This window comes from Triticum aestivum, chromosome 2A, assembly GCF_018294505.1.
Source record: "Triticum aestivum cultivar Chinese Spring chromosome 2A, IWGSC CS RefSeq v2.1, whole genome shotgun sequence".
Taxonomy (NCBI): Eukaryota; Viridiplantae; Streptophyta; class Magnoliopsida; order Poales; family Poaceae; genus Triticum; species Triticum aestivum.
The window spans coordinates 17,461,860-17,525,880 of NC_057797.1; the positions used below are offsets into that span (position 1 = coordinate 17,461,860).

General features: G+C 49.0%; 2 protein-coding genes across 2 annotated transcripts; both read right to left on the reverse strand.

Moving 5' to 3' along the window:
- Positions 1-20,276: 20,276 nt before the first annotated feature.
- LOC123187023 (uncharacterized) lies at positions 20,277-23,068 on the reverse strand. Its single transcript, XM_044598770.1, has 2 exons — positions 22,232-23,068; positions 20,277-21,655 (listed from the first exon to the last, which is right to left on the reverse strand). The coding sequence occupies exons 1-2, from the start codon at positions 23,032-23,034 to the stop codon at positions 20,608-20,610; spliced, it is 1,851 nt and encodes a 616-aa protein (XP_044454705.1). The 5' UTR covers positions 23,035-23,068; the 3' UTR covers positions 20,277-20,607.
- Positions 23,069-39,092: 16,024 nt separating this feature from the next.
- LOC123184317 (uncharacterized) lies at positions 39,093-41,094 on the reverse strand. The gene is made up of 2 exons (XM_044596465.1): positions 40,770-41,094; positions 39,093-40,060 (listed from the first exon to the last, which is right to left on the reverse strand). The coding sequence occupies exons 1-2, from the start codon at positions 40,838-40,840 to the stop codon at positions 39,514-39,516; spliced, it is 618 nt and encodes a 205-aa protein (XP_044452400.1). The 5' UTR covers positions 40,841-41,094; the 3' UTR covers positions 39,093-39,513.
- Between the last annotated feature and the right edge of the window lie 22,927 nt (positions 41,095-64,021).

Below are 64,021 nucleotides of genomic sequence, written 5' to 3' on the forward strand. Positions count from 1 at the left end.
GCTGACTAGTCTCACGCTACATCACGACAGCCAGTTTTCGGCTTTCTCTACTGAGGTGCTCGCCCGGCCGAACCGGGGCACAATCGCGGTAGTTCTCCTGGTGCTACCTTAGCCGATAGAGCAGAACGTAAGGTACCCGAACTCAGGAGCCGGGCAGCCCAACATTTGACCAAAGACATGATTCGGAGCTGATGCATATAATGCCAAAACTCGCGACGCCGAACACTCCCTAAGGTGTTCGGTCTTTATGAGTGCGGGCGAAACAACACTCTTTATTAAAAGGAAAGCCCCTAGTGTCCAGGTACGAGCAAAAGTTCTGACGTGGCCACATGCCAATACGCCAGCCTCCTCCTTGGTTATATCGGAAAAAACCAGGGGATGTGTAGCAACAAGAGACAGTAAAAAAGGTTTACGCAGGGTCTTAATCTAAAAAGAATCCTTTAGGACGGGTCCCTACTACACGTCTGCGCCTGTGTCTCCGTTGTGCCGTATCCTGGACGGGCGCCGCACGATGTTGTGCCGTATCCTGGACGGGTGCCGTATCCTGGAACTGAGTTGAAAACGGGTCGTGCCAAACAAAAGTTTAAAATAAATAAGGTATAAAGTAAATTATAAAATTGAGCTTTATTGTCTCTGCATGTAGCCCCTAGTTCGGGGGTATATGGCCACTAAGCCTGCATCAATGATGATTTTGTACCGAACTCGTCTATTCGCGTTCATGGTCTTTAGTGACCTATTTCGAAGTTTTTTGGCCGGTGAGGCCATTTCACTGCGGGGCTGTCAAAGCGGCCGCACAGTCCTCCGCTTGGGGGAGGCGCACTTTAGTGCTTCCCTTTTATGGAGATGATGCCTCGTGGACCGGGCATCTTAAGCGTGAGGGATGCGTAATGCGGTATCGCGTTAAATCGAGCGAAAGCTTCACGTCCCAGTAGTGCTTGATGGCGACTTGAGAACGGGACGATATGGAAGGTCAGCTTTTCGCAGCGGAAGTTCTCGGTCGAGCCGAATATAACTTTGAGCCGGAGAAAACCCATACAATGGGTATCCGGACCAGGTGTTACCCCTTGAAAGGAGGTTTTGCTGCGACGGATTCTTGCTGGGTTTATCCCCATGTGATGGATTGTATCCTGATATATCAGGTTTAGTCCACTTCCGCCGTCCATAAGGACATTTGAAAACCGGAGTCTGCCGATTATTGGATCGAGTATCAAGGCAGTCCAGCCTGCATTCTTGATGTTTCTAGAATAATCTAGCTAATCGAAGATTATTGGTTTTAACAACCAGTGGAGGGACCCTTTGGGGATAGGTCATGTGGTGCGTGCCTTTATGGGCGCCGCACGTTTTGTTATGTGAAGTAAGTTCACTGTTTTTACTTCTTGTGGGAAGTTCTTCTGTTTCCTGGTGCTCTGCTTTTGGGGTTCGTCCTCGTCTTCGCTTGGTGTGTCGAGCCCCTTGTGCTCGGCATTGAGTTTGCCGGATTGTTTGAAAATCCAACAATCTCTGTGGCTATGGTTAGCAGGCTTCCCGGGAGTACTGTGTATCTGACATATCCTGTCCAGGATTTTATTTAAGTTGGATGGATCATCCCTATTATCCTGGAGTGTCGTTTTCGTCTGATTTTGTCGTGAGCCTTTGAATCCGGCATTAACTGCCGTGCTCTTCTGACTTTTTCCTTAGTCCGGCGACGGTCCTTGTTGCGTCGCGGTTTTTTGTTTCCATTCCTAATTTTGGATGTACTTGGGTCGCTGGGACTGCATCTTGCCAACCAGCTGTCCTCTCCTGCACAAAAGCGGGTCATGAGGCTTGTTAGTGCGGCCATTGTTCTTGGCTTTTCTTGGCCGAGGTGTCTGGCGAGCCATTCGTCTCGGACGTTATGCCTGAAAGCTGCTAAGGCTTCGGCGTCCGGACAATCGACTATCTGATTCTTTTTAGTGAGGAATTTATTCCAGAACTGCCGAGCTGATTCTCTCGGCTGTTGAGTTATGTGACTAAGATCGTCTGCATCCGGAGGGCGGACATAGGTCCCTTGAAAATTTGCTCGGAAAGCATCCTCGAGCTCCTCCCAGCTTCCAATTGTGTTTTCAGGAAGGCTTTTAAGCCAATGTCGGGCTGGCCCTTAAGCCTAAGGGGTAAATATTTGATGGCGTGGAGATCATCTCCTCTGGCCATATGTATGTGGAGGATATAGTCCTCGATCCAGACTCCAGGGTCTGTTGTTCCATCATATGCCTCTATGTTGACGGGTTTGAATCCCTCTGAAAATTCATAGTCCAGAACCTCATCGGTGAAACATAGGGGGTGTGCGGCGCCCCTGTATTTGGGTGTGCCGGGTTCTGATGATGGCTTTATTGCATTGCTTGCGAGAGCTTGCTTTCTTGGCCCATAAATGGACCTAACTGGGCCATGATGCAAATCCTTAGGTGGGTCGCATGCCGTTTTAGGTGCGGCGCCGCTTGCCGTTTTATGGGGTCGTCTATCCGACCGTGTGGCTTTCTTAGTTTTTGAATTCGAGGGCTCTAGGGCCTCTTCGTCGAATTCGGGCAGCAGCTTTCTTTTCGGATAGCTTTTAGTGCGGCGACCGTTGCCGTATTTATCTGCGGTATTGATTACTTTGCTCCATATAATCCGGAGTGCATCCTCCGCTGTTTTTAGCTTCTGCTTCTTCTTTTTCAGGCTGCGTGCAGTTGCAACGAGCCTCTTGTGGAGACTCTTCTGTTGTATGGGTTTATCCGGCGTAAAGTCGTTCGGAATACCGTTTTCGCCGGGGGAGGGATGTTCGGTTTCTTTATCTGTGTTCCCCTGTTCGGACGGTTGCTCTAAGGCCTGCTCGTCGTCTACCGGCTCGTCCTGCTCTATGGCTGGGTTTTTATCGAGGCGGGGCTTGGGTCGGCGTTTACGCCGACGCTTTGATTGCTTTCCGGGGGGTCGATCTCCCGTTCCATCCCCTTTTTCCTTGTTGTCGCTTGATACGTCCAAAACGTATCCATAATTTCTGCTTGCTCCATGCCACTTTTGGGTGATATTGCTATGATGTTTATACACTTCCATACAATTTTGATCATATTTGGACTAACCTATTAACTCAGTGCACCCCAGTGCCAGTTTCTGTTTTCTGCTGTTTTTGTATTTCAGGTTTTTCCATCACGAAAACTGTCAGAAAAATTCCAAAAAATATATATAAAAAATCAGCGTTTCGGAACCTTCCGGAACACCGAAGATCAGCCGGAGGGGGGCCACCAGGGGCCGAGGCGCCCTGGTGGCGCCCCCCCCCCTAGGCCGCGCCGTGGGGCCGCCTGGGCGCCCCTGGTGCCTTCCGACGCCACCCTTTGGCGTATATTTAAAGCACGTCTCGAAACCCTCGGGACGAGAGCCCTTTTCCACGATCGTATCTCTGTTTCGCCGCCGCCGCGCTTCCCAGATCGGGAGCGCCAGGAGAACTCTTCCCGGCACCCTGCCGGAGGGGAGGATCACCACCGGGACCTTCTCCACCACCATGGACGCCTCCCGGACGATGCGTGAGTAGTCTCCCTTGGACCATGGGTCCATGACCAGTAGCTATGTGATGTTCTCCTCCCGTTCTTGTGCTTCACTAATTATTCCTCGTGAGCTGCCCTACATGATCGAGGCACATATGTAGTTCCTATGCTGTTGCTATGATGAGTTTGCTGGGATCCGATGGATTGTGAGACTATGTTCAGATTGTTTTTGAGTACTATATTTGATTAATCCCTTTTATATTTTAGTTCGTGAGTAATTCTTGCATGTTCTCCGTTACTGTTTATTGCTTTGGCCGAGTAGTAGATTGTAACTCCAAGAGGGAACGTCATGCTCGATTGTGGGTTCATGCCCCTCGATGACTAGCTTGAGTGACAGAAACATGAGTCTAGGGGATGTGTTGTTGCCACAAGGGGGAAAACAACGGTGCTTGTGCCCGCGGGCGCAAGGATTGTTTACTTTACGCAAAGTTATTTTAATGCAGTTGTCTGTTGCTTTGAGTTTACACTTTGGGTGGGGCTCGCAACTTAATACCAGCGAGATGTTCTGGATAGATATCTCAAGGTGGATGATTAGTAGTAGATGCAGATGGATTTCGGTCTACTTACCTTGGCGTACTGCCCATGCTCTGAACCTCGGCCAATCTTGCAATATGGTTAGCAGTCATAATCCTGTCAATTGCCCAACTGTAATTTGTTTACCTCGCATAGCTGTTTTATCGTCCTTTGGGAGAGACATCACTAGTGAACGTCATGGCGCCCCGGTCCATGTTCACATCATTGGTCACTTTGCTATTTACTTTCCGTTGCTTTTACTTTCCGCTTTTACTTTCCGCAGCACTATCCATCACCATTACCACTTGCGTTTTAACCCTTTGTAAACTACAAGGCCGGAGGATTGACAACCTCTCTGTACTCGTTGGGAACGAAGGTATTTGTTTTGTGTGCAGGTCCACGTTGATTGCTAATCCACGGTGCCGTTAGCGATTGACACCTTCTCGTTGAAACTTGGAGTCTCTGGGGATTCGATCCTTGGTATCTTTGCCAAGGGAAAACTTCCGCTACGCTGCATCTCAAACCTTACACTTGGGGTAACCAACGAGGGGCGAGAAGCCATCATCGCTTCCTTTAGGAGTGTCCACCATGTACACATCGTGAGATGGGGCGGCTGTCCAATGCCCTATGAGCGTTGGTTCATCGGTATCTCCTGCATCCTCATCCATACTGTCGATGTATGCGGAGTCGAAGTTGAGCACGTCGTTTAAATTGTCGACAGTGGCTACAAAGTGGGTGGTGGTTGGGCTTTGAGTTTCTTCATCGTCCGTATCCCATCCTCGCTGACCGTAGTCCGGCCAGGGCTCTCCTGATAAAGAGAGAGACTTGAGAGAATTCAGGATGTCGCCAAAAGGCGAGTGCTGAAAGATGTCCGCGGCGGTGAACTCCATTATCGGCGCCCAATCGGATTCGATTGGCGGGGGCGCGAGGGGTTCGGAATCCTCGGAGTCACGGGTAATGCAGAGTGCGGGGCCGGCGTTCGGCTCGATCACCTTTGAGATCACAGCCCCCGAGGTGACGTCCAACCGCTCATCCTCGATCGGCGCAATAGGCTCCGGGTTAAGGGTCGGAACCGGTGCGCGTGCGGCCTCCAGGACACTGTTCGGAGGCAGAGCTAGATCATGCCCCTCGAGATAGTGCGGCGCGCTTGGCAGTGGCTCGAACCCGCCGAAGATCAAGTCTCCGCGGATATCAGCCGTGTAGTTTAAGCTTCCAAACCTGACTTGATTGCCAGGGGCGTAGCTTTCGATCTGCTCCAGGTGGCCAAGCGAATTGGCCCGCAGAGCGAAGCCGCCGAAGACGAAGATCTGTCCGGGGAGAAAAGTCTCACCCTGGACCTCGTCGTTGTTGATGATCAAAGGAGCCATCGGGCCTAAACGGCGACGACACAGAGGAACTCTCAATGAAAGCACCAATGTCGGTGTCAAAACCGGCGGATCTCGGGTAGGGGGTCCCGAACTGTGCGTTAAGGCCGGATGGTAACAGGAGACAAGGGACACGATGTTTTTACCCAAGTTTGGGTCCTCTCGATGGAGGTAATACCCTACTCCTGCTTGATTAATATTGATGATATGGGTAGTACAAGAGTAGATCTACCACGAGATCAAAGAGGCTAAACCCTAGAAGCTAGCCTATGGTATGATTGTTGAGTACGGAGTTGATTGTCCTACGGACTACAACCCTCCGGTTTATATAGACACCGGATAGGGTTAGGGTTACACAGAGTCGGTTACAATGGTAGGAGATCTTGAATATCCGCATCGCCAAGCTTGCCTTCCACGCCAAGGAAAGTCCCATCCGGACACGGGACGAAGTCTTCAATCTTGTATCTTCATAGTCTAGGAGTCCGGCGAAGGTATAGTCCGGCTACCCGAACACCCCCTAATCCAGGACTCCCTCAGAAGACAATGGAGGCAAGCCCAGCCGCAAAGACAAGGCCAAGTTGAGGGAGTCCTGGATTAGGGGGTGTTCGGCTAGCCGGACTATACCTTCAGCCGGACTCCAGGACTATGAAGATACAAGATTGAAGACTTCGTCCCGTGTCCGGAAGGTTCTTTCCTTGGCGTGGAAGGCAAGCTAGGCGTGCGGATATTCAAGATCTCCTACCAATGTAACCGACTCTGTGTAACCCTAACCCTATCCGGTGTCTATATAAACCGGAGGGTTGTAGTCCGTAGGACGAACCATCTTCATACACAATCATACCATAGGCTAGCTTCTAGGGTTTAGCCTCCTTGATCTCGTGGTAGATCTACTCTTGTACTACCTATATCATCAATATTAATCCAGCAGGAGTAGTGTTTTACCTCCATCGAGAGGGCCCGAACCTGGGTAAAATAAAGTGTCCCTTGTCTCCTGTTACCATCCGACCTTGACGCACAGTTCGGGACCCCCTACCCGAGATCCGCCGGTTTTGACACCGACATTGGTGCTTTCATTGAGAGTTCCTCCGTGCCGTCGTAATCAGGAAGGATGCCTTTTCCCGTCTTTAAAGACGGCGCCGTCACTGAGGGAGCTTTGGCTACCGGCCAGACCCTCCGGCTGGGTGGTTTTCTCATGACCGCCCCTACGGCCGTTGCGCCGACGGTGACCTCTCGGGTCATCGAAAACAATCTCCACGTTAGTCCGGCATCTGCCGAACAGCTGGATCCGGTGGAGCTCTCCTCCGTAAACGAGCTCCTGGATCGTATTGCTGCCTTGGGGGTCGCCACAAATTACGACCTGGTTGGGCTTAAACCCGATCTAAGGGAAATCAACTCCCCCCGAGCCACCCACCATGTTGCTGTGGCGGAGACACAATGCGGCGACCCCTCATCGATCTTAAGGACTAGTTACGTCCGAATTCCGGAACCCTCCACGCCGGATATCCGCGGAGGGGAGGATGCAATTCAAGACCTGAACTTAGAATCAGGCAAACCGGATAACATCCGAGGCTCCGGATCTCTGAATCCGGAGGTTGTTCGGCTTCCGAACAGTAAACCGGGCGAGGTATCAGATTTAACAAGTTCCGCTCGCCCAATCCTAAGCGATCTCTCCCAGGTTAGGTAGAGGCCAGAAGAAATAGTACATCATTACTGGGCCAGATTCCTCCTGCTCATGCACAGGATAAAGGACTGCCACGAAGGAGACGCGATTTCAATCTTCTGCAATAACTGCACGGACAAAGGGATACTCAATGTCGTAAGTCGCCGCAATATCACACGTTTTGCCGACCTGGCATCCATAGTGCAGAAGTACTGTGCGATGGAAGGCGCTTGGGAAACCGAAATTAAATTTTGGGATTATCCGGCCCTGAATAGCAATCCCGTTCGAATTAAAAGGGCGCACTACAGTAAGACGTCCGGATTAAACAAAAAATCAAAACCCTCTAGGGGACATGGAACCGTACTAGAAAGGTGGCTAGATGGACCATGCAAAATTCATAGTGCAGTGGACGCCGCACCAACACACAGCCTCAGGGCATGTTGGATACTCCGGCAGGTGGCCAAAATTGGCGAAGACCTCCTAATTCCAAAGGTCGAAGGGAACCAGCCCGAGAATTTCAGTACCGTTCTTACAATCTCTGAGACTTTCGCATCAAATAATATGCGAAAAAGAGCACTTCGCAGCCTCACCAAAGTCCACCAAGTAGCGACAATAAATCCATGGAGCAATACCGCCATCACCTTCAACGCGAGCGACGAACCTAAATTCCGAACAGCCAGAGCACCAGCCGCATTGGTTCTCAGTCCCATAGTGGACGGCTGTCGCCTCGCAAAGGTACTTATGGACGGAGGCAGCGGATTGAACCTCATCTACGAGGAAACCCTTCAACAGATGGAAATAGACTGGAACCGCATTGAGCGAAGCAGCACAACCTTTAGAGGTATAATCCCCAGTCAGGAAGCGCGCTGCACCGGAAAGATCACACTGGATGTGGTATTCGGCACTCCGGATAATTACAGGTCCGAACAAATCACGTTCCAAGTGGCCCCGTTCAAAAGTGGATATCACGCTATATTAGGACGAGACGCATTCACAGTCCTCCAAGCTATACCCCATTACGGGTACATGAAGCTTAAGATGCCTGGGCCGAACAGAATCATCACTCTCGCTAGTGATCCGGACATAGCACTCCGCACCGAAAACAAGACAGCCGCATTGGCCCTCGAGGCACTATCTGAAGCCTTAGCGGCCGAAGAACTGACGGTGCTGCGATCCACGGTTAATAGGGATGATGTGATACTCGATAAGAGATCCAAATCCACATCCTTCAAACCAGCAGACGAAATAGTCAAATTCCAGGTCCACCCAATGGACCCTAATAAAACAGCCTCCATCGGGGCACAACTAAACCCTGATGTAGACGCCGCACTGCGCGAGTTCCTACGAGAGAACTGGGACATTTTCGCTTGGCACCCTTCAGATATGCCAGGAATCCAACGCAGGCTGGCCGAGCACAGCTTAAATATCCAGAAAGGATTCAAACCTGTCAAACAAGCCCTTCGGCGCTTTTCCGAGCCAAAGAGACAGGCTATGGGAGAGGAGCTAGCCAAACTATTGGAAGCCGGATTCATTAGAGATATAAAACACCCGGATTGGCTAGCAAACCTGGTAATGGTACCAAAGAAGGACAATCCTGGCGCCAGTGTGTCGACTTCAAAGACCTTAATAAGGCCTGCCCAAAGGATCCCTTTCCCCTCCCTCGAATAGATCAAATCATCGATGCCACTGCAGGACACGATTCCCTGTGTTTCCTCGACGCATACTTCGGCTACCATCAAATAAAGATGGCCGAATCCGACCAAGCTGCAACAGCATTCATCACGCCATACGGCCCATTCTGCTTCAACACAATGCCCTTTGGGCTAAAAAACGCCGGCGCGACATATCAGCGCATGATTCAAACATGTCTGGCAAACCAGATCGGCAAAACAGTGGAAGCATATGTAGATGATGTGGTCGTCAAATCAAGACACGTCGAATCTCTAGTAGACGACTTGGGACTTACGTTCGGCAACCTTCGAAAATATGACATCAAGCTCAATCCGGAAAAATGTGTTTTCGGCATCCCAGCCGGAAAGCTCCTGGGCTTCATTGTATCCGGTAGAGGAATTGAAGCAAATCCAGCTAAAATCCGAGCCCTGTCACAACTGGATGTCCCAAAAGATCTAAAACAAATACAGAAACTTACCGGATGTGTGGCGGCCTTAAGCCGCATCATCTCCCGTTTGGGAGAAAAGGCACTGCCCCTTTACCGCCTCCTAAGGCGCACCGAACACTTCGAGTGGACGGATGCTGCCACGGCCGGACTCGAGGAAATAAAGGCCATCTTGGCAACAAACCCCGTCCTGGCCGCGCCGAATACCGGCGAACCCATGCTATTATACATTGCCGCAACTCATCAAGTTGTTAGCGCAGTGCTCGTCGTCGAACGAGTATCGGACGGACACAAACTACCCCTTCAAAGGCCAGTTTACTACTTGTCCACTGTCCTCACACCGTGCAAATCACGGTACCCGCATTACCAAAAGATCGCATACGCGGTGTTTATGGCATCCCGAAAGCTACGACACTACTTTCAAGAGTGTTCTATAACAGTAGCCTCGGAAGTACCGCTCAACGATATTCTCAACAACCGCGATGCAACAGGCCGGATAGCGAAGTGGGCCATAGAGCTCCTCCCATTCGATATAACCTACAAGCCACGGCGAGCCATTAAATCACAAGTCCTAGCCGACTTCGTCGCCGAATGGACAGAGGCCGAACTCCCTAAAGAGTACGGCACGTACTCACACTAGATCATGCATTTCGACGGCTCCAAAATGTTGGCCGGACTGGGGGCTGGCGTCGTTCTGACGTCCCCTACGGGAGACACAATCCAATACGTACTACAAATTATGTATACGGACTCCAATAATGCAGCCGAATACGAGGCCCTTCTACATGGTCTCCGGATGGCAGTATCCATGGGCATTCAACGCCTAGAAGTACGCGGGGACTCAAACCTTGCAATATCCCAAATAAACGGCGACTTCGACGCCAAAGACCCAAAGATGGCAGCTTATCGCAACGCTGTGCTAACAATGTCAGCTCGGTTCGAGGGACTGGAGTTCCACCACATCGCCCGAGAAAATAATCAGGCAGCGGATGTCCTGGCACGCATCGGAGCAAAACGAGATGCGGTCCCCCCCAACATCTTCCTCGAAAGATTATTCAAACCATCCGTGACATGGGAGGGGGAACCTTCGGACAATAGCCCGGACATAACCGCACAACCCGACGCCGAACAATCACACATAATCGGTGGCCCTGCCACCGAAATCACACCATCAGCCCACGTAATAATGGCGGCCATCGCCCCGTGGACAGAACCATTCCAAGCCTACCTTACCAGGCAGGAACTCCCTGAGGACCAAAATGAGGCGCGCTGCATAGTACGGCGGTCTAAAGCCTATAAAGTCCACGAGGGAGAGCTATATAAGAAAAGCGCTACAGGAGTCCTTCAAAGGTGTATCTCCGAAGAGGAAGGGCGGAGTCTATTGGCCGAAATTCATGCCGGACTCAGTGGCCACCACGCTGCAGCTCGGTCCTTTGTAAGTAAGGCTTTCCGTACAGGCTTCTATTGGCCGACGGCCCGAGTAGACGCTCAGGACCTAGTCAAACGATGCGTCGGTTGTCAGCTCTTTGCCAACCAAAGCCATATGCCACCCAATGCCCTCCGAACTATCCCCATCACTTGGCCTTTTGCGGTCTGGGGGCTTGACATGGTGGGACCCCTTAAAGGTGGAACCCACAAGAAAAAATACTTATTGGTCATGGTGGATAAATTCACCAAATGGATAGAAGCCAAGCCTGTCAAGACGGCCGAATCCGGACCTGTGATAGACTTCATATCCGGGGTCGTACACCGTTATGGTGTCCTCCACAGTATTATCACCGATAATGGCACAAACTTCACCTCTGATGAAGTAAAGCTGTGGTGCAAAAACATGGTCATTAAGCTCGACTATGCTTCTGTCTATCACCCACAAACTAACGGTCAGGTCGAACGTGCAAATGGTCTAATCATGAGCGGCATCAAACCCAGACTAGTGCGGTCCCTTAAGGAATCCAATATGCACTGGGTAGAGGAGCTCGACTCCGTACTTTGGGGGCTGCGAACCACGCCAAACCGTACCACCGGATTCACACCATTCTTTATGGTGTACGGCGCCGAGGCAGTTCTGCCCTGCGACATAATTCATGACTCACCTCGAGTGCGCATGTACGAAGAAAGAGAAGCCGAGCTTGATCGGCAGGACAACCTGGACGCTCTAGAAGAGGAGCGAGATGTGGCTAAAGCCCGTTCCACGTTTTATCAACAGCAAGCTCGAAGATATCAAAGCAGAGAAGTACGGGCCAAAAGTTATAATGTTGGTGAACTAGTTCTACGCCTGCCGGATAAGCAAAAGAATAAACTCAAGCCCAAATGGGAAGGTCCATTCATAATTGATCAAGTCCTAACCGGTGGAGCGTACCGCCTGCGAGACGCGTCGGACAATCGACTCGAGCCGAACCCATGGAACGCAACACGTCTCCGAAGATTCTACGCTTAGCGCCGGACTCTGTGTTTGTCTCCTTCCTCTGTCCATTATTCGCATTTATAAATTTTTCTTTACTTTGTCTCCTACTCTTTTTTCCTAGCCCATCACGTGCTCATTAAGTGACGCGCTATCCGCACTTCTTAAACCTAGGGGCTTCTTTAACAGAAGCTTGTTTATATGGGTTTCACACCCAACGCATGCGTCAGACTTCCGCATGCACCTTTTCTTCACCATTATATGCATCGATATGACTTAAGTTTTGGCCAAGCTGGGTTGCCTGGCTCCTGTGCTTACCCCTACGTTCCCGATTGTTCGGCTAGGTGGTAAAGGGAGCACCTCTGCGATTGTTACTGCCGGATAAGCCGGATGTGTACCTCAGACTGGGTGAAGCCGAAAGCTAGCGTTCTTAAGGGAATATTCGGTCGGTGAACTAAAGATGAACCTTTTTTATTTTCTACATGCCCCCAGATGATTTCTGCATTTGCAGTCCGGACGTGCACTTTAGGGCACGCCACCCCAGCGAAAGGAACCCTTAACGGAACTATTCTCCCTGGAAGATGTTTCTTACTAACCATGTAATATAACATAACTAGTTGGGCACTTGTCTGATAAAGCACTAATGACCCCTACGCCTGGTCTCCATGCATACCGTGGTTCTTCTATAACCATTATGGTATTCGGAAACACTCCGAACCGTCAGGTCCCGAGGTCGAAGCGAAAAGGTCGGCAACGACAAACGATCTACAATCCAGCTAGAAGGCATTACATATGTCAATTTTAAATTACACAGTCATTGTGACTGATTGTATTCCTCCTCTATACCATCTAACAGGCTGTCTAATTTACAGTCCTGCTGGGAATACTTTGCGGCCAACTCTAATTGGCCGTACACTAAGCTTACAGGGATCTCCTTCCCATCGAGCCCTACAGGTCCGACCTCGACCATGTTGTTCGGGTCAGACTTGGTATAACGCGTCTTCACCATGGCCCAGGCCTCCCTAGCGCCTTGCCGGCAGGCTGATTTCTTCCACAACTGGAAGCGCCGCCGAGCTCCGTTCAGCTTCTCTGCAAGATCTCCAAGACCTTCGGGCACGGAGTACGAAGGCCATAATGCTCGAACGACGCCTTGCATCGCCTGCCGAACTCTATCGTGCAGCTGCGAAAGCTCGGGAAGAAGGTCGCCCGTAGAACCGGGCATCTCCTCTGCAGGACGACCTGTCAGCATACCTACAGACATAATGCTGTTAATCGACTTCCTCGCCGAACTTTTTTTCGAGAGTTCGTTCAAGCACTTACTGAAGATGTCGCATCGAAGTCGTCGATTCTCCTTCGTGGAGTCTGACAATTGGGCCCGAACATCTTTTAGTTCGACATCCAATTTGGTGTTGGCATCCTGAAGATCATTCTTCTCTTGCCTCACCCTTGTCAACGTACTCTCGCCAGCCTTTAACTGGCGTATGAGTTGTTGTCTATCCGGATCAAGTCCGGCATCATCTGCAACATTAATTGTCAGATTAACATACAAGCCGTACAATACTACTCTCGAAGTATATCGTACCTGCGGGGGTCCCTTTGGGCTCCCCTGTTGCGGCTAGTGCGGCCTCTAGTTGGGCCTTGCACTTTTCTAGCTCCTGGGACAGTGCGGTGTTCTTCTCTGTAAGAACCTGCATATGATCCTTAAATCAGTTACTTTAACTGTTTCAAGTCTCGGGGGCTACTGGTATATATGTATTTAACCAAAATTCTCTTACCCGTATGTCTTTCACATACTGCTCCGTAGCTTTGGCTAAGCCATCTTGAGCGGCACGAAGGTACGCATCTCCCGAATTAAAGGCATCTAAAGCCTCTCGGGAGAAACAAGCGTCGCGCAGAACTGTCCAACGATGCCTATTGTTCATGGCGCTCTCCACTTCTGAATTAGTGGCAGATAGCCGGTCCGCATCTTCTGTCGGAGGAGCGTCCGGCGCAAGCCTGGTGTTCGTCCCCACTTCTGGACCAGACGTTGGAGCCTGGCTGGTAGAGGCGCGGTTGGCGGCTCCTCCGGATATAGTCCGGCGAGGCCTCTTCGTCCTGAAAAACGGTACGGATGTTAACATGCCTTGACAGAATAACACCAGAGAGACAGAGGGCTTGTTCTACCTTTGTGTCTGACTTTCAGTCCGGGCTTCATTCCTTTTTACCCCACGGGGTCCGGCGGCTCCTCGTTGGCTAGCCGCCGCAGGTTCGGCCTCCCTCCTCGGAAATCTCCCCTGAAAAATACGGTTGTCATCAGAAACGCCGAAATATGTTAGGACGGAATCTCTCTTGAGGGAAAACACTTCGGTTCCTGTCACCTGGGAGGCCGGGATTAACCCAGGGTAATCAGCCGTAATGGCTACCAAGGTATTGTCCTTGCTCAATTGATGGAACACCCCATCAATAAGCTCCACTGCTATGTCCGGATCTTCTTCGGAGTCCGGATTGTGGGACCGTTCTGGGTCCTCGGGCTGGGGAGGGCGGCTGTCGATGTCCTTCACTTCTTGTCGCAGTCCCTGCGCTAAAGTTGTCAGACAGCGCGACTAAACATGGGAATATTAAAGCAGATGGGCGAGTGCAATTATTCGCTTACCCAACTTGGAGGTTCGTGCATAGAGAATCCGGCCCGCGGGTTGACGCGGAGGAAATCCTCCTTTTCTCCCTTGTACAAAGATGCTAATATCTCTACCAGAGCGGCAGCTGAGGCTGGTCCTTTACGGCCATAACGGGTGGCGTCGTCCTCCCCGTGGAATTCCCACATGGGGTGGCCTCTGTATTGGAGTGGCTGCACCCCCCGCATAATACATGCGGCCCTGACTCCAATCATGGTTAGTCCGGAATGAGCCAACAATCTTATCCGGCTCATCAGGTAATGGACGTCTCTGTTTTCCTCTCCTTAAGAGCTCCGTGGACGCCAACTTAAGTGTTTCTTCAAGGGAGCCATACTGAACTCAGGGAGGCCGGCTCGGATAGGGTCCGGCAGCGGGACGTCTCTATATAAAACCACTCTGAATGCCAGTCCTCGGATACCTTCTTTGGGGTTCCAGGTGGGTATCCGGTCCCGGCGATGCGCCATATTTCGGCGCCGCCCACTTGATATATGGACCCCTCTTGAGAACGGGGTACCAAGCAGAACAACCTTTTCCACAACGCGAAATGAGCCTCTATGCCTAGGAATAGCTCGCAGAGAGCAACAAAACTTGCGATATGAAGTACGGAGCCGGGCGTAAGATCATGTAACTGGAGGCCGTAGAACTCCAGAAGCCCGCGGAGGAATGGATGAATCGGAAATCCTAGTCCCCTTAGTAAAAAGGGACGAAGCACACCCGCTCTCCTTTAGAGGGATTAGGGGTGCCCTCCGCCTGCTTTCCGCCATTATAGGTGGCGAGTCCGGCTCGGACCGAGACCATGTAGGCTTGAGGGAGGAATCCATTAGCTTGCAGCGACACTAACTCACTATGCGGGATGGTACAACTCTCCCAATCTCCGGGTTTGGAACCGGAGGGGCGAGAGGAGGAGTTGCGACGGCTAGCCATAATGGAATGGATCTTTGCTGGAGGCGCTCCGATGATAACTTGCGGGGAAGAGAGGATGTGTTTGGATCTAAATCCCCCTCCCATTAAATAGGCGGCTTGTTCATATGGCTGGGGGCGTATATGTAAAAACGCCCCAGGCTTTTCGCATTCACTCGACACGTGGAAGATGGCAATTATGGAGCACAGAAGCCGAGGAGCGCTGCGGAAATCAGGATATTATTCATACAGGTACACAGGATTCGGAGGAGGAACCCGCCTTGCAATGCCGAAGACAATTTGCGCGCCGGACCCGTCGTCATTGAAGCCTGGTTCGGGGGCTACTGAGGGAGTCCTGGATTAGGGGTTGTTCGGCTAGCCGGACTATACCTTCAGCCGGACTCTAGGACTATGAAGATACAAGAATGAAGACTTCGTCCCGTGTCCGGAAGGTTCTTTCCTTGGCATAGAAGGCAAGCTAGGCGTGCGGATATTCAAGATCTCCTACCAATGTAACCGACTCTGTGTAACCCTAACCCTATCCGGTGTCTATATAAACCGGAGGGTTGTAGTCCGTAGGACGAACCATCTTCATACACAATCATACCATAGGCTAGCTTCTAGGGTTTAGCCTCCTTGATCTCGTGGTAGATCTACTCTTGTACTACCTATATCATCAATATTAATCCAGTAGGAGTAGTGTTTGACCTCCATCGAGAGGGCCCGAACCTGGGTAAAATAAAGTGTCCCTTGTCTCCTGTTACCATCCGACCTTGACGCACAGTTCGGGACCCCCTACCCGAGATCCGCCGGTTTTGACACCGACAGAAGTCCTTCCCCAGCAGGAACAACTTCACGAAGAAGGTGTTACAAAAGGGATTGGTGGCGCATGAAGAGTACATGCATCTTCGATGATGATGATGATGCAAGTGGTGAAGGGATAGCACGACCTCCATGGGCATTGGCACCTCTTCCCCAACCTCGATATCTCTCTTCGACGCCCCCAATGAGAACCTCATCCCCAGATACCTCATCTCCATAGTATGTTCCTGGTTGTACTGCGTGTAGGAGAAGTTTTGTATTGCAGTCGATGCACCTAGAGTATCCCAACAGTTCCTCCATCCAGGAGGGAGTTTTGCAATGATGCAATCGGCGAGAAACTTGTCCGGTAACTCACACTTCAGGAACTCAAATTCCTTAGCGTGCACTATATGTTTGTATCTCATGAGCTTGGTCTAACACATGACGGTTATCAACCATCCTCCAATCATAGAATTGCTCCATAGCATACATATCACTTCCGACATCGGTTGCGCCAAACTTAGCTTTGAGGGCATCACACAGGTCCTTGACCACCCGTATATGAAGATATGCGTCAACCAACTTGTCTGTGATCTCACTCAGAACGGCTCCCACAAAGACAATGGTTGCTTCCCTGAATGCCTTCTCCTATTCAGGAACAATCGTTCCTACGGGAGTCACATCACCGACCCAGAACACGTTCATGGTTGTGAGCCACAAGATGGTTTTGATCTGCTAATGCTTGAAATGTGTTTCTGTAAACGGGACCGCCTTCAAAGTAGTGACATGGCAAATAAGGTTTTGGATTGCTGGATATATTAGCACTTTATGATTAATCTAATCCATGAGTAAAAAGTAACATGGCATTCACAGTATACAACTCATACCAAAATCTAAACATGTGAGCACGTACAACACATAGAACCGAAACATTTATGAACAGAGCATATACGACTAGCACATGAACGAACAAGTAGGGGATGAACAAATCATACCTGCCGGTGGGCCAGGCAACGGCCGCAACGGATGCAGCGGTAGTGCAGGATCTCGAAGGACGGGGTTCCGGAGGCCTCCTCTCTCGTCCAATCGTGCACGTGGTCGACATGATCGGATCGCCTGAAGCAACACAAAGCTTGAAGTAGTAGATGATGACTAGGGTTGCACGAGGCGGGAGGGAGTGTGTTGTTTGCACTGGCCTGGGTCCAACATCTCATACACATCCGTCAGTGACTCGTTAATTAATCCAATTAACCGTTCCTGACCTGCAAAATTAAAGTGCAAGCATAGGTCTGAGCTAGGCCCGACTCATTCACGAAACACAACGCACATGTGTGGGCGGGCGTGACGAGCCGCGGATGGGGAGGAACGCGTGTGTATCACTCCTCTTCTCAAGCTCCCAATGACATGTGGTAAAGCAACGCTTATAAAGGGTTCTCAACTCTCCTCAACTTATGAGGTGGTACTAAACTTCCCACCACCTATCATACACTTATATGGGTCTTAGAGATTAACAGAAATTATTGTTTTGTATGGGCCAAAACCCATCTATAATTCAACAGTTCGTTCAATGGGAGGAGACGTCCCGGGCAAAGAATAGAGTAGGGTCGGTCACCTTTTCTATGTAGAAAAAAAGTAATCCCTCTATTTGCTTATACAAGGTCAGTATAAAAAAAGTACATTTTACATCTATAGAAGGCCACCAGCAGTAATCGAAACAGAAGTGAATGATATTTCCTCGTACTAGCATTCTGTTTAGTACTTGCATGCATGCATTTATAATGACACTCCACTGAGTTTTCTATCATATCCTTGCGTGCATGTGGCATATTTAATTATCTCAGTAAATGAAAAAAACCGATTTACAAAATAAGGCATTAAATTTTAATATGAGTTTGTGATCTTGTATATAAAAACGAAGGGAGTAATATTAATGAAGATGACGTGTCCATTTTTCTTGATGCACCCGGTTGAATAGCCGGCTCCTCTAAAGCTGTCTACGGACACGTATATTTGGGGTGTCCAATTTGAAGTACAACGTTGGAGATACCAATAACAAAAGCTAGATGTATTTGTTTTGAAGTATAAATGAACTCGCTCTTAACTTCACTAGCATTGCTTTCAACGGAAATTGCTCTTAAATTTTAAGGTAACTAGATATTTGTAAGAGGAAAATCCAAGTAGACGAGCTGTTGCTTTCAACGTGCGGACGCGCTGCGACTGTCTGCGTGTGGGAAGCAAAACAAGACGCTGGCTTTGAACAAGTGTCGTCGTCACATGGACGGCATCCATCCAGGCAGCAGCTTTCTTTCGTTATCCTTTTTGTCTTTTCAGTGGTCGCACTTTCCCCTTTTGGACCAGCATGACATCTTCCCCCACAAAGCCACATTAATCTGTAATCATCGTGTGGTATTTGCTGTCTCTTACGCTAGCTAGCTCCAGACCAACCGTTGTGCTTGTGCCGATGACTTTTTTTACCTTTCAGTAAACCCTTTCTCAACCCTTTCTCAAAGTCCGCGGAAGATGTCCCCCGTGCCGCTCCCGCGAGCGGCCCGGGAGGAATCCTAAATCGCGCCGCCGCCAGTCCTCCCGTCCCGCCTCCCCTCTCCCTCGCCGCCGCCAAGGGATGACGCCGGGCAAAGCCTGGGCGGGTCGGCGGCGGCGGGGTTTCTCCCCTCCTCTCCCAGGCTCCTGGCGGCGCGGGACGCCAGATCTGGCGCGGAGGTCCTCACGCCGGCGTGGTTCGCGTGCCAGCGGCGGGCGGGGGTGGCTCTGGCGAGGCACGGCGCGCCCGTGGCTCTCGTCTGGGCGGAGTGGCGCGGCCTTGCTCCGGGTGGCGCGGGGGGCGTGGCGCGGCCTTGCTCCGGGCGCGGGGGCGTGCCGGCGTCGTCTAGGGTCGGCAGTGCCCTGCTCTGGGCGGCACGGCGCGGCCTGCTCGGCTTGGCGCGGCCTCGTCCGGCCTGTGGCGCCGTGGTGGCGCCCTTGGTCAGCGTCGGGTCGGCTGGCAGGCAGCCCTCCCTTGCGCGGATCCGTGGCTCTCGGGCCAGATCTGGCGCGTCGGATGGCTCCCGGTCGGATGCTGCGGGAGTCTGTTTCACGGCGGGATGCTCGACGGCGGTCCCCTGGATCTGCACGAGGGGTGCAGCGGGTGAGTGGATGTGGGTGGTGCGCTGATTTCGTCGGAGGCGGCAGCGCGTGCGTAGCCATGGAGGCGGCGGCGCTGCGAGGCTCGGCTAGGCAGGGCCTGGCGAGCAGCGGGCGCCCGACCGCCTACGTGTGAGGCGCCGGCGGTGATGCCTCGGTGAAGTTGGCGTTGAAGTGTGGCTGATGGTGCGGATCAGGTCCATCTGTGTGGCAGTCCCTAGGTGCGGGTGAAGGCCATCGCGACGGATCTGACCCCCGGATCGTTTGGTGGATGCTGTGGCTCCTGGTGTGCTGAAGGTGGTGGCTTGAGGCGTGCTTTTTCGGCAGTGATGTGTGGCTACGAATGCAAGTGGTTACGGTGTTGGCGGTGAGAGACATCTTTCGGGGCTGGCCGGAAGCTTGGTGGCGTGGAAATGTGCATTGCTACGGATGAAAATCCTGTTCGGCCTTGGTCGGACTGGCGTCGATGGCACCCGTGGGTGTCATTCCCCTTCCTGGAGGCGTCGCCGAGGGTAGCGCCATTGTCCACGTTGCCTTGTATCGGCAACCATCTCCATGGCGAAAGCCTTGATTCGTAGGATCGGCACGATGGCGACGTCTTTCTGACGTTGTTCCTTTGTTGGGAGCTTCGTGCTTGGAGATAAGAGGCCCTATGTTGCGCTCCTCCGGCGTGCACCGCTGCCCGGATCGTTCTTCTCTGGCGCTATGTACGGTCGTCGCTGGTTCTTCCAAGGAAGCTGGAGTTGCTGTTCTTCGATGATCATCGGCGTCGGTCGAGACGCGGCGAGGATATCGGCTTTGGGTAGGCTCTTGTATGTCGTAGTGTGTAGTCGGGTGTGGTTTCCTTGTTTGTGTCGAGTGTGGAGTTGTGCTACGCTCGTTGTTCGCAGCGAGAGGTAGTTGTGGTTGTATGGCTGTATTTCTCTCCTATAAAGCTAAGGTACGCAATTTGCGTACCCTCGAAAAAAAAAGTCCGCGGAAGATGATTTCTGGCAGATTGTCATGTAGTCCCGTCTTATGTACTCCCTCTTATATTAGTTTACAGAGGGAGTAGTTATGTTGATTCTACTCCATCTCTGTAAATACCATTTGTAATACTGTTTGATTTTAATGAAATTGGCTGGTTTGGAAAAACTCTGCACTCTTTTTCTGGGTAAAAAGAAGAAAGACAAAGAATTGTGTGTCTGTGTGCGTGCGCGAGGAATTTGGCTTCGCATTGTAACTTGTCGAACTTGGTCACATATACATGGGGTAAGACTGAACATGGAAGACGAACAAAACATTGCATTTCCCTATGGTATAAGCATACACTGAACAAACACTATACACCAACCAGCTCTGAATCTTGCTACTACTGCAAGCAGGCTTATGACCTGAAAAAATTATTACACAGACTGAACCCTTTTGGTAGCACGGTCGGATCACCACAAACTGCTCTCTACTAATGCTAAATTGCTAGTGTGGTACAACAAATGCGCCGACCCTGTACAAGTGTGGTGCCCTTTCATCACTACCAGCAGGCTGTTATCTCTCAAAGAATTCACCGATCTTCTCTTCCAACCACACAGCAGTATACATTGGTTTCCCAGATCTGGCCTTCAACCAGGAAGTCCGGTGCGAACTGGACTTTTCCTGTAAGAAGTTCTCATAATTTGGAACAATCAACCCCACAATCTCCCGACGCAGTGTCACCTTGAGCACAGTACGAACTTTCCATGTCATCTGGCTATCACAGATGGTAAAGAACTCTGCAAGAAATCTCTTCAGAGAATCAACACCCAAATATCCCACAAGCGGGACCCAACATTCGTCAAGGTAGCTCTGTATGTGCTGATGGATCAGCGAACAGAGACCCCTCTGCAGTTCTACACTGGAAAGGCATCCTCCCGGATGATACTTCAGTTGATAAACAAAATCCATATTATTCAAGATGTATATGTACCTTTGACCCTTTGCTGGGAACATTACTTTTGCATCTTCACTGAGCTTGGAGGCCCAAGCATAGATCATGCTAAGCTCAATAGTCCAATCCCCAGTGACAAGTACAAACTGCATCATGTCCCCGCTGCGATAGAAAAATTCCAGGTATCGTACAAGAAGAACGGTTGCTGGATGGATGGCACATTCTCTGATGCGATGCATGTCACTGGTAGTCCCTTCAAGCATTCCTCTCAAATCAACCACCATCTTGCGAAAGACATGAGCAACCACATCATGTATCAACTCAGTACTGCTGAAAGTCAATTCTCTTATGGTACATAGGACATCGACAAGTGCATCAAAGATGGTTAGCATTTGCAATGGATGATCAGCAGACCACCTTGCGCTGCTGAATGAAAGTGCAACATCAAGGAGCTCTTCTACAGATTGCCCGACAACCTCTCGAAAGCAGCATTCCTTTTTGACTTCCTGACACGACTTCCAATTCTGCCCATCTAATTCAAACCAGATCAGCTGAATAAGTTTTGCAGTAATTTTCATCTTCATGACAGAAGTCCCAGCCGATCTGTCTGTCAACACAAGAGGAGCGTCATTGATAATCCAACGGTTCTCCTCAACTATGTCAGACAATCTGTTTCAAGGACAAGAATACAAGATCAAACTTCAGAATGTAATGCGAAGTGCGTACATAGTTTGAGAGAGCATCATATGTCAATTATAAAGCACCGAAGTCAATCTTATCTATTCCAAGAACATCATTGTTGTACTACACGCCGCATGATACTATCCATGAAACCACATAATGCCATAATGTAAAGACAAAACATATAATAATTCAATGACAGATGTTCTCATGCCAGTATATGTAAAGATAACTGAAGCAAAAGCATCATCTAGTAAAAAGCAGGGCACACTGGGGTTATATATCGGAGAAAAGGTCCACTTTTAAACCCAAAACCTAAAACTTGAACTCAAACAGGTTGCTCTCAATCTTTGAAACATTGGATCCATTTTACTTCACCCCACTTGGGTAAGAAAAATAAAAGGAAGAGAATCCATTTACTTAAGTAGTAAGTGAAGTACTACTAGTATTGCAAAGGTTGGAGACTCCAAGCAGAAAAGTTTGACTTTTTTCTCAAGGATATGAAGAAGAAAAATCGTGCCGAATTAAATCAACTACTACAGTAGTACTTGGCGAATTAATTACCTGTGGAATCCATGAGAGTTGTTGGCATCTCTGAACGCTCTCTGAAGCAATTCAAGGGATTCAGCTTGGGTTAACCCTGAATCCATGTCTTGGAGCTGCTGGATGAAGTCGGGGAGGATGAGACAGACGTCGCCTGCTTCGAGGAGGTGGACGGGAGTATACCACAAGTTATTGATGTCGTCGCCGTTGGTGCTTGACCCGCCCCCGTCGGAGTCGGAGGAGTCAGCTTGGGGTGGACTGACGGCGGGAATCGGACGGGCGCTGTCTGCCATGGAGCTGCGGATGGCAGCAGCAACCTGGGCAGCGTCCAGTATGCCCCCGGTGATGGAGAGTGTGGGAGCGAGGCGTGGGTGCTCCGGTTGAACCCGCGGAGCCGGAGCCGCCGGGATCTGGCGGGGTCCATCAGGGTCGACCTGACGGGCCAATCGGGGCGGATGCCTCAGCACAAGGACGATGATAAGAGCGGCGAGGACCGCGGCGAGGCCTCCGTAGTCCCGCAGCGAGCCGCAGGAATCCACGGCAACTCCGAGCGCGGCGCACAGGTAGAGGAGGGCGGCGAACGGGCCGCCGTTGTAGGGACGTGCCGGACGAGCGCGGGGGTGGTGAGGGAGAAGGGCACGGCGGTCCGCCTGAGCATGCCGGAGCCCGGGGGCGGGGCGAGGCGGCGTGCCCGCGGCCACGGGATGTGGTCGGCCTGCCGCGCGATGCCGATACCGGGAGCGGGGGCGGGGAGGCACGGGGAGGTGGTCCGGGCTCGCTCTCTGGCGCCCAAGGCCTTCCGCCGCCGCCGTCGCCGTGGCCATCGGAGAGAAACAGGGGAGAGCCGATGGATGGTGAGAAGAGGAGGACGGTGAGGAGGAGACGGCCGTGTGGGCGGCTAATAAGTAGGGCGAGCACTTGACTGGGCCCCACTTGACTTGGGGGCCACTGACAGTCGGCCGGGATTCGCTGGGCGGAATGCTGGGAATATTCGATTCGTGATGGAGCGGCCGACCATCTAGAACGCCGTAGACAAGTGTCATGATACGTAGACTGATCAAATCTTTCCTGTGATCCGGCTGTTACAGTCCCGTACGTCTCTTATCTCACCATGTCTACCTTATCAAATCTTTCCTGCCATCCGGCAGCTTGACTGGGTAATAGTTGAGCGCAGTGGGAGGCGTCATCTTTCTCGTATTTGATTTTTTCCCTTTCTTTTTGGGGAAAGAAAAACGGCACTAGTAGGCTGGTCACAATGGGAAGAACTTAGGCCATCTCCACCGCGCGATCCTAAACGGACGTCCGTTTTGTCCGGCTTTTGTCCCTTTGGCTAGGGATTTGGGATCGTGTCCGGACCTGTCCTGGGATGCGGTGGCCGTGCGCCCAGCGCGCGGACGCATCCCGGCCGCATCATGTCTACGTATTATTTCTATGCAAGTCCTTAATTTTATTTCATCATTCATTTTTGGTACATGAAAAATGCATCATCACATTTTGACTAGTAAAGCAAGACCAAAGAAAACAAGAACCACAAGAATGCATTTTAGAAGATACCAAACTTCCATAACTGCTCCCTTGAGTTGGGTTAGGGCCTTCTCGATGCACTCGTTGTTGATCTGTGGAGGAGGAGGCTCGATCTGACATCCTCCTTTCTTCTTTAAGCCAGAAGTCGATGTTGCTTCCTCCTCACACGTAGTCTCGTGTCTAGCCTCTAATCTAGCCGCCTCCATCTTGCGTGTTTCTTTCTTCTTCTTCGAGCCTAAAGAAGTAGAGGTTGCTTCCTCGCACGTAGCAACAAATGCACTTGTCTCATCTACAGCCTCTATGCTAGCTAAAAGTGCACGAACATCTACTAAACTGCGCTCTATCAATATATCGATGTACTCTTCTTCCCAATACCAAAACTTGCATCCGTTCTACACAACAAAATTTGAAGTTAGCACAACTAGTTAAATCTAGAGCACAAACCAAAGCTAAAAATATCGCATACCCCATCGTTTAAGCACTTGATGAACACCCATCCGGGATGTTCCGGCGTTGTAGACACGCGGCGCACAACCATCCTTGGGCAGTGGTCGCACTTAATGAGTGGCAACGGTGCGCCGGCGAGCTTTTGGGCAAGCACCGAGCCCGGCCGACCGCCATTCGTGTATCTGTCGGCGGACCACCGACGGTGCAGATCCGAGCGGCTAGAGGAGGAGCCACTGCCTGCATGTGGCCTTGCGGCCCTGCCAGGGCCTTCCGGCGAGGTGCTCGGCCAGTCCATGGCGCGGCCCGGCCTCCCACAGCCGGCCGAGCTCAAGACCGACCGGATCCGCCCCAAAACCGGCCGGCAGGTGCGCAAACCAGGTGGCCATGGTCGCGTCCGAGCCCGGCGCCGAGGGGAAGGGGTTGGGCGAGCTCGCGTCCGAACTGCACGGCTGCAATGGCAGCGGCGGCGGCGGCGGCAACGACGGGAAGAGTGGGGAAGAGTGGAGGGGGTGCGGCCGGAGGGAGGGAGGGGGGCGGATAGAAAAAGGCCCGTCTTGTGCCACCGACGGGCGGGCCAGGGGAGGACACGCGCAGACGACCCGCGTGTCCGTGCGGTGTCCGTTTTACCCCAAAAGCGGCGTAAGTTTGGGTCAGGAATGGGTCGAAAGCGGACACAAAGCGGACAAAAGTCCGTTTGCTCCCGCGCGCTGGGCCACCTTTTTTGTCCGTTTTACCCCAAACGGACGGGGCCGGACAGGATAGGGTCGCGCGGTGGAGATGGCCTTAGGAGTGACATCACACACTCCAATACAACTTTGCTTATGTGACACATATTTAATGACGAGAGTGGTGGTTGTGGTAACTAGCTAAGTTACCGGAACATCACACGCTCCAAAAAACAATGAGTCTATAACCTATTAAATACATCGTTGCATGACATTACATAAGTGTTTCTACCCACTATGAAGGTGGTAACATAGCCTAGGGAAGTGTATAAGTTATCAGTTTATGTTCTTACCCATTGTGACCAGCCATAGGTAAGGTCAGGTGTGCCGATGGTGTCGACATTTCGGGACTTACCTTGTCTTGGAACTAGTTTGATTTGACACACTACTATGGGTCGGAATACCCGGGCGGCCAAGACCCAAGAATGTGTATAGCATCTGGGAGGAGAGAATGTACGGAGGAACGAAAAATCATACGTGAGGACACGACCAGATTATGTGTGCTCATTCTCTCTTTCATGTCTCAGCTACCAGCCCTAGCTTTTCTTTTTTGACGTAACCAGCATTAGCTTGTAGTATTTCCTGCAAGACTGGTTGGCAACACTGGTCCCTAAAATGGTAAAACTGTCACAAAATGACATCTGTGTTAATATGGCATCTAAAACATAAAGATTTGCTTTACCTAAAAAAAAAGCCAACCCTCATCAGAGCATGGTTAATAATAGAGCCTGCTGCTGACTATACAGATGTGCCATGTCACTTCAAATCATCATAAAAGTCCATTAATACAATAGACTGGCTATTAGACCGGCTGTTCAGTGGCTTCAATTAGCATTTACTTATTTAAAGCATGCATGCTATTGGGTCAAGGCTGCATGCAAAGCTCTTTTTCTCGTGTGTTGTGCTACAGCCGGGCGATAGCCCAAGCGCCGGCTCCACTCATTCCTTGGTAACTATTATAGCCAGCTGACTAGGCATTGTTGTACTTGCTCTCAAGAGTTGATGGATTGATTCTTTTTCTCATGAGAGATGATGGGCGGATCGGAGGAGACTTTCAGGGAGTTTAGTAACCGCTTTACTTGCCCCCACTTACTTTGAGGGCATTCGTGTGAAAACGGGTGGAATCGAACGTGACGATTCTGCTCACGTGGAATAGCGAGGGGGAATATCCTATCCTCTCCGTGTCATCATTCTCCTGATACGAGCATGTCTGGCGATCTTTGGGAAGTGGTATGAGATTTTAGCGCATTTTCAACGCCAACCCGAAAAATTTCCTCCCACATCCGTCCGTGGATCCCGAATGTCTCTAATTCGACTAGATCCCGAATGTCCAACAAGTTTTTCATGAACGGATCATGTCGTTCCACACATACCCCCATTCAGCTTCATGCAACAGTGTGTACACGTAAATGCCGTCCCTCTGTCCTGTGATACACCACGGCGGCGCGTGCGGGCTACATATAATGTGTAGATCAATATTGAGCGAATCAATCAATCAACAAGTTGAGCAAGAGGAATTAAACTTATGATCTCTTCCTCTCCCGCGTGCAATGGCCACCTTGCCTCGAGCTGACGAACCACGTTGCAAAACTTGATGACGCCAACCTGGATAGCGTGCCAGCGATACGACAACGACCTCATGTTGTATGGTTGAATGATGTACATGTCGTAGGGAGCAATGTGTCTTCATGCGTGAAACTTTGTGTGCACTTGCTCTCAGAAGGGCTCCCCTCTGCTCCTGCAAATGAAATCCATCGATACAGCCAGCTACGCATCGCAGAACAACCCATTCTCCGTGGTCGAGTAGCTCACCATCCTTCGTACTCTAAAAACGACATATCATTTGAAAATAAGCTCAATGGCATTTGACCGAACACTTGCCGGATATGGTGTCCGTAATGGAGGTCTTCGACAGGGGCCGGTGTGTACATGGGTAGAAACGGCTCCAAGGTGGGTATCTCCGTCGTAAAACGTCGAGCGGGCGCGTCACTGCTAGTTGCGGACATCTGGCAATGCCTCTGTGGCGGCTGGAGACGTGCATCAGCGGCGGCGGGGGTCGAGGGTGCGGATGAAAAGCAAGGGGGATGGTCGGAGTGTAAGGAAATGGGACCGAGAGGGGGGATTGGGTGGGCCGGGGGTGTCGAAGTCCTACGTTTCAGGTGTCCGAACTCCCGCAAACCTTCCCCCACTTTGTATCCAATTTGCGGGAGAAATCGCGTCCATACCGCCCCGCGGACTGATACAAGTCGGGGTTGGATGGCTTCCGCGGTCCGGACAACGCAGTCCGGACAACGCGGTCCGAACGGATGTGGGCGGTTTGCAGGTCCGCCTTGGAGATGCCCTTAGAGTATAGAATTGTAGTATTGAGATTCGTTGGATAGGATCACAATTCAATAAAGATACTTGGCTGGATGGCGAAGTTGTGTTTGCTCTTCTGAATCAAGATCAAAGTCTTGATAAACATGGGATAAGTTGTTTTAAATACATGTGTTTATACATAAACAACATCGTGTTCCTAGTGAGCTGATGTCTACTACACGACCTTCTTGTAGACGTTGTTTGGCCTCCAAGTGCAGAGGTTTGTAGGACAGTACGTAGCAAATTTCCCTCAAGTGGATGACCTAAGGTTTATCAATCTGTGGGAGGCGTAGGATGAAGATGGTCTCTCTCAAGCAACCCTGCAACCAAATAACAAAGAGTCTCTTGTGTCACCAACACACCCAATACAATGGTAAATTGTATAGGTGCACTAGTTCGGCGAAGAGATGGTGATACAAGTGCAATATGGATGGTAGATATAGGTTTTTGTAATCTGAAAATATAAAAACAGCAAGGTAACTAATGATAAAAGTGAGCACAAACGGTATTGCAATGCGTTGAAACAAGGCCTAGGTTCATACTTTCACTAGTGCAAGTTCTCTCAACAATAATAACATAATTGGATCATATAACTATCTCTAAACATGCAACAAAGAGTCACTCCAAAGTCACTAATAGCAGAGATCAAACGAAGAGATTATTGTAGGGTACGAAACCACCTCAAAGTTATTTTTCTGATCGATCTATTCAAGAGTCCGTAATAAAATAACACGAAGATATTCTTTCCGTTCGATCTATCATAGAGTTCGTACTAGAATAACACCTTAAGACACAAACCAACCAAAACCCTAATGTCACCTAGATACTCCAATGTCACCTCAAGTATCCGTGGGTATGATTATACGATATGCATCACACAATCTCAGATTCATCTATTCAACCAACACAAGGAACTTCAAAGAGTGCGCCAAAGTTTCTACCGGAGAGTCAAGACAAAAACGTGTGCCAACCCTATGCATAAGTTCACAAGGTCACTGAACCCGCAAGTTGATCACCAAAACATGCATCAAGTAGATCACGTGAATATCCCATTGTCACCACAGATAAGCACATGCAAGACATACATCTAGTGTTCTCAAATCCTTAAAGACTCAATCCAATAAGATAACTTCAAAGGGAAAACTCAATCCATTACAAGAGAGTAGAGGGGGAGAAACATCATAAGATCCAACTATAATAGCAAAGCTCGCGATACATCAAGATCGTGCCAAATCAAGAACACGAGAGAGAGAGAGAGAGAGAGAGAGAGAGAGAGAGATCACATAGCTACGGGTACATACCCTCAGTCCCAAGGGTGAACTACTCCCTCCTCGTCATGGAGAGCGTCGGGATGATGAAGATGGCCACCAGTGAGGGATCTCCCCTCCGGCAGGGTGCCGAAACAGGGTCCCGATTGGTTTTTGGTGGCTACAGAGGCTTGCGGCGGCGGAACTCCCGATCTAGGTTATGTTCTGGAGGTTTCTGTATTTATAGAAGCATTGGCCCTACGACGAGCTGCGCTACTGGCTCGCCGGGAGGGTTTTCAGCATGTGATCTTCCACTCTGACTGTCTTTCGGTGATTCGAAGGCTGAAATCTTCAGTCCGAGACCGGTCCATGGTGGGATCAATTATCTCTGACATCAAGGCGATTTGTGAAGCTCTGTCGTCTGTGTCATTCATGCATGTTCGTCGGCACCGTGTTGTCTTAGCTCATGTTCTTGCTAGGTCTAGTTTGAGCTCTTTGAGCCTTTCTTTTTATAACTCTGCTCCGGATTGCATCCGGGAGACTCTCTGTAATATGTTTGCATGATTAATAAAGGTCGACCTTCTCTCCAAAAAAAACATGTGATGGTTTAGTCCTTGTACTTGCAAAAGTGGATTGGGTAGTCCCTGAACTTGTAGCAGATGAGCAAGTTTAGCCCTGGGCCAATCACGTGCAGCCAAATGGACGCCAAGTGGACGAGCTGGTCAGTGCGGCACATTTTGCACTTAGGCCCCTACCATTTTCCTGTATCTACTTGCAGTGCAGCACCAGGTGAACTAAAAAACACCTCAATTAATTAATGTTGTCTCCTCCTCCTCCGATTTGCTTCTCCTCCGTTAATTCAGGTGAACTCCAGTTCAGTAAACCTGGAGACAACATGCAATATATACTCAAACCCATCTACTCTAAAGTGGCTGCTAGTATGTTACTGTCTTTCACTGTTAGCAGTAATCCAAAGTTTAGCCGTCAAGATATTCAAAACCATCTACTCTAAAGTGGCTGAAATATTACACAATTACGATTTGCTCTTAAAAAAAGTCAATAGCACATATTAATGCACAACTGTTAAAAAATACTCCCTCCGGTCCTTTTTAGTTCGCATATAAGATTTGTCCGAAGTCAAACCTTGTAAACTTTGACCAAGTTTATAGAAAAAAATACCAACATTTAGAATGTGAAATCAACAACATTAGATGGGTCATGACTTTAGTTTTCATAATGTATAAATTTAGCATTGTGTATGTTAACATTTTTTCATATAAAAATGGTCAAACTTTATGAAGTTTGACTTCAGACAATTCTAATATGCAGAGTAAAAAGGACCGGAGGGAGTAATATAGAAACAAGTAAGAAACGAATCTTAGGGAGGGACCTGGTGAGAACGTAGTTTGGGCCTGCATCTTATCGTCCTTAACTAGACAGAGTAGTTTAACAGCATTATTGGACAAAATCATCACCTAAATTAAACCGCCAAGCCGGACCATGCTACCCTAGGCGAATAGGCAACCAAAAGGCATCATGGGCTAAGCTAGGTCACACACAACATCCATGCTACCAAGCTACTAGTACTAAGTGCTGGCGGTGCAAAACTAGTGGATCCAGGCAATAGTAACAAAACACCCATGACAGGCGCCGCCTGAACCGGGGAGGATAGAAAACCCACTGCACCTACCACTACCACGCCACCGTTTACTCAAGTTTGGATGGAGAGGAGATGCAACGATCACAAACAATTGTTAATGCACTGCATGCTACAGGACGAGGATAGGCTACCACTGATCACCACCGTTCAGGCCGGCGTTGTGATCACCGGAAGATGCCATGCCATGAGTGACATGAGCTCAGGAACCTGCAGCACCTCTGCACCAGGTGTCATGAGCTCCAGTTCAGTAAACTTGGAGACAACATTAATTCAGTTGTTTTTTTAGTTCACCTGGTGTGTGTCGCGCTGACCAGCTCGTCCATTTGGCTGCACGTGATTGGCCTAGGACTAAACTTGCTCATCTGCTACAAGTTCAGGGAGTACCCAATCCACTTTTGCAAGTATAAGGACTAAACCATCACATGTTGTGCAAGTAGAGGGACCTGGGGTGCTATTACCTCAAAAATCAATGTAGATGCCTTAAACTACTTTTGATCATGTGACATCTGTATTTATATGCCTCATAGATGATCCGGTGACAGGGCCAGCCTAGGGCCCGTGGGATCCGTAGAAAGTACGGCCATTCACGCCATCGTGGTTCTTTTATCTTTTGTCCCTTCCTGAGATTTCATCATCTAACCTACAGTACCTTTTACTTTTCGTGGTAGCCGAAGTACGGCCGGCGGGCTGAGTTCGCCAGGAAACGGCGCGCGCATCCGCTAATTGTTAATACAGTACTGTATATGATTACTATCAGTACTTCCTGAAGTCATGGTTGATGACGCTGAATGATTGCGTGGTACTTTCGTGCTAAATACTAAATTTGCTACTAGCTGTAATAATATTCTGGGCGACGATGAAACCGTGCAGCGTTGTGGCGCATGAGACGCCACGAATGCAGCCAGGGCACGGCCTTTTCTCGGCAGGACAGGTCCACGGTTGACCCCTGCTGTTTCTTGTCTTTACCGGCCGTGGGGTTTGCATGGGTGATTCGTCGGCAACCGTGCCGGTGGGGTCCACTGTGACCAGCACCCGTGGCCATGAACGACAGCACGATTGTTTACTCCCTCCGCACCATAATAATTATGTAGCTTTAGCAATTTAATTTATAAGTTGCTAAAACAACATATATTGTGATACAGAGGAGGTATTAGCGATAATCCGTTTCAAAAAGAAAGATGTTATTAGCGACACGGGCAGGAGGTATGTGGCTGATTGTAGAAATGGGACGTTATTGACACCTTGGATTCATCCCATCTTAGAGCATCTACGGCTGGACGCCTCAAACCCACCTCATAATCCCTGGCGGACCAGCCGGTCACTGTCTGGTCTTGTTTTTTCGACCCATATGGGCTCATTAAACGGGTCTCAAACGTCCGGGTTGACCGGCACCCATATATCCAGCCCAAATATGGGACGAATATGGAGCGCCCGGGCACGCCCGCCACTTCGGACCCGACAGTCCGACCTCACCCCAAATTGCACCAAATTCACCAAACCCTTAGTCTTCCTCCCGCCGCCCTCCAACCTTTCCCGCGCCCGAACCCTTGTCGTCCTCCACCCTTGCTCCCAATCCTCACCTCCGATCCCGATTGACCGCCGGAGATGTCGTCCAGCCCGACCCACACCGCCGCGACGGAGATGCGGTCCGTCTCGTCCCTCGACGGCGTCAATTCGTCGGGTGCGACTTGCAAGGAGGAGAACGTCGCCCACAAGTTGCGACAACGCCGACAGCGCGAGAGGGAGGCGGTGGTGGCAGCTCAGAGAGGTTCGTACGTGCATAGATTGCATGGATTTGAGGATCGAAATTTGCGGTATGTGGTTGTGCGACGTAACATTTGAGGGGTGCCTGGTCTTTGCCCGCGGACGCACCCGAACGCTTTCCGTGGGCGTTTGAATTTGCCAAGTCCGGCCGTAGATGCTCTTAGTAGTTTATAAAAGAACAAAGAGAAGTTTTCAGTTCAGAGGAGGTGGAATTATTCGTATAGCATTAGCTGGAACGAGGAACGAATTGGGATTCAGAACGAACAAAAAGACGCGTTTGAAGCGATTTCGGCAAGGAGACAACCGGAAACGAGTAATTTCTTTTGCGGGAAAAACGCAAGTGAGTATGCGATATCATATAGTACTGTATTACTCCCTCCGTTCCAAATTATACGTCGCAGAAATGGATGTATCTAGAACTAAAATACATCTAGATACATCCATAATTGCGACAAATAATTCGGAACGGAGGGAGTATATACTAGTAGCTGGTCCTTTGGTTCCTCCACCTAGGCAACTAGTACACGAGAACTACTACTACTAATATAAATCAAAGTCTTGTGCAGCAAGCAAGGTAAGGTAGAGTAAGAAGAAACACCAACTGTTTGGCGTCAAAAAAATGCTGCCGTGAGGTCGTGCGTGAGTGCGACAGCGCCGGGACCTGTGTAAAGTTGGTTTGTCCTGTCCACGCGCCCACCAGCCGGTAAATGGGGATGACGGACAGCGGGATTGTCAATCAAGCGATGGACGACGTCGTCAACGTCAGTCTCACTCAGGTGTGTACGGAAGCCGATTACTCTATCAGATAAGAGCACTTACTGCTCTGTCACATTCGAGAGAGCCTGTAAACAACAATTTCGCCGTTGGTTCCTGGGCCGGCTTTGCAGAGCCGGCGAGCCAGCAGTAGATGAGATAGGTAGGGCTCTTGCCCTGATGAACTTGTGCGATACCTACTCCAGGCGTACGTAGACGAACCTTATACGTGGACGCGCCCGTAGCTCTTTCCTCAACAGCAACAAAATCAAAATGAATCTCACAACACAAGAGCTGTGCTGAGCTGAGTTTTCTGCCAAGTAGGGTCTTGGTTGGAAGCTTCAAGATGTTTGTTCACCGTCGATGCCGTCGGTGTACATGATAGTCAGAGTATGGGGCCCCGGAGCTAGCTAGCAACGTAGCTCGATGGCGCGGGCGTGCGACAGCGACCACTCCCGACTAAATTCGTTATTCGTCACCGGCGTGTGAAGGAAAGGAATCAATCGGTCAACATCGTATGGGCCACCCACATACGTACTCTATATACGGCCGGGACGGGAGTCAATTATCCATCGGATCTCCCGAGTGACTTTTTTGTCGCTCGATCGGTTTGACAAAGCGACGCACCACGCGCGTAATCCGCTGCCTGCAGGTGCAACATGAGATCGAGTCTAGGCAGGGGCAAGGAAGGTTCGTTGGTCAACAGTCGACGCTGCCCGCAAACCGGCAGGCCAAGCTTTCTTCTTACCTCGCTATCGAATTAATTGATCAACGTCGTCGTCGTCGAGGACAGGCATGTCTGCACGTCAATTACCAGAGCTCACCAACACGCACTACGTCTCTGTCTGCCGTGACAAATCGACGCACGAGGATGTGATGTATACCGTGATGCTTCCATCGATTTCGTTTTGGTTTCGCTGGCCATGCGAGCGGTTTAGAACAAAAAAATCAGTGAACTCAGTTGTGCACACTTTGGATCGGGGAAGGAGCTTCATATGCAGGATTCAGTCAGTATTGATGTTTTAGCTGGTTTGCTTGAGTTACACACCACAAAGCTCTTGGCAGGATTTAAATTTGGGTGGCTTCCATCTTGGCATATCAGGTGGTGGCTTCAAGTATTCAAGTAAACTTGATGTTTTTTTCTTCTTTTTCGCGGGGTAAAGTAAATTGGATGCTAACTCGTACCAGTATTTTTTGTATTCACAACGACACCATCGGGGAGGACCATGCTTAATCGATAAAGCGACGGGGATGTCTGGCACAAGGTTAATCGTCTATTAATAAAGTCATTAGTGGTTTTGGCGGTACGTCACATAAATTGCCCACAAAGTTGTGAAATATTAACATCGATGCCGCCTATAAGTTTTTTCTAGGAAAATGCCACCTATAGGTGACAAAAAAGTTTCACACACGGAATGCACCGTCAGGGCCGGCCCACAGAATAGGAACCTCCTATATTGTGCTCTGTGCGCCGGTAGAAGACGCTGCACGTCCGTTTGGGCCAGCCCATGTGCGTATGGATTTTTTTAAAAATTCGTTTTATTTAATTCTCTTTTTATTTTTTAATTTTCCATTTTTCCACCTTTAAATAATTTGGTATTTCAAAAAAGTTCTAAAAATCATAAAAACGAATTTTAAATGAAATATTTAATAAATTGAAATGTTTGTGGATTTGAAAATGTTGCATATTCAAAAATATGTTCGTATTTTTAAGAACGTTCACAATTTTGAAAACAAATGTCTCAGAAATAAACAAATGTTCATATTGTTTTAAAAAAGTTTGTGTGTTAAAAATGTTAATGAAATTGAACAAAATGATCGCGAAAATGTTATTGATGATGCAGCAAAATGTTTTCATGGCCTTTGAAGTTTATGAATTTTTTCCTTCCATTGCAACACACGGGCACTTTTTCTTTTATATCTAATGCTATGTTACGCAGGAAGTTTTCAAATATTGTAACGTACAATGAGGTAATCGTATGGCGAATTTTTTATATCTAATAAAATAAAATGTTTGTGGATTTGAAAATGTTGCATATTCAAAAATATGTTCGTATTTTTTAAAAACACTCGCAATTTTGAAAACAAATGTCTTGGAAATAAACAAATGTTCATATTTTTTAAAAAAAGCTTATGTGTTAAAAATGTTAATGAAATTGAACAAAATAATCGCCAAAATGTTTTTGATGATGCAGCAAAATGTTTTCATGGCCTTTGGAGTTTATGATTTTTTTTCCTTTCATTGCAACGCACTGACCCTTTTTCTTTTATATCTAATGCTATGTTACGCAGGAAGTTTTCGGTGCCACGGCATGAACTTTAGCTGGTGGGGTCGACAGTATTGGGGACAAAGCCTTCGTCAGCTCGGCACAAAATTCGTCCACCGGGTTCGTACGTGATGGTAACGTACATGGGCTGCATGGTCTGCATGGCGGTCCACTAATCCTGGGTAGACAGGTGGGGGTGCCTCGTTCGGTGGAGAGGGAGACACAGAACATGCTCCCCACCGGCCCACAACACTGGGATTCCTCGCCCGTGTTAACTCCTGTGCATCCACTGCATGGGAGCGCGTCCTCGAAGATCCGTCCACCCAATCCTCCTCACGCACCATTCTGTCCTAGTCCGGAGGCAGCATATGGTCGCTGGCTGTCCCCGTGCTGGCATTTGTGTGGCCCGCCACAGCTTTGATGCCCGCGCCCATACTCAGCGCGCATTCAATGGACCCCACCTGAATCCTCCCGTTGTCTTGTCCTGTAGCCACGCACACCTCGGTCCGCATCGGATCCTCCACCGCAAGCCTGTTGGTCAAAAGAACTGCATGGCTGGTGTTGCATGCCCCGCGCTGCTTCCATCTGCTCAGACAGACTGATGGTGGGGAGCCCAGGATATCCTCCGGATTCCATTTGCCCGCCTCGGATGCCTTCTCATTTGAACCACGGGACGATGCCGTTCTGGTCCCTGGCGCGCGCGTGCCCACAAAGCAGGGCGGTGAGGGGCCACCGGCGCATTTTGGACGGAAGCTGCTGCGTCAGAGGGCCCACCGTCGCTGGCGCCCTCGCTGATGCATGCCAGGCGCGCGAATCCACCTCCACGCCCAGGGGCATCGCCTCTCGGCTCCCGCGCCGGCGCTGGCTCCGGCGCCGCCGTGGAGCCATGCGTCTCGCCGGATGCGCCCGGCCCCGGCTCCGAAGAGCCTCCACCCTGGTCTTGCTCGCGTTCCTCATCATTCGATGGCAGGGAAGGCGGTGGTGGAGGTGGCGGCGGAGGATGGGTCGCGCCCCTCGCCCTGGATTCGTCCCTGACCGGCGGGGCCATCTTGATGATCTGAATAGGGTACCATAGCGCCTCCGGTGCCCCTTCGACGAGCACGGCGTCGTTGCCTCCACCCATTCCCGGCTCCGGCACGTATAGCATGCGGCGGGCCGGAATTCTTGAAGCACGGCATGCAGCAAAATGATTTCATGGCCTTTGGAGTTTATGAATTTTTTTCCTTCTAATGCAACGCACGGGCCCTTTTTCTTTTATATATCTAATGCTATGTTACACAGGAAGTTTTCAAATATTGTAACGTACAATGAGGTAATCGTATGGCGAATTTTTGCTACAGGGAACAATGATGCAGTTTCTGATGATCTGACGAGATAGTTAGTCCTAAGATATGCTCCCCGTTCCAAAATATAAGGTGTTTGTGTGTATTAGCGATTTGTTGTTCAAGGGACTGTTCATGAGACGGTTCGAGGAACTTTAAGAACGATCTTCACCAACTCTTCTTCCGCTATAACTCGTTGTTGGTAAGGATAAGATCTAACCTTGTATGCACATCTTCGTTGTGATCCTGGTTTAGTTTCATAGGCCGTATTTATTTTGTTGTCTACTACGATTCAACACAGCGGTGCTTTCGGCTGCGACACGCTGGAGGGGGGGGGGGGGGTGAGAAGGGGGCAGCCCGTAGGGTTCGAGGAATCGTCCCTTGAGTCGCCCTACAGCGTAGGCGGCGCGAGGGTTGGTTGAGATATATTTACTTACTAAGGGCATCTTGAATGTGGACCCTCAAAACGCTCGCAAAATGTCTGGATCGAGCTATTCGGACACTGCAAGCCATCCAACACAGACCCGTACTTGTCTACGGACACGTCCGTCTATCCATTTTCCTGCAAACTGGAAGAAAACTAGGGGGGTTTGCAGGAGTAAGGACCTCCTCCGCATTGGACTCTCACACTCCCGGTCCACCCAAAACCAAGGGGGAGCCCGTGCATTTGGAGACGGTCCACACTGTTTCCGCACCAAACTCCCCTTTTCCCACCCTCTCTGCTCATTGTCACCGCCCTCTACCCCAATTCCCGCATGGATCCGTGCGAGCAACTGTCGCAACCTGCAGAGGTAGAAGATCCAGAGAAGTTGTGCACCCGTAAGATCAACTCGGCGACACGGCAAGCCCGCAAAAAGAAGGCAAAGGATGAGATGACACACAAAAAAAGGGCGATGGGGCGGTATGTGGCGGGGATGCGTGGCGCCGCCGCCGCCGTCGTTCTGGCCGAAGCAACATCAGCCACCCTAGTTCTGCACTGCCAAAACCTTGATCTGTAGCAGTAGTCCCCAGCCTCCACCGCCAGGTACATCTCGTATTCCACCGACGTCAACGTGACACCGCTCCATTTCCATGACTCGGCATTGCCGCATCTTGTGCGGTCATGGCCATCGGGCGTGGATTAGCTTAGTGTCTGCTCTTTGTTCATCGATGTCTCTAGCAAACGAGAGGGCGTATGACGAGCAGACAGGGAGATGATCCACGACGGAGACAGATGCAACGGTAGATTCGAGGACGGACAAGTAGATGACTCGGAGTCGGAGGTGTATGCCCCACAGTCGGGCACGTACGTGCACGCATCCAGACACATACATCGAGCAGTCGAGCACGTATACCCAGCCGGGAATGCATCCAGTCGGGCACGCAATCCTACACCTAGCAGCCGGACTCGTACAACGGGCAGCCAGAGCAGGACATATACGGTGACGACGGCTTTGATCCAGAGGATTGGCCGTTCGATCCAAGGAAGGTGGGTAGAGGAGAAAACTTCAACATGTGGGAGGACAAATTACTGTGCGGTGCGTGGTTGTTCTTGGTTCCATGATCACAAGTATTTTTTACCCCTGCCACAACAAACTCATCCTGATCGTGGGACAATGTCGCTCAACAATCATGGTACACGATCCAAGAGGTCGTGAGCAAGTATTGCGGCAATTTGAAACAACTTATTGGTCGGTTGACGAGTGGTATGCTAATCACCAAGCAAGTAAGCTGTTATGTGTGATGGTCATTTGGCTGAGATATGCTCTATGTGTTGGTCATTTGGCCGGATATGCAACTTGTTGACAATGTATTTTTTTTTCTAGTTCTCCCGTGCGTGCAACTTGTTCTTTAAGGTGAAGAAGAGGAACTTCGTCCTCATGCATTGTTGGTTGCATTTGAATGGGCAATCCAAGTAGCAACTATCCATTGCCAACTCTATCAAGGCCGCCAGCATGGGCAATGAGGAAGAAGCGGGTGAGCCAACCAACCCAACAAAAGAGTTGTCCAAGAAGTTTAGAAGGGTGCTCTGGGAAAGAAGTCGGAGGAGGAGAAGCGATCGAGAAGGGGCGGCGACCAAGATGACGGAGAGGTTCGGGGACATCTTGACGAAAATGAAGGAGGCATGTGTCAAGCGCTTCGGCGTGAAGGATGAAAATAAGGCTGAGAGGTTTAACGGTGACCGAAAAGAATATCAATCTCGAAGAGAAGAAGACCAAGCTCAAAGAGAGGAGGGTTGAGCATGATCAATGTTGAAACTCTTGACCATGATGTTGACCATGAGGGTGGATGAGTTGGATGACAATGTGGCGATGATCATGCGTGCGATCCGTGTCAAAATGTTGAAACTCTTGACAGCCAAGATGGAGGTGGATGGTGAGGAGGAGCCGCCAGCAGAGTGAGCGACGAGGCTCGGACGGTCGGTCTGGCAGGGCAAAAATGTCTGGTGTTTTTTTGCACAGGCGCCGGACTGAAAGTTTTGTGATCATGCACATGTAAAGACTATGAACATCCGCCTCATTTTGGTTGTGATCATCCGCTATCAACACCACACTTTAATTTGCTCAAATTGCTATACATTTGAAATGGAATTGTCAGAACAAGGACGGGCGTTTAGTCCATGCAGTTGGATGGCCGGCTATTGCATCCGTGTCCATGACGTACAAATAGCGTGTTTTTGTTCCGAGAGTTGGCGTTGGAGGTGCCCTGACATAGCAAGGAAAGAAAAGGAAGCATGGCAAGGACAGAGCGTGTCGTATTTCAGGTAGTGGCAACATGGTTCTCCAAGGAAGAATGCGCTTCCTGATTGAATCAAAAGAATATGTGTAGTCATTTTCTTTCATATTTCGACTTGTCAGATGAGCCATACATGAGAACAGAAACAAAAATGTCAATTTTCTATGTATATATACTTCTATAACAGATTCACAGGTGCTACAAAAAACAACCCTATACAAGAGAGAAAAATATGGAGGCACTGGTGCAACTAGTAAGGCATGGCAGCCACTCGAAAAAAAACAAGATATGGCAGGAAGCTATTTACTACTCTTTCTGTCCCATAACGTCAGACGCTTTTTGACACTATATTAGTAGTATCAAAAAATATCTTACATTATGAGACAGAAGGAGTAGAAGTTACTTTTTCTTTTTTTTGAAATTACAGTTAGGATTAGCGTTTCCTCCTCCTGCACCCACGAGTGCAACGGCCGTTTACAAGCCCAGTGTCCTCCTCGGCTCCTCCCCATGCGCTTAGCTGCTCATCCTTCAAATAACCCTTCTATCACATGGCTTCCGTCGCACGGTGGAACGATCAATTCCGCAATCTCCTGCCGCAGTTTGTACCTGACCTCGGCTGCAACCTTCCACTTCATCTGGCGATTACAGGTGGCAAGAAATTCGGCGGTAAACTCCTCCGAGCTTAAACACTTGAGCGGAGCCCAACACTCGTCCAAGTAGCACTTCCTGTACCGCTTGATCATTGAAGTGAGCAGGGGTTCTACATCGGGGAAGGATGCTCCTGGACGCCGCACCATTTGACGAACAACACATGTGTTATTCAGGAGAAATATGTATTTTCGACACTTGTCACCTGGGCGTATCAATTCTGCGTCTTGCTCCATCTTGGATCCCCAGAAACCAACCATGTCATGTACTGGCTGCACCAAATATGTGTTGCCAAAATAATGCTGCAGGGCTTGTACGAGGAGATCATTTCCTGGATGAATTGTTGATTCATCGCTGCTGGGAAGGTCCAGGACTATTCGTTCCCAATCATCCACCATCTTGCTGGGAATCTCAGGTGACCTGTTCAAGAGAAAGGCAGGTCCGTCGCACTGTCAAGAACCATTTCAAATGCCCGCAGAAAAACATTTCAAATAGTAATTGAAGTCGCACAATTGCAGTTTTGATTGCGGGGAAATATAAGAATTTCGCCCGATTTTGTACTAGAAATTAGCACAATGGCTAAGCAGTACCGATTAGTCCTCCCTCGGCTAATGACCCATTGACCCACGCGGCGACAGACGGGCAACACGCGGAGGCGAGCACGCTCGGCGAGAGGCGGCCGCCGGCCGCCGCCGCGGCGTGGCAACCGACGGAGCGCAGGCAGCGTGGCGAGAGGCGGGCGGTGCGGCGAGCCAAGTGCGCGCGGAGCGGTGGCCTAGTTGCTCGGCGCGGCAAGCTGCGATCCAGCGAGGCCGTCGCGGACACGTAGCTGTGGCCTGCTGGGCGTGCCGCTGGCGGGACCGCGGATGGCGCCATTCAGCAGCGACGAGCAGCGTGCTGGGCGGCACGGCAAGGCGCGCAACGGGCCGGCAATTGATGCGTTACGCAGCGTGGCGCGTGGAGGGGCGGTGGTACCATGGTTGGCGGGAGCGGGCCGGGCGGCATCACAGGGCGGTAGGCCGAACCAGGCGGTCACCTAAGCAGGCCGGGTGCCAGAACAGAGCACGGAGGCGAAAGCGCGGTGCCAAAATGAAACAAAAGGAGGGCCGGGGTTGGTGCATTCATGTACCTGCCGAGGAGCACTTCCATTGTTTCAGCTCCGCCGGCTTGCTTCTCCTTCGCCGTCCTCGCCATCGTCATCTTCTTCCTCGCCGTCGACGGAGTGGCAGCGCGCGAGCGAGAGGGATGGAGCTGCGGACGGAGGCGGCGGCGAGCTCCGAATCTCGTTGGAAGGATTGGCTGATGCTGCTCCGGGGGCGCGCGAGCAAGAGGGATGGAGCCGCAGACCGGCGGCGAGCGTGGAAGGGATTGGGCGATGGGACTGGGGGCGCGCGCGAGGAAGAGGGGTGGAGCCGCAAAGGGTGGATCTCGTTGGAAGGGTTGGTCGGGGGGATTGTGGGCGCGCGCTTCCGTTTTCTTATACTAGGCTTTTACAATGGGCAAGAACATAAGCTAGTAACATACACACTTTCCTAGACTATGTTACTACCTCCATAGTGGGTAGGAACATCTATGTAGTGTCATGCAAGACTCATTGTTTCTTGGAGTGTGTGATGTTCCGGTAACTTAGCTAGTTACCACAAGCACCTCTCTCTTCATTAAATATATGCCACATAAGCAAAGTTGTATTGGAGTGTGTGATGTTACTCCTAAGTTCCTCCCCATTGTGACCAGGCCGTTTAGCGAGCTCAATCACCGGCAGGATGGCGACCCGCTGCTGCTGACCGGAGTTGCCGCAAGTACGACATATTTTTGGTCCGTGGCGCACCGGACGCGCTGGGGTAGCGCCGGGTTGCTGCACCGCATGCGGGCGAGGCGAGGCCGCGCACACACGCTATTGCGTTGCCGGGGTCAAGCTAGCTACGCCGCGCGCGCCGCGGTTGAGCCCAGACTAGAGCCGGACCGTGTGGTTGGTTCGCGTCGTCATCTCGTGGCGGAACGGAATCATATGGGAGGGAGTTGATTCGAGGCCGCTCGCTCAAGTTATGTTAGGTGGACCGGGTCGAGGGACAACCAATCATTCACCGCGCTTCCACGCGCACCCGATTCAACGGAAAATTGGCGCGAGTGAGGATTTGGAGACTGAAACGGGGGATTGTTTAAGAACGAGAGCGTTACGGCCGTGTCTTTTTTCTAGAAAAAAATCATCCCATCCATTAATAGTGATAGTATGGCCCTGTTTGGATACTCTAACACAGTTAGAGTTAGAGTTATTTTCTAACCCAAATAAGCACCTCCCCATCGGGATAGTTGGGTTAAATAGAACTAACCCACTCTAACCCTCCCTGTTTGGATACTTTTGGGTTATCTGAGCCCTCAACTAACCCAAACTAGCTCTAACCCCATGATCCAAACATGGCCTATGTCATCGCAGTATAAATACCATCTACCATAACATTTGAGATACGTAGAATTACAACCAAGTTTATGAACCACTCGACTACTAAAGGCAATCGAGCGAGACGAAAGCAGCTGAAATATGATTGTGACCTAGGTGTGGACGAGTACAACCGTCACTGGTGATGAGATGCGTATATCGTAAGCAGTGGCGGAGCTTCTTGGAGTGCAACCTGGGCCACCGCCCCCCAGCCCATGAAGAAATCCCTCACTACCCCTAGGTATTTGGGCCATAAGAACAGGAAAATAAGCCCAGACCACATAATTTAGCCCCCCCTCAGCCCATTGCCCCTCCAGAATTTTGGCCCAAGCTCCGCCACTGATCGTAAGGGTCATACATGTAAATACATAAACAAAAATGATGATCTGTCGAATCCAGATCGATCCATCGAAGTTGAATGTAGAGTAGATCCAGGTAGATCTACCGAAGACCAACGTCGATCAAATCCCCCGAGATCTGCCAGAGATACAGCACCACAGAGATTTCGACAGTGCTAGACGCATTGCTAGGACGGGGATGAGACGTGAGAGACATTATTCCGATCAAGGAATGTCACTAATGCCTCGTAGCCCCGAACAAAGCACTCAAGCTTTCTAAAACAAAAACGGGATCCCTCCCACCGACGAGGGGCCAGGGTCCTCTGCACCTCCAAGGTCCAAAGGCCATCAAAGGCGAGGCGGACCGATGGTGGTGCCAGTGGGAGGAGAGAAGCCGAATCACCTGTTGCGTCGCCTCATGGGGAGTAAGGGAACTGTTCATGGCAAAGTCACCTAGTTGTGTCATTACACCCGGTTTTGAATTGAGAAACAGTACAACAGGGCTAGCTACGAGCCTCCACAGCAATTTCACTGTCACAGCCGTCGGATCATTAAACGTACGGTGTAGATCAAAGTCGGGCGCCCCTACTCGCCCAGGAACGTCGTGCGCCGTCTCGTGGGCCGCTGCTCCGCCGAACGACCTCCTCTTCCTTTCAGTAATCGGGCCGTCAAGGCCCACTTATTCCCAATCGTACGCTAATAGCCCAGGTCACCCCGAACGAACAGCTCCTCCGTGCCGCCGTCCTTCCTCCTCTCGATGCGCCAGCGTTCCTCTCTCCTCGATGCACCATCGATCTGCCGGTACGGTCCACCCCTCCTCCCCCTCCCCCCTCTACACTTCCTCCATAGCCCCTTCCTTTCTGTTTTAGTATTTTTCTGTCCTGCAATGTTCGTGTATTTATTTATTTAATGGTGGCTCCGGCGGCCGCCCGCCATGGGCTTTCACCGCCGGCTGTCGCTGGAGGCAAACTACCTGGCTGGTTTTGCGGTGGCGATGGAGGCGCTAGGTACCTGCTTTCTCGCGTGCCTTCTTGTCGCCTCTGCTCTTCCCAATGATGCGGACCCAGGAATAGAGTCCAGCCCTCTCCCATTCTGATTTTTCCTTCGTGTTCTGCACTTCTGCATGCTCTTTGACAAACATCAAATTCTGTTTTTATGTCTCAGTGTGTTCGGTTTGAATTCCCATGTGAGACGATCCTTCTGAGGAAGGCCGGGAATTGGTACTGAACTTCTGAATATGCATAGGTACAAACAACCTTGAATTTGTCCAAGTGAGCATGACATTGATTCCGGTTCTGTGATTTGTGTCTAACTTAATTCATCTTGGCACCGGTTCAAAATAAATAAATTCATCTTCGCATGATTATTATGTGGTTCAAGTGCTAATCAAGTGAGCTGAGCATTTAGTTTCTTCTTGACCATGCTAATGGTAGATTTGTGCCATGCTATTAGGAATGACATCTTATTTTATCCACCGGTCTCTGATAAATGAGAAGTTCATTCTTTGTTTACACTTGTGACTAAAACACATTTGGTCTCCTATTGTAATTTCTTTTTTTAGATTTTGGTGTGTTATTCTTGAATATATTATGCGCACGATTTATTTCTGGAAATATTTTCCCCTTTCTCTAGAGTCCATATTCACTATTAATTTTTGAAAGTCAATTTTCATGTTGTTGAGCCCACAATGCTCCTAAAAGTATTACATGCACGTGGAGCGCAGGGTGAGTGCCCATGTTAGCAATCTTGTGTTCCTTTTTCAAGCTTTAGGATTTAGTTTGGTTAAGAAAGCTTGTTGCACTGTATTAACACTGCTTGATCTATGGTTTTTATGCTTTTGAGCCCTAGATCCTCTCTTTGGCAAGTATTGCAGGCAACCGGTGAAGCCGAAGCCATTTATGAATGCAAGGCACACAGACTATTAAGTATGTTTTATGATTTTATGAGAAGTTTAAATTTTCAGCTGAACGAGTTGCCCAAGATTGCACATCTGAACACAATCTTACTTTTACTTCTCCAGATGCCATGAAAGTGTAAATGTATCTTTCTATTCCTAGAATGATTTGACAAGGCCCATGTCGATGATCTATGCACCATCACCTACGCCCAGGTTGTCTAAGAAAAACAGTCCATTAGTTGTGAGATCTCTTACTGCTAAAATCAGTGGTCGGCGTGGCATGAATAAAATCCATAGTATGACATTTGGATCTGACGTTTTTATGTGTACCTGACACACCTTGAGGATTAAAGTTGCGCTTGAGTCAATTCGAATATTGTACAGTTGATTTCTTTATTGGGAGTTAGATCAAAAAGCTAAGTTATATATGATAAAATCCAACTTATCGTCTGTCTATATCATGGTTTGTAATTTGTTACGGTGTCAGGGCACCGCTGAGACGCACCTAGCCTGTAGAGCTAACACTTTGAACAATTCTCTTGAAAATATCTCTCACATATATTTGGACCCATACAAATCATTCAATTTTTCTTAAACACTGCTTGGATTTTTTAAAAATAGTCTAAGTATTTGTCATCAATATGAGCGGGCGCGGCAAAGCGCGCCTTCATGTTCTAGTTAACAATAAGCCTCAAAAGGAAAGGACACACACAAGGGGTCGTGGGTCACTTACGACACATTGAAATGATTCCTTCATAAGCCGCCTCGTATGTTAGATTTGATTTTAATTATCAATTTAACCACCAAAAAATATGTTATATAACCTACGGATATATACAATGCACATAATTGTAATAGAAGTGAAATTGCGGCAAAATGAAAAGTGCAGTAGAAAAAAGTAATCACAAAAGGAAATAAAAGGCATAATTGCAAAAATAACTTTTATTGCCTAGTTATAAAACACAATTACACTGAAAGGTGCAATTATACAAATTTAACAAGTGCATTTGCTTATATCATCATCATCATCAAACTTTTTTTTAGTTTGCATTTAACATATATCATCATCAAAATGTACATACATGCATGTAATAAACATCCATATATACATGTGATTTTTTCAAAAATAAAATAAATTTAAAATACAATTTCTGAAAAAAAAACTTCGTGGAGCATGAGCTCTAAAATGGATTTCTATCTATGAAGTCTTTTCTGTCGTATTTTCTTACAACTTTTATAATGGTATTTTCGATGTATTTTGGACATGAAAATGCCATAAGCACCCTAATGATGGGAGTATCGCACATGATGAGGACATGGTCGAACCATATGAGGCCTAAGGGAGAATGAAACCAATAAACTTAATCATATGGCGGGCCGGACCGGGTTTCAAGCTGAGCTTAAAACAGGGTGAATCCCGAACTACAAGCACAAGCCTGACATGAAGCCAGGCCACATTCCTTTTCTCAAGCCTGAGATTAGCACAAATCCCAAAGCACAGCTTGAATGTTATTTTTAATGCACACGTGCAACGCCGATATGATGCTCCAATTTCTGTCTCGAAAAACTAAAAAACAAGGAGTCAAGCCCTCAAAATGAAGCCCAAAGCCAGCCCAAGAGGTTAGCTCGACATGACCCAAATTTTGACGGCCAAGCTCGGGCGGGGCTGCCCATGTTTAGGTTTAGACCCAACCGGCCACGACGCGGGTAAGGCCGGACCAACTGGCACCAAGGCGAGAATGTATTATGGCAACCAATCAATTAGTGTATCAAATGCATCAAGCGATTTTAAGCCGTTGTATAGAAAACCAAGGGATGAAACTTGGCCTGAAGATGGATTGTTGACACATTCACAGGAAAAAGGGCTGAACATTTCATCATAATAAACCCAGCGGTCCACCCCTATACTCCACCCCTATACTCGACCATTTTGCTATAAGACCTAGCTTTTCACTGAAATTAACCCAACAACCCACCATATGGAACAACTGTGGAAACTAGACTACATGTTGGTTTCATTGAACTATAAGGTTCTTTTTGCAAACTACGTGTTTACAACTATGTCTCTTCATCTTGTCCATGGCTTTTCTGCCCAATGGCCCAAAACCATATGGTACACTGGGTACATAGATTACCCCTTCTTCATAGGATATGTTCTCGGTGCTAAGAGCATCTACATGCGGAATTTGGAAATTCGGCCCCCGACACGTCCGAGCGTGTCCGTCAACAGCGTCGGGCGGCCCCTCATTTGGGCCGCCGCACATCCACACATCTTAAATTCATGCAATCCATGCATTATTGATCATATAATACAAACCATCCCAATTCAACAGTTCAAAACAAATACGACAAAGCAAAACAGATCATTGTTCAACAACCCGAATATGCCAAAATAAAATGAAAGTCCGAGCATGACGGATCACTCGCCGGACGTCATGCTGCATGTTCCGTGGCCATCCTTGCCGCATGCTCTGCTGCTGCCATAGCCATCCTTGCTGCCTCGTATTCCCTATACTCGTTGATCTCCTTTTTCATCCCCACAAGCCACTTCTTTGCATGCTCATCCAAGGGGCTTTCATCCGCCGACATTATCTTCACATTCTCCGCGTCATGCGATTTGCAACCTCTCATTCTCAAGCTCAATCTCTCTTAGTAATAATGACACACGGCGAGTCACGACAGAATCTCCGCAGTCGTCGTACTCCTACTACACGCCATGGAGCTTCTTTTGTCTCTTCTTCTAGAGATTAACAAGCAGTACTAATACTGAATATTCATGGTTAACCCAAGCTCATCTGGTCTTAGTAAACAGTAAATTCCAAAATAATACTGAAACATTCAAAACAATATAATATTTTGTGTCAACCAAGACACTCAAATGCATGATGTCCGGGCAAAATTTTATCGTGTTCGGACGTCTGTGAAGGTTGTGGCAAAAAAGAGAAAATTGGTCCGAACAACACGTGAAAGTAAAATTTCTCACAACACCTAATTTTGATTATTTTGCTGAGAGCTACTCAGGTGTCCAAACTACATGAAATTTGGCACGAAGATCACACACTCAAACATCTTCCATGCCAAAAATAATAATCAAATTTAAAAACTATCTAGTGTTTTTTATTTATTTTACTGTGAACACAAGGGAGCAGATAAACTCGAGAGCTCAATCGCCATGTCTATTACTGTTGCATATACTAGTCGTATCCACTAAAATTGGTTGACGACGCCGAGCGATTGCGTGGTACTTTCCAGCTAAATATATTGCTCGGTGCAAGTATCTCTGCTACCAAGAAAAGTCTCTGGCTTTAGGCTACTCGTGCAGCGTTGGCGCCGCGTCCGCGTGGTGTGGCACCGCATCCACGCTTGCACGGCATTCTCGTCAGGCCAGGTCGTACGAGTGACGAGTTGACAAATCACGGGCCGTCTCTTGCTTTACCGGCTGCGGTCCGTCGTCATCTGGCACGCCAGCGGTGTACAGTGACGACTGACGAGCGCCCGCGTCGCACGCCGGTATTCGCCGGAACCACGTCCAGAACATTCCTAGGCACGTCGCCAGTGGTGGAGCTTGACAAGACTATATGGGGCCGACGACAAAAAAAAAAAAAACCAACCGCAACAAGCAACAAGCAACAAGCGAGAACTTGTAGCCTCCAGGCAAATTTATACTTATATATAGTACTCCCTCCATCCTAAATTATTGTCTTAGATTTATCTAAATACAGATGTATTAAGTCATGTTTTAATATTAAATATATCCGTATCTAGAAAAATTTAAAACAAGAATTTTAAGACGAAGAGAGTATTATCTATACAAGAAATCTAACGACCAAACATTCGGTATTTGCGTACAGATCCGAATGACGCAATCGCAGTGCGATGGGGGCATCGAGCGCCCGCTGCTACGCACATCGCGGGCAGCAGTTTCCTTTTTTTTTCGGCCGTTTCCTTTTATTTCGGTGAGTAGAGCAAGTACAATAAGGTGATATAAGCAGGCTATAAGGACTAGAATATTGTATCTTTGCTTAGTTGGAGGTGAGAGAAGAGGAGAGAGAAGAAAAGCGGGCTCTTGGTTAGTAGCCGGCTCTAGCACAAGACCCAAGACGCTTTGTGAGGTTGTAAGGTGGGCCAACTACTAATGAAGTAGTACACATATAAAATTTACTATTGTACATGTCGGCTACAAGGTTGGCTATAGATGACATGGCAACTCCTTATAGCCGATTGTTGGCTGTATTATTAACCATGCTCTTAATTAGTCTGCGCATATAATTTCGTTTCCTTTTTCTATTTAATTTCTCAGTTTCCTTTTTTCCAGCCGTCTCTTTTTTTTTCGAGCACTAATTCCTCGCATATGTTTCCCTTTTCCGTTTTCTATTCAATTTCTCAACAGAAAAAAACGTAGAAGCTGAGATTCAAACCTGCAACCTATAGCTAAGTTCACGACTCAATAACCACCTAGGCAAGTTCACGATTCAAACCTCCATTCACCTTGATCTGATACCTCACTGTGGTTACACAATTTGTTTAGTTTCCATTTTGTACCTTTTGATCTCCGGCTAGAAAAGCAAAAAACGATCTCGCGTGTGTGCATGGTGCATATTTTTCGAATATAAATTTCTAGCCAACTAAGTACCTTATGTGTACATTTTATATGAACACTATCGTTTTTAATACAAGAAAAACTAAAAAATATTACTAGTATCAAGAAATATAATTTTCAAACCATGTCGTTTTTGTTATAGGTACGAATGACATCAGATCTGTATCTAATAGCCACTGTTTGTCTTATGTAGAGAGTGCAGGTGAGGAGGACAAGGACCCCAAAGTGAAGAACCCAAACAGAATCAAGGACCTGCGGCCAATCAACTTATGCAATGTGATCTACAAATTGGTTTCCAAGGTGTTGGCCAACCGGCTAAAGTTGATTCTGCCGGAGATCATCTCGGATAACCAAAGTGCCTTCGTGCCAGGGAGGTTAATCACGGATAATGTCCTTATTGCATACGAACTCTCACACTTCTTGCTCAACAAGAAACATGGCAATGAAGGGGTTGCTGCGGTGAAAGCGGACATGAGTAAAGCATATGATCGAGTCGAATGGAACTTCCTGCGTGCTATGCTGCATAAACTTGGTTTTGGGGAGCGGCGGACTGATGTGGTGATGAATTGTGTAACCACAGTGAGGTATCAGATCAAGGTGAATGGAGGTTTGACTGAGCAGTTTTCCCCTTCGAGAGGGCTTCGTCAAGGTGACCCAGCATCACCATATTTGTTTGTCATATGTGCGGAGGGGCTTTCGGCCCTACTACATGACGCGGAGGCAAACATGCGGATCACAGGAGTGAAACTATGCCGCAACGCTCCGGTTGTATCGCACCTTTTGTTTGCTGATGACTCTGTGTTGCTGATGAAGGCCAAGCAGGAGGAAGCTCAAGCCCTCCGGGATGTCTTGGACCTATATGAAACCTGTTCCGGGCAAAGCATCAACTTAGAGAAATCGGCTCTGATGTTTAGTCCGAACTCCAGGGAGGAGGACAAGGTGGCGGTGAAAGGAGCCCTGCAGATACAGAGTGAGACTTGGAATGACAAATACCTCGGTCTACCTGTCCATGTTGGCAAATCCAGGAAGGCGTTTGCTTTTGTAAAAGGGGCTATGGCCGGTCGAGTATATGGGTGGAAGGAGAGGCTAATAGCGATGTGCGGGAAAGAAACGTTGATCACAGCCGTAGCGCAAGCCATTCCGACGTTTGCCATGTCATGCTTCTATCTCACAAAGACGTTTTATGAGGAATTGAGTACACTCATTTGCGATTACTGATGGAGTCAACAGGACAAAGATCGCACAACTCATTGGATCGGCTGGAAGAAACTGACATTGCCCAAGTCACAAGGGGGGCTAGGATTTCGGGATATGCACGGATTCAACCTGGTGATGCTCTCGCGGCAGATTTGGCGTCTTATACAGTGCCCGGACTCGCTATGTGCCCGTATCCTGCGTGCCCACTGCTTCCCCGACGGCAATCTCCTGGAGGCTAGTCCCCGTGACGGTATCTCTTACTCGTGGAGAAGCTTGTTGCACGGTTTGCAGTTGTTCAAGGAGGGCTATATCTGGAGGATCGGGGACGGCACGCAAGTCAGAATTTGGTCGGATCCGTGGCTGCCACGTCCATGGTCGCGTGGGGTAATCACTCCCCGTGGCACAAACTTACTGGATAGAGTGAGTGACCTGATTGACTCGGCCACGGGATCATGGGATGAGCAACTTGTACATGATACTTTCTGGCTTGATGACGTCAAGCACATTCTCCAAATTCCGCTGAGAGAGGGGACTCAGGACTTTATTGCATGGCAATGTGACACCAAGGGGGTCCATTCTGTCAAAAGTGCCTATAAACTACATGTCCAACTTGATCGCATGAAGCAGGATGGAGGATTGGGAGGGAGCTCACACGTGGTTGGCAATCTGGATAGTACAAGCGATGACTCATGGAAGAGGCTGTGGAAGTTGCCGTGTCCACCCAACATTCAAATGTTTTCTTGGCGTCTCAAGCACGACTCACTTGCACTCCGTACTAATGTGGCAAGAAAGGGGATCCCCATCACTGACACTAAGTGTTTGTTCTGTGGCCGGGTGGATGAGGATGGAGCCCATCTATTTATCAAGTGCAAGAGTGTGAAGGAGGTATGGAGGGGGCTAGATATGGAGGAAGTACGTATGAAGCTGGAATCCATCGGGCCCGTGCATGCAGTGTTGGATTTTCTCTGGGGGCTTGATGTTAAAGTGCGGCTACAGGTCCTTACATTTTGGTGGATGTGGTGGTCGAACCGGAATAAAATAAGACAGGGCGAGTTAGCTTGGTCGGCCGATACGGTGACTCGACGTACGAGGAGCAGCGTGCTCGAATATCTTGAGCTCTTCGGGAAGCCGCCGCTGCATGCTGAGTTTAAAATCAATGTGGATGGATCCCTCGTCCTCGGGCAGAACCATTCCGGCAGGGGTGTGGCTGTTCGAATGAAGGATGGTAGCCTGGCCTACGCTCGAGCTGGAAGACAGGAGCATGTCAGGGACGCATTTGCGGCAGAAATCTTTTCTATGGCGCATGCAGTGCACATCGCGGCTGATCTTGGTATCGTTCGAGTCGAGCTGGAGACGGACTCCCAGTTAGTGGCAGATGCGCTGGACATGCAAAAGGCCGACTCTTCGGCTTATGCGGCTGTCATAGAAGACATCAAATACCACTTAAAGCTTTGGTTTTCCAAGTTTGCTATTTCTGTTTGTAGACGTAGCGCGAACTCTGTCGCTCATGAACTTGCCAATATTGGCCGTGGATGTGACCCCAACCACTTCTTAGCGTGGGAGTCTGATGTACCCACCCATGTGGGCGTTTGTGTCTTGGGCGATATGCCCAAGAGCAGTTAAGTTATAAAGCTATTGCTTTGCCTTCAAAAAAAAAGAGTGCAGGTGAGGGGAGGGGGCACTGGAAGTTGTTGAAAACAAAACCCTAGTAATTTACATGCAACGGAGTTGATAACCTTTGTACGAACACCTCGGTAACTTTTGACACAGAAAGGCAGAGGGTTGTTGAAAACATACCACCGATAACTTCTGTGTAACGACAAGATAATTTGCGCATACGGAGCTGATAACTTACGTAAACACCGCGATAACTTTTGATTCAGAGGGAAAAAAGTTGTTGAAAACATACTGTGGTAAATTTTGTACAAATAACATGGTAATTTACAGATCGTCGACCTGATAACTTGCGTACAAACACCGCGGGAACTTTAGCCCGGGAAAAAAGTTGTTGAAAAATACCCTGGTAATTTCCGTGTTAAATAACATGGTAGGGCTGGTAATGCACGCACAAACATGGTAATATATGCAATAACTTATTGAGTCAAATTGTGACAATTTTTTGACCTAGAGGGAAGTTGTTGACTAAAAGAAGAAGTAATCGTCTAAAGTGGGACTCAAACCCATGACCCCTACGATGTAGCAACCGTGTACTAACCAACCCACCCTGCCTTGATTTTTGTTCAATAAGTAGAAATATGCCAGTTAACCTTTTTTCACTTTCACTAGGAAATTGCCCGTGCGTTGCAACGGAGAAATAAGTATTCTAGTGGTTCAACATTAATTCTTTGAAATACGTATCTTTGATAGGATGCACCAGCTATAAGATAACATATTTAGTACTAAGTAAAGCATAGCCAACTTTTTTGGTACCACAATCACTCTTGTCTTCTTCCATGAATTTCAATAAAGCACACTAAATAAAATTAGAACTAAATTCTATCATATATAGTTTGAACCAAACCAGTTCAACGAACAAGTTAAAGAGGAACAACATAGGAATCAAGTACCCTCTACTTATATACTTTGTAGAAATGGATGTTGTGTGTCTTGTCCAATGCCATCACGAATCAAGTAGTGTTTACTGGTTAAGATTTGTGAGCTATGTGAAGATCACATCTTGGACTTTGACTTAACTTCTCCCGAGCGCTTCAATCGTCTAAAGTGGGACTCGAACCCATGACCCCTACGATGTAGCAACCGTGTACTAACCAAGCCACCCTGCCTTGATTGTTGTTCAATAAGTAAAAATATGCGAGTTAACCTTTTTTCACTTTCATATGAGCCAAAAAAGCATTTTTCTTCTTGTGTTTTTTGGATTTCTCAAGTTGTCTTGTAGTCTCCCATATACCAACGGGTTGTATACCTTGCCCATGTAGCCTCGTTGTAAATATCATGACAACTTCACATGAGGGATTTTTTGGGTTGAAACATATCCCGGTAACTTCCGTGCAAATGGCATGGTAATTTGTGCACCAGGACCAAATAATTTATGTATAAATGTCATGGTAATTTCAACCGGGGGTGAAAAAATGATTGAAACATCTCCTCGGTAATTTACGTGTGAACAACACGATAATTTCTGCATGGCAACCCTGATAACTTAGGCACAAACACCATGACAACTTTGACTTGAAGGAAAAAAGTAATAAAAAATGTACCCCGGTAACTTTTTGTATAAACATCGTGGTAATAACGCATCATATACATGATAACTTAGGTACAAACACCATAATAACTTGGATCCCGAGGAAAAAACTATTGGAAAATATAATCTCGATAACGTTTGCGTGAATATCATGGTAATAGAAGCACTGCATACCTGATACTTAGGTGAACCTCGAGGGGGGGGGGGCGATTTGTTGGAAAACATATTACCGGTACTTTGTGTGCAAATAACACGGTATTATACACACAATACAGTTGATAACTCACTATAAACCCCACGGTAACTTTTGACCCCGGGATGAAAGTTTGTTGAAAACATACCCTGGTAACTTGTGTGTAAATAACATGGTAATATACATACAACAGAGCTGATAACTTACTTAACCCAGGCGTGGTAACTATTTGACCAGGGAGAAATGTTGTTAAAAAATACTTCCCAATAACTCATGTGTAAACAACATGATAATACACACACATGAGAGCTGATAACTCATATACAAATATTACGGTAATTTTTGGACCGAGGGAAAGAAATTTGTTGAAGAACATACCCCGATAACTTTTGCGCAACATGATAATATACACAACAAAGCTCATAACTCACTGCAAACGTCATAATCACTTTTTTACTCTGTGATAAAAGTTTGTTGAAAACATACCCCGGAAACTTTTGTGTAAATAACACGGTAACTTATGTTTGACAGATATGATAACGTAAGTATCCCAGATGTGGTAACTATTGGTCCGAAAAAAAGTCATCAGAACATATCAACATGGGATCTAGTTTCGAAGATTCGTCGAGACAAATTTTTTTGTCAAGACGATTTTTCAATCGAGGCGACGGTTTGAGCTACAAAACAATTTGAAGTTTGAAAAAAAATAAAGAATCTAGGATGACATCAGCTTTTCGTCATTTAATTAGAGGGAGGAGTGCACGGGAAAGAAATATTAGTCATTCTAATGCATACATGTATACAATTAATGTGAAATAAGGGCTATTCTTGTCTATTGCTAAAATCTGAACGTTTTGTAGTTATAAAAGTCCTTATCCATATTCCTCGCAAAATACATGTATGATTAGCAATATATATTCCATAAAAAACTAACTACACCAAAATATACGACTTGTTACTTATACGGCTCAGCCTTCAAACTTAACCATGGTCTACTTATATTAGGGCATCTCCAAGGCGGACCGGCAAACCTCCCGCGACCGTCCGGACTCGGCTGTCTGGACCGCGGAAGCTATTCAACGTCCACCTGTATCGGTCCGCGGAGCGGTCCAGACGTGATTTCCCATACAAATCGGAGATAAAAGTTGGGAAGGTTTGCGGGAGTACGGACCGCTCCCAAGCCCATTTCCGAGGCCAACCGAAAAACACCTCCCTCCTCTCGGGAAAGGTCCCGTCCGGCGCCACCTGCCCGCATTCATGTCGCTGTAGAGCGCGCCGCTCCGCATTGAAGACGGCTCAGGATGGGCGTGACCTCTCACTACAGCATGTCGGCCGAGGACGCCACCTGCTGCACGCCCAGCTAAACACGCCTCCTCGCCGCATTCATACACCCGCATTAACCCCGCGTGAAAGCCGAGAAACCTACTTCGGCCACACGTCCGTTCATGAGAGAGCCGACATTAAACGCAACACCGGCCGAGCTCCTACCGTCCGCCCTCTATTTAAACGAGGGCAGACGCCGGGCAAGAACCGCACCCCTCCGCCACTCCCCCAATCACCTCCTCCACCACTCTTCTGATGGTTTCCGAAGAGCAGTTCTCCGACATACAAGCCAGTTGGGTGGCCCGCCGAGCCGGGCGAATACGAGCGAGGCAGCTCGCTGCTCCACCTCCCAAGCCTCACTCGATGGAGCAAGTTGCTGCCCCAACCCGCCGTGTGGTTCAACAAATCGCCTCCCCAGGCCCACTCGATGAGGAGTGGCAAGTTTCTCGACGCCAGCACAACGGGGAGCACGGCAACACGGGCGTCATTACTGCCGTCGACGACCGCGCCTCTCGCGTTTGTGGTCCGCGCCTCCCATGCATGCGACCATGCCTCCCATGTCTGCGACCGCGCCATGCAAGCAGAGGCAGAAGCTGGGTGCGCGGAGAGCGACGAGTCGGTGGCCGGTGCCTCCACGTCAGCCGCCATCATCGAGGAGAAGTAGAACACGGGAGCCCGCCGCCGTTTGGGTCCCACGAAGGCCACCGCCTAGGCGACACCGGCGTACACAGTCGGTGTATCGCCCGGTTCTTCTCTTTCGAGGACCCCTGTCGATCCCACATGGGATTCACGGAAGCGGAGGCACCGCCTTCCCCTCCCGCTGAAGCATCAGCCCGGGGGTTCCACTCCGATGAGTGGCGCGGAAGCAAGCCATCCTTTGCGCTGAAGCATATACCTTCGGGGGTCCCGGCAGTCCGGTGATCGAGCTGCTGGACATGAGGAAGAGAAAGGGATCTGCAAGCGGCGATTTAGATAAGGTATTAGTTATACCTTCAAAGCCGAACTAGCACCGTTGATGTAAATTTTTATATGAAATCCATCATATTTTCATGAAATTTGGCCGTGTTTGCATGAATTTCGTCTGGTTGGTTTTAGTTGTTGTGAAAATGTATGCGGCTATGGTTGGATGGCTGCCTCCCGCATCCGTATCCGCGGACTGGTCCCCCTGGCCACGGATGGACGCGGAAGGTTTTTTGTGAGTTTTCATTGAAGATGCCCTTACCCTTTTAAAAATTAACCAACCGCAACAATACTGGTTGCACAACAAATATGCTCTCCGCACACTATCTCTGATTTGATGGGTATTGCCAAATTTGTGGTCGCAAAGGAGGGTCTCGCTCCAAGAATTCCTTACCTCGAAATATAACTAGAAGAGGAACTGAATTATTTGTTTGAGGCTCTTTATCTTGATTTTCTTGTTGTTCCAATTCAAGAAGCAGAGGTAAATATTGTGCAGCCGGAGGATCTTCTGCTAGTGCTTCTATTCTTTGCCTTATGAAGTAAGGCAGAATGTTGCCGCTGCCTTTAACCATGGTCACATGTTCTTTTGAGTCCCAACTCAAACAACCAATATTAACTATTCAGAAGAACAAATATGTGGTGCAAGCAACAAGAAATCTGCTATTAAATCAAATGAATAGCAAAATACGCGCACTGAATTACTAATTGCTAAATTAGAAATAGGCATACTAAATTACTAATCTCGTTGTCATTGTCGAGGCAGTGCGGCGGCTGGATGAAAGCACAGGCAGTGAGGCAACCTGTCATGCTGCGCCAGCGGCGAGCGTGGTTGGGGAAAGAGACGTGAAGCACTCGAGACCCAAGCAGGCTCGTGTAGTCATGGGCTTGTGACCTTGTACGCCTACATGGTTATGAGACGATTACTACCTAGTAAAAAAATGGCATCTGGGGGGTTGGGGGAGGGAGGGAGCATGGCCCCCTCAGACTTCTACATAGCTTCGCCGTTGCACGTCCATTAAGGCAACTCCAACCAGCCCATCCAAATAGACATGATTTTTGTCATTTTTATTTATTTAGATTGTCTGAACGGACGCACGTATCTGTTTTTGGGTATGGATCGACCGGTGCTCCCAATGCAACCGACACATTAGTCCGTGTGGTCTTAAAAGAACTAAGTTAGCAAAAATTTAAAACATGCAAATAACTTAAACATTAAAATAGCCAACGGTCAACTGCCGGCCAAAGTCCACATAAATATTAATAAAGAACTTTTAAAAATGGCACCTCCCAGCCGACCCAACCCGCAGCCCTAGGCGTGAGTGTGTGACCCTTGTCGTCATCACGGGTGTGGTCGAAGAAGGGTGGCGCCTAAGGGAAGGCCTGCTAGTATGCCGCCTGCGTCGCCTCCTCCGCCATCTGCTATGCCGACGGCTCTGCTGTGTGGCGCGTGCTCCTGCTCCTCGCGCTCCCGCCGCTCCTCCCCCCCCCCCCCCCCGTGCCCAGCGTTGCAGGCACTCTTCCTCCTCCTTCTCGCGCTCCAGTTTCATGCGTTGCTCCTCGCCGGTCCGCTCCTCCGCCAGCTCGCGTGCCTTCCACTACTGGAGGTACGCCGCCTCCTGCTCCTCCATTGCGCCCAGCCGGATGGCCGGCGCGCTGACCCACTCACGCAAGACGCTGATCCACATGTACCTCTCCGTGTCAGCGGGTGGTGCCGGCGCTGATTCAGGGAGTGGCGGGGGCGGTGGAGGGTAGATGCAGTCCTCCATAGTCGACAGCTAGAGCGCCTCCTCGAGGCCAGTCCAGCGTGTCCTCTTGGCGGTCGGACTCCTTGAGGGCGTTCTGGTACGCCTCCTCGAGCGCGACTAGGTATGCCGCCTCGGCCTCCTCGTCCTCCTGCGCCACCACCGTGGGCGACGATGGATTAGCCGCACAGATCTGGACGGCGCCGCGGCAGCGCACATCGTGCTTGGTGGTGAATCACACGTTCCAATTGGGGAAGTCTGGCGCGTATGGCGAGTCGCGGCATGATACGTCTCCATCGTATCTACTTTTCCAAACACTTTTGCCCTTGTTTTCGACTCTAACTTGCATGATTTGAATGGAACTAACCCGGACAGACGTTGTTTTCAGCAGAATTGCCATGGTGTTATTTTTATACAGAAATAAAAGTTCTCGGAATGACCAAAAACTTCACGGAGAATATTTTTGAAACATATAAAAAATACTGGCGAAAGAATCCAGGCCAGGGGGCCCACACCCTATCCACGAGGGTGGGGGCGCGCCCCTGCCTCGTGGGCCCCCTGGAGCTCCACCAACCTCAAATCCAATTCCATATATTCATGTTCGGGGAGAAAAAAATCAAAGAGAAGGATTCATCATCTTTTACGATACGGAGCCGCCGCCAAGCCCTAATCTCTCTCGGGAGGGCTGATCTGGAGTCCGTTTGGGGCTCCGGAGAGGGGAATCCATCGCCGTCGTCATCATCAACCTTCCTCCATCACCAATTTCATGATGCTCACCGCCGTGCGTGAGTAATTCCATCGTAGGCTTGCTGGACGGTGTTTTAGAGCACTATTTATTGTATTCATGAATATATGTGAGTTCTTGATCCTATCTTGCAAGTCTATAGTCACCTATTATGTGTTATGACCGTTAACCCCGAAGTGACAATAATCGGGATACTTATCGGTGACAACCGTAGTTTGAGGAGTTCATGTATTCACTAAGTGTTAATGCTTTGGTCCGGTACTTTATTAAAATGAGGCCCTAATATCCTTAGTTTTCAATAGGACCCCACTGCCACGGGAGGGTACGACAAAATATGTCATGCAAGTTCTTTTCCATAAACACGTATGACTATATTCGGAATACATGACTACATTACATTGATGAACTGGAGTTAGTTTTGTGTCACCATTTGTTATAACTTTTGCATGAGGAATCGCATCCGGTATAATTCTCCATCACCGATCTAATGCCTACGAGCTTTTCACATATTGATCTTTGCTTAGTTACTTTTTCGTTGCTACTGTTACAATTACTACAAAACTGCTACTCTTACTTTTGCTACTGTTACCGTTACTTCCATACTACTTTGCTACTAAATACTTTGCTGCAGATATTAAGTTATCCAGGTGGGGTTGAATTGACAACTCAACTGCTAATACTTGGAGAATATTCTTTGGCTCCTCTTGTGTCGAATTAATAAATTTGGGTTGAATACTCTACCTTCGAAACCTGTTGCGATCCCCTATACTTGTGGATTATCACGGCACTGCTCAGGCATGAGGAAAGCCCGCCGCTGGCAGATCTTCTCTGCGTGCGTCCGCTCGGACTGCGGCACGACAAACAATAGAATGAGGTGCGGGTCGAGGTGCCAGTGGTGTAGGAGGTTCACATCGTGCCATAATGGTGACACACATAATTCCCAGTGGTATGCAGTCCCGTGCACGGGAAATGTAGAGCCAGTCCAACGGCCGAAGAGCTCTCCCTGCCCGCGGCACCAAACCAAAAGCATCCGGCGCCGACGCTCGGGATGAGCCCACGCCAGCGTCGAACCTGCACTTCCCCTTCCCCTTGTTGAAGAACCCCATGGCGGATGCGTGGGCTAGGGTTTTCTGTCGCAGGCGAGCGAGCAAGGGTGGCTAGATGTGGATGGAAGTGGGAGGAGAAGTGGATGCCCTCCTCCCTTGCCCCTCCCTTGCATTTAAACAGACGAGGACTCAGGATGCTTCCATCCACTCCATGCGAGTCCAAGTTAGATGGACGCATTAAACCATGTGGGGTAATGGGGCGGCCGACAAGTGGGTCCGAGGCAGCCATCGAGTGGACGTCCGACGCGTCAGACTTGTGCCCATGTGGACGCAAATTTGGATCGACAATGCGTTCACACGGATAGCAAGTGGACCAGATGTGGGAACGCGCTGGCGTTTTTGTCCATTTCCACCTAAACAGAAACGCGCGTACGGAATACGCTCGCCCGTTTGGAGTTGCCCTTTTATCCTCTACTCCCTCTTCCTAATATAAGATTTTTTAACTTTTCCTTGATTCGTATGTATGTGGACACATTTTAGTGTGTACGTTCACTTGTTTCAGTATATATCTAATCAATATTTTGAAATAGCTAAAAGGGCTTATATCAGAAAAAAAGAGGGAGTATAATAAAGTCGGACGTCGCCAAGTGATAAAACGGAACATAACAAATCAAATCGAGCAATGTTCATCAAGCACCTGTGGAAGTCAAAATTATCGTAGCGAGCGAGAGAGGTCACCAACACACTTAGAGCAACTCTAGCAGATCCTGCATGCCGCCCGACCCGCAAAATAACCGCCAAATTGCGGGTCGGGCGAAAAAACCTGCCCGATCAGACCCTGCATCCCGTCCCGACCCGCAAATATTTTTGCGGGGTGCGGCAAAACTTCTCCCCCAACCTATAGTTTCACGGGCTAGGAGGCCGACCCGAGCTCAGCCCCTATCCGCAACGAGATTTGGTGGGAGGGACATTTCCGCGCGACCTTTCCCGCTCCCCCCACCCTCCGCCACCATTGCCCCACCACCGCACGCTCCGGTGCATCCTCCCCGGCCGTCCCTCGCCGCCATGGACGACTCCCTGCTGTCCCCCGTCACCGTCGAGGGCGCGCACGCTCCTTCCCGTCAGGCGGATCTCGTCGCCGGCCATGTTGGCTTCGCCGCCATCGCCCAAGCTAACACCGCGCCTGCCCGCAAGTGGCAGGGCAATGTGGTCGTGCAACCGGGTGGGAAGGTCGGCGTCAGAGAAGGTCAGCAAGGTCGCCGGCGTAAAGCGGAAGAAGATTCCGGCTACAAAGAAGCCGCCTCCTTCATCCTCTCACTCCATCTCGGAAAGAAGTGCCCCGACGGTGTCGTTCAACGGTGCTGCTCCCCCCGCAAGCGAGGTGTTTGACGAAATGGGCGGAAGGTATGCGTCTTCGGTCATGGCGATTTCCTTTCATTTTCGCCATTTTTTTTGCGATAGCTCGTGACTTGTTATCGTTCACTATAGCGGTGGTTCGAACAATGCAACTGCCGAGTTCGTGAACTTGTTGGACAACAACGCTGTTGACATTGATCAAGCCCCGTTCGCCGCATTCGACTACAATGAAACGGAGGGCGGCGTGGACGATCATGGTTATGAGGAAGAATTGGAGGAGATCGAAGCGGAAGCGTATGAGCAATCGCAAACAAGAATTGGGAAAAGCCAAAGATCGAAGAACTACACGATCTTGGAAGATCAAGCTTTGATCAAAGCATGGAGTGCGGTGTCTCTTGATGCATGCACGGGTACTTCTCAAACCGCCAAGAGATATTGGCAAAGGATCGAAGATCAATACTTCCGCATTATGGCAAAGCATCCCAATAGGACTCCACGCACATTTCGGTCCCTTCAAAGGCGTTGGGAGAATATCAAGCCTATGTGCAGCCGTTGGGCAGCTTGCTTGGAGCAAGTACGCAATGCACCTCCAAGTGGAACCGTGAAATCTGACTATGTGAGTTTGTTTTTCCTTTGTTCAAGTTGTGCATCATCATATTTGCATCATATGAAATGTTGCATCATTTCACTTTGTTCACATTGTGTAGGACAAAATTGCCCAACATAGATACAAAGACATGGAAGCTTCGGAAGGCAAATTCTTCAAACTAGAGCATTGTTTGGAATTGCTCAAAAAGTGCGACAAGTGGAAGTTGATTGACAAAGAATCCCCACGGAAGAGAGGTTCACTTACAAACATGGAGGAAGATGAGGATGATGATGGCCCAAGAAACTTGAACAAGCCCGATGGCGACAAGAAGACTAGGGAGAAGATCAAGAGAGAGCATGAAGCGTCGAGTTTGAGGGAGAAAATTGATGTCATGGTGCAATCAAATGAGTTAAAGTTATTGAAGTCGTTGGAGATCAAGAAGGAGTTGGCTGAGAAGAAGGGAAAGGGGATGTACGAAAAATGGCAATTGCTCAAGGAAGAGGGGCTGCGCAAAGCGGCCAATGAGGAGACAAGAGCACATGCCGCTGAACACAAAGCCCTGTCCAAGCTGCTCGGCGAAGAGAACAAGATCATGACAATGAACCGCAATGATATGGACGATCTCACCAAAGAATGACATGATATGGCAAGGAGAGAAATCTTGAAGAGGAGAATGGTTGCGTCGGCCAGTGCGTGTTACAGTGCCGGAGATGTTTTCTCTACTCCATATGGTGCCAATGTCGATGATTTCGGTGCGGGAGTTGGAACAAGCGCCGGAGGTGGATACGGTGGTGACAACGAACTTCAAGATGGCCTCGATGGCGCGGAGTGAAGATTGACGAAGATGTTGCCGGACGTGGTCGCCACTTTTGCAAGACCCTATTTTGTGTTTGTCCTACTAAACTGAAGTTTTTATTTGCGCGTAAACTGTTTTATGTTGTTTGAATTTGAAGTAATTTGTGGGAACCTATGTCAAATTTGAGAATTTGACGTTTTCTTACGGGTCGACGCGGCGGTGCCCGAGCAGACCCTGCAAATAACCGATCCGTAAAAAGGTATATTCCGCTAATATCTTTTTATACGGGTCCGTTTAAGGGTCTGCATCTGCGGCCGTCCGAGTCATTCCGCAAAGGCCGTTTCCCACGACCTGCAAACGCGTTTTGCGTGCCGGTCGGATGCAGCGTCTGCTAGAGTTGCTCTTACGCACGTCTGTCCTTCCGTGGATTTCCCTCACTCGATTCACCGGTGTTGTGTAATCAGCTTTTTTTTCAGGGGAGTGTCGCGTAATCAGCTAGTACTAGCAAAGTCTCTCTATATACTATTTTCATAGAGAGGAAAAGTTCTCTTGAAGAAATGTTGCTCCTTTTTCTGTCAAACAGAGTGCTCGTCGAACCTTTCATCGTTCGAGCATCATTTCTCGTGAATCGTATTAATCGTCCCATCTTTTATTAATTTATCAAATAAATTTATATTTCCGTACAATAAAATTATATTTCCTTTGGTAATAAACCAACAACGTGATTAAAAAAATCCTAAAATACATTTACGTAAGTATATCACCAACAGGGAATTCGGTAATTATTTATTTAAAAATCACACTTATATTATCAAGTAAATCATGGTATAACGCATTAGAATATTTAAGGGGAAACGTTTGTTTTCAACCGGATGAAAAGACACGATCGTAAACCGCTCGCGCTGATCGACACGTGTCCTCTGGCCCACTGACCGCTTCGCCAAGCCCAGCCAGCCTTATCTCCTCGCTCCCTCTCTCCTCCACACGTTTTCATCCCCATTCCTTTTTTTCTCCCCTTTCTCCGCTCGTCACGCCAGAAGAGCTCCCATGGCGTACTTCGGCCATGGTGCTGAAAAAAAGGGACCGGCAAATCCACCACCCAGCTGCATCCCACCACAAAATGACGAGACGGTGAAGCCCGCGTGCCACCGCCGTGGTGCTGCATCCTCGAGGGGGCGACGCAGCGCGCGGGGGAGGCGTTCGCTCATCGTTACCGCCGGCGATGCGCCGCGATGCTTGTCGACGACCGTCTATGCTGCGACGCAGCAACGCGTCCATGGCCAGAGTGTTGTGATGCAACCTGCTGATGCTGCAAGTCGCAGGCGGCGGAGTTGCATTGGAGCGCCCTCCGGGTCATTGGAGCTCAGCCGTGGCTGCAATGAAGCGCCGCCGGAGCTGCAGTTATGCTCGCCGGAGCTCCAGTGAAGCACGCCGGAGGGTCATCGAAACTTCGTCGGGGTTGCAATGGAGCGACGCCGGAGCTGCAATGAAGCACGCCGGAGCTGCAGTGAGCGCGCCAGAGCTGCATTGAAGCACGCCGGAGGGTCGTTGAAACTTTGCCGGGTTGCAATGGAGCGTCGATGAGGTTGTAATGGAGCGCCGGGCGGTGCCACCGGTGCTGCCAGGAAGCTACTGCGCTGGGGGTACGGATGGTGGATGTTGCGTGTGTTGGATTGGAAGACCAGGCTGTGCTACGATCGAACGGCCAACTCCGTCAGATCAGACGGCTGGCTAGGTGGATGATTTCACCAGGAAATAATCCGACTGATTTGTACATTTAAGTCTCCTTGCAATGCGAGGACAATTATTAGTTTAATAAGAAATACAATAGCCTACAAAATCTGTCACGAATACAAAGGTTTATCATCCAACACGCCCAAGTATTACAATTATAGTAAGATCAAGTATAGCAAAGTCATCATAAAATCACTATAATAATCAACCATTTAGCGTTTGA

What these genes read in the sequence shown, in the direction of transcription:
- LOC123187023 (XM_044598770.1), bottom strand. Translation starts at nt 23,034, where the DNA reads ATGGCCACGGCGACGGCGGCGGCGGAAGGCCTTGGGCGCCAGAGAGCG. An exon ending in AACTCTCATGGATTCCACAG is followed by an intron (nt 21,656 to 22,231) that starts GTAATTAATTCG and finishes TCCTTGAAACAG; the next exon opens with ATTGTCTGACATAGTTGAGG.
- LOC123184317 (XM_044596465.1), bottom strand. Translation starts at nt 40,840, where the DNA reads ATGACGATGGCGAGGACGGCGAAGGAGAAGCAAGCCGGCGGAGCTGAA. An exon ending in ATGGAAGTGCTCCTCGGCAG is followed by an intron (nt 40,061 to 40,769) that starts GTACATGAATGC and finishes TCTCTTGAACAG; the next exon opens with GTCACCTGAGATTCCCAGCA.